Source organism: Neophocaena asiaeorientalis, unplaced genomic scaffold, assembly GCF_003031525.2.
Source record: "Neophocaena asiaeorientalis asiaeorientalis breed wild unplaced genomic scaffold, Neophocaena_asiaeorientalis_V1.1 scaffold461, whole genome shotgun sequence".
NCBI classification, from domain to species: Eukaryota; Metazoa; Chordata; class Mammalia; order Artiodactyla; family Phocoenidae; genus Neophocaena; species Neophocaena asiaeorientalis.
The window spans coordinates 2,060,554-2,128,913 of record NW_020173230.1 but is presented as its reverse complement, the minus strand read 5'-3'; the positions used below and the strand labels follow the sequence as shown (position 1 = coordinate 2,128,913).

Here is a 68,360-nt window from a genome sequence, read left to right as displayed (position 1 = left end):
GTGCGGAGAAGCAGGTGATCTGGAAACACGTATGCGGCACCTTGAAACGTGTCCATTTCTCAGCCTTCCGCATTTTTCATCTCGAGGTCCTGCAAGGACCCCGAAAAAAAAAATCTCTCACTGGAATCAAAGCAAATGGCGACGAAAGCAGAGCAGAACATTCAGACAGGGGTCGGTTCGCTAGCGACCCGGTTCTCAGAAACGTCAAGCGACGATGACGACACTGCAGGAGAGGGGCCCGGAAGGGGCCCGCAGACGGCCTCCCAGGACCCCCGGCCAAAGACCGTCGCCCCCTCCCCGCCTGGGCCCGCGGTGGGGAGGGGACGGCCTGGCCTGGGGCGGGGACGCTGGCACGGACTCGCTTCACGCTGCGCCCCGGCCGCCCGGAGGGTACCCCGGGGCCTCAGTTGCAGAGCCCACCCCCACGCACACACCCCTGCGGCCCCGCCCGCCCCCCCAAGAGGCCGGCCCCACCTCTCACCGTGAGCCCCGGGAGCGGCCTAGGGGCGCTGGGCGAGCAAGGGGAGCTGACTCTGGGGCTCAGGCCGGCCGAAGGGCGCCGCGCACAGATCTAGGCCCTCTTGACGCCTCGACACAGACACAATGAGTCACAAAGGCCGGAAGTGTGTCAGCACCTCGTCTTCCGGGACTGCGCCGCGCTTCCGGGTCCTCTCTAGGAGCGCGGGAGGTTTTGGAATCTCGGTTCCCGAACGCTGGACCAGTCCCCTGCCCTTCCGTGGTCCCATCTCCCGCTTTGAGGTCTCCGCCCTCAGCCTGTGCGCCCCGTGTGAAGGCTGGGGACGAAGGAGAAGGGATTCAGGCCTTTTGAGATACAAACAGACTGTCCAGTTCTGACACCAGTCCATCTGATAATTCGATTTCTCCTTTTTCATCTCTGGCAGTCCTTGTAGTAATTATAGTTATTACCAAGCAATAATAATACTTAATAATTGTATGTCTGTGGCAGAGGAGCTGAAAGAAGGGTGTACACAGAGGAAGGCCAAAGTGAAGCCAGCGGTGGCTGGTTTCACAAAACTGCCGTGGTAGTTTCTCTCGGGCCCTGAAGATGTCTGACAATTGAGTGGGTGGTATTTTTAAATACTTGGCCTGTGGATGAAGGACGTCTTTCTACAACCAAGCTAGTTACAGGTTCTATGTTCTGCTCATGTGAGATATGCTATTATAGCGATCTGAAAGAAGTTTTCAGAATAATAACAGACACTTATGCCTTCAAGTTGCTTTCACAACCTACAACAATTATGGCCTTCATCTGGCAAGATAAAACAAATAATACTCCACCTGCTGAGCAAGGGTGACCACAGGCTTTAATGATTGTGACTTTGCTGTATATTCCAAGGCAAGTTTGGGGGAGAGACTGAACTTAATAGCTTGGTTGCATGACTCCTATTGCTTGGAAGAGATTACTTTTTAAAAAATATTTGAAAACTAAAAGGCAATTACAGTATCATTAAATGAAAATTGCAAAATGGAGAAAAATAATCAGCTGTAATCCCTCCATCGTAACCCAACTATGATGGTTTTAATGTATCCCTTTCCTATCTGTTTTCATATGTATATGTTTTTATTATTTTAAACATGGTTCAAAACTATGATTGTATTGGATATGTGGCTGGTGTACTTGAAGCACCTGCCACATTCATATTGTGTGGCCACTTTTTGGACCAGAGCTGATGGGAACAGTTTTGGGCACTTGATGGAAGCACAGCTTATATGCTGAGGTGGTCTGGTCTGAGAGCTCTGATGAATGCGACAGTAGGGAACTAAAGCAACTACATCTCCTTTCTTGGGGAGTTCAAATGTGAGACACACAGAAAACTGGGGCCAAGCAGAAATCAGTCAGCAGAAGGCATTAGGTGACAGAAGCCATAAAGCCGTGAGTGTCATGGGTAAGCAGTGGTTTCAGTAGAGAAAACTCAACTGAGCTATAGAAACAAAGACCAAGAGGGTCTGATGCACCACATGGCAGAGCTCACAGAAAGGAGCCCAGCCACCTAGTGCTGAGAACCCACAGCATAAGGAGGTGATGGCCTGATTAACTCTCAGGTCCCAAAGCTTTATTCTCTGCACCGCTTGACTTTGCTGCAGATGCTCTTGTATCCTGTCTCCCTACTTCCCCGTGTGTCCTTAGAATAAATCCCTTGCCAACAAAAGAGTCTCACTTTGTTCCTTGCCACAAAGAAAAGCCCGATGCGGTTGATGTGAAATAATGCATGCTACTTAAAAAAGCTTAATATCATATCATTAACATTGAAAATTTTGCTACACAAAATGGATAAGTATCATTTTAATAGCTGTATAGTATTCCGTCAAGCAGCTGTACCACTAATTATTTAATAATTCCTGTATTTCTAGACATGCTGAATACTTCAAAAGTTTCGCTAGGTTAAGAAATATTTAAATGAAGATCTCTGTGCAGATGTCTTTTGGATTATTTAAATAAGACAGATTCTGACAAGCAAGTTTACTGAGTTAAAAAAATGTATATATATGTATACATATATATGTATACATATATTACCATTATTTACAATTGCCAAGATATGGAAGCAACTTAAGAGTCCATCAACAGATGAATGGATTACGAAGATGTGGTGTGTGTATACAATGGAATATTACTCAGCCATAAAAAAGAATGAAATTTTTCCATTTGCAACAATGTGGATGGACTTGGAGGGTATTATGCTAAGTGAAATAGGTCAGACAGAGAAAGACAAATACCGTATGATAGCACTTATATATGGAATAATAAAAATTTTTTTAAAAAGTGAAATAGGGCTTCCCTGGTGGCGCAGTGGTTGAGAGTCCGCCTGCCGATGCAGGGGACAAGGGTTCGTGCCCTGGTTCGGGAGGATCTCACATGCCGCGGAGCGGCTGCGCCCGTGAGCCATGGCCGCTGAGCCTGCTGCTCCGCAACGGGAGAGGCCGCGGCGGCGGGAGGCCCGCATACCGCAAAAAAAAAAAAAAAGTGACATAGCACTGGTCTTTGAGAAGTTTGAAGTCTGGTGGGGATATTAGATCAATGCATGGGTCACCAAAATACGAAGTGAAATGATGCATATATCCAGAGCCATATAAATACACTTCTCTGTCCTGACTGCAGGTTTCCCAGGGCAGAATTAAGGGATCTGTGGGGCCCCTCTTCCAAACGTTACTCTCTGGTAGTAGAAAAAGGGGTTGTCTCTTGCACAGCACAGGGAACTCTACTCTGTACTCTGTAATGACCTATATGGGAATAGAATCTAAAAAAGAGTGGATATATGTATATGTATAACTGAATCACTTTGCTGTACACCTGAAACTAACACAACATTGTAAAGCAACTATACTACAATAAAAATTAATTTAAAAAAAAAGAAAAAGGGGTTGTCTCAAGCCTGCTCCAAGGTCAGCTGTGACAAGGTCAGCTTCTCCTCCTGCTGCCCCTAAGTGCCACTGCCTGCTGTTGTCTACTCTGAGTCCCCTGGCTTGGAAAGGCCTCTTCTTCAGTTCCTGGACTTATGAAAGGTCCATAACAGAAGAATGTTGTGTACCTGTGCCAGCGAGGCTGTGGGCAGGGCAGCGCAGGGTGGAAGGGGCCGGGCCAGGGAAGGAGCAGTCCCCACGCGAGGACCTTTCTCAGGTCAGCCACCTCTGTGCTGACTGAGGGCCTGGCCCTCACGCCTCCCCCCTCCCCCTGCATGGCACATCCTCTGTGACCCCAGCTGTCCCACTGTGTGTGGCCTCTGGCCTTCCCACCTGTCCCCTCTTGCTTCCTGTGGCTCCACAGAGAGACCACCACCGGCAGCCAGCCTGCTATCCGGCCCTTGTCAGCGCATCTGGGTGCAGTGGCTCTGTCCCTGAGCTGGGCTTTCCTCCAGCATGGTCGCCCCCCTCACCTGCTCCATTACCTCTGATATGCTGTGCAAACGTATTTCTGGATAAAATGCTGGGAAGAAAAAAGATCGCTGTGCACAATAGATTGAATCCTCAGTTTCCGAATCAATGAGGAAGATGATAACATGCAGATTGGAATCAAACTCAAGGTGAACATTCAACATTTGCAACCACTGCAGCCATCGGGAATTTATACCTGCCCAGATCGCTCATGCTTAGCCCTCCCCCTGCACCCAAGCTCTCTGCTTTACCCAAATCTTCCCTCTCATCTTCTTCCTTCTAGGATTTTAACAGTCTCTTGGAGCTTTTATTCTATTGAACATCGATGTCTCTTTAGGTACGTCCATCCGCCCCACCCCCAAGTGCCCACAGGGGCCAGGCAGCCAGTGGCTGGGATAAATTTAATTGTTACCTGAGCTTGAAGTGGGACTGTGGGTGGCTGTCCATCTGTTGAGCACAGACCCTGGCCGAGGGAGGCACTCACCCTTCAGGCTATTGTTGCCAAACCAGGTGTGGACTCAGAATTTCCAGAAAGGCTAATTCTTCCAAGGAGAAAAGAGAAATGGGATTTTTAGATGAAGTCTCTCAATTTTTACTTGGTACTCAGCAAACAAACGAGGGGCACACTGGCACTGGGCATGCACACAATACACCCCCTCTGAGTTGGGCGCAGAGAGATTTGCAGGTGGCCGTGTGTGCTACCTCTCGTCTAAAGAGCCCCAGGGCGAGGAACCTTCCCTTTCTTATACAATTCCCTTCCAGGGGTTTTCCTAAACAAAGAGCCATCTGCTTGTGAAGTGAATGCTGATCCTCCACCAACAATATGGAAGCACTATTGCAATTCCTTCCCTTTAAAAAAATAGTCTTTTGGGGCTTCCCTGGTGGTGCAGTGGTTGAGAGTGCGCCTGCCGATGCAGGGGACATGGGTTCGTGCCCCAGTCCGGGAGGATCCCACGTGTCCCTTAGTGTTTTTCTTTGCACTGCATAAGGAAATTGTACATTCTGGAGGTGGGTGGGCCCTCTGGGAGAAGGATGAGGGATGTAGCTGATTGTTTTGTTTTTTTTAACATCTTTATTGGAGTGTAATTGCTTTACAATGGTGTGTTAGTTTCTGCTGTATAACAAAGTGAATCAGCTATACTATACTATATCCCCATGTCCCCTCCCTCTTGCATCTCCCTCCCACCCTCCCTATCCCATCCCTCTAGGTGGTCACAAAGCACCCGCTGATCTCCCTGTGCTATTTGGCTGCACTGGGTCTTCGTTGCTGCGCGCGAGCTTCCTCTAGTTGCGGCGAAAGGGGGCTACTCTTCATTGCGGTGTGCGGGCTTCTCATTGTGGGGGCTTCTCTTATTGTGGAGCACAGGCTCTAGGTGCACGGGCTTCAGTATTTGTGGCATGTAGGCTCAGTAGTTGTGGCTCGCGGGCCCCAGAGCGCAGGCTCAGTGGTTGTGGCGCACGGGCTTCGTTGCTTCACAGCCTGTGGGATCTTCCCGGACCAGGGCTCGAACCCAGGTCCCCTGTATTGGCAGGTGGATTCTTAACCACTGCACCACCAGGGAAGTCCTGAAAAGTCCTTCTCACCATGAGAGATAACATATTCACAGGTTTCGGGATTAGGGCATAGATTTTTTTTGGGGGGGGGATCGTTCTGCCCACCAAAATTTCCTGGGGAAAGAATTATTCAAACCCTCCCTGCAGGCTGTCCGTCCAGCTCCCAAGTCCTGGGCACGTACGGACCTGCATCCCCAGGCCATTGCTTCACCATCAACTGTCAGCTTGCCATCACCACCGTCAAAGATGTTGCTGCTGCCACTACCCCCAAAGCAAATGACACCAGAATCACCTGCTGGCAAAGGAGTCTGGAAAGTGTAATTTGCACGGTCCTAGCTTCTTCCATACAGAGTGGGAGCCAGAAGGGAGAGAATCAAGCTGGGAGCTGAGAGCAGACAGGAAGAGTCCACCGCACTCATTCTCACTGTTCATCAAGATTTAACTTCCATGTGGCAGCAGCAACAACAAAACACATTATACTTTCACTTAAGTTGTTGCAATGATTCCTCATACACATGAAATGCTTTTGTGCCTTTCCACAAATCCCCATCAGTCACTTATTCACCATTGGGTGTTAATGTCTTGTTCGGTTCCAATCTCACCTGTATAGTCTGTAACCTAAAATCTAAATTGTAAGTTAACCATTTCTGATGTAAAATTAGTAACACTCTTTATATAAAATAATAGGAGAAACAGAAGAAAAAGGACAGATTAGTGAATACATAAAAATATATAAATACATATATAACTATATACTACAAATAAGGAAGAAAATATTCATAGTTGCTACAGGTCTTACTTCCGTAACTCACTGCACGGTTGTGTTTGGGGGCTTTTTAATAACCTCTCTAAGCCTTCAGTTCCTTCATATGTAAAATAATGATAATTAATAACTGATCATTATTGATAATCATTGACAAGAGTGATAAAGATACTAACCTCATAACGTCTTTGTGAGCATTAAATGACATAATGTATAAATAATGTATTAAATGCATAGCAAAATGCTTGGTACACAGTTAATACTCAGGGTCTGTTACCTATCATTACCATTATTATTGTTATTCTTATCATAATCTGAATCAGAAGAGGAAATAACGGAGCTTACATCCACATGGGGGAAAAGACGCAAGTAAATAATCAAGATAGTTTCATAGTGGTGCTGTGAGAAAAGCAAAACAATTTTGTGCATAGTCATTGAAGGCATCTCTGATGATTTCTTAAGGACAGATTCTAAGAAATGAGATTGCTGGTCCCCCAAATAGTCAGAGGGTCTATATGAAATAGTGCTGGTAGCTCCAAGGTTCTAGACCTGTTGGCAAACAAACTCAGCTAATGAGATCAGGTGGCATCACTCTGAAAGAACTCAAAGGTAAGAGCTGAGAGTACCACTCAGTGTAATGGTTTACCATTACAAAGAGATGCTGTGCTTACGGACTGACAGGTTGCCCTGAACAATAAAAGTTTCTGTAGGGCACTCTGGTAACTGAAGGCTCCCAAGTTTGACTTCCGGGCTGTGAAAGCTGGTGGAGTTGATACTGAAGGGGTGCCTCCCTGAAGGCGTTGGTGACACCAGGCACTAGGGACCCTGGGGGTATTTCATTGTGAGTTCCTCAGCGTTCTCTCTGCAGGGGCCTGTTGAGCCCTGGGTTTATAGTGAGAATCTGTTTGATTCAGTCTTGTACCAGGAACATGAATAAGTTAGAGTCACTATAAACCAAATTTAGCTAGAAATCTTTGGGGTCACTGACATAGTGTGATTTCAGACCACAAACTTTGGAGAGCGTGGTCTTGTGGTTGGGAAATTTCCAAGGCCCGAAGAGCCACATTCCCAGCATCCTCTTCCTTGGTGTGTTCCTTCCAGAGTGTTGTCCTTTGAGGTTCCTAGCTTTAGGCAGAGGTCTCAGGTCCCCGGCTTTGTCTCCCATCGTGTCATGTGTGGCCTGTGAAAACCCACGCTCTGGACACCAGAGGTGAGCAGACACTTCAGGGAAAAGTCTCTCACGGGTGCGCTTATCTCTCTGGACTGTCCTTTCTGGCCTCCAGGGAATTCCCTTACTTTCCAACCGGCTCTTTCACATACAATATTAATAAAAGATACCTTTTTCATGGAACCCATCATTTTTCAGTAAGCTCTATGGGGAGAGTTTCTCTAATCATCTTAGCTGCTCTATGGCCAGAAGTAGAAGTCCAGGAGGATATTATATGTAAGACTTGTGAGTCTGAAAAATTATAGGTGGCATGGCTGGAGTAAAACAGGCTTAATCATTAAATCTTGGAACACTAGAATGAAGACACTCGTGCAAAGTACAAAGGACACGTACCTGGAGATATTGCTTTGCAGAGAAGATAGTGATTTTGTGGATCTTATTTCTGGGGGACAGGCTGGAAAAACGTGGCCCTCGATGACTGCTTGCTATATACATGGAAGGCAGGTAAGGGCAGAGTTGGATGGAATTTTTAGTTGGTTGAATAACCAGACCCAAGTTCTATTAACAAATTCATATCAACTTTAAATGGAGTCTCCAGAGACTGCAACCACTGGGCTCCGTACTGCTATTCCCGTTCAACAGGATCCTCTTATATGTGCTTTATATGACCTGTTTCCTCTTTTATCAGTGTCATACTCAAGAATGTTGGTGTTATAAAGTTGGATTAGCGCATGATCCTAAGCGAACGGTGTTAACTAATGTGTTGAAGGTAGAAAAGCAATTTCTGGCCCTCCTCCCCCGACCCCAATCCACAGACAGGGAATAGATGAGTTAAAATATAACAGGGCCAAGTGTTCTGCTTGTAGGGGGAAAAGTCTACAAAACATCCCTGTGGCTACCATCCAAGATGGAACATCAGTCTGGAAAAAACAAGTATAGAAGGCCCAGAAGTGAAAGATGTGGCTTTTTGACAGTAATGTTAGTGAACAAGGCCTGGGGTTCTTTACGGACTGTAAGCTCAAGGTGAGCCAAGGGTGAGTCAATCAAAGTTAAATAAATCTTAGGCTCCGTGAGCAGCAGCACAGAGTCCAATGAAGTGAGAGGCATGTCTTCTTCCACAAGTGGTCGGGCAACTGGTTGCAGGGCTTCGACTCTGGGCACTGGAACTAACCAGAGTGCAGGGAGCGGAGAGGTAGCCACATGGGGAAGGAGCAAGGGAAGATCCCTGCTCAGTAAGAAGAGCAGGGTCTGCTTAGGCTGAAGAGGGGGCTTAGCTGGGAGCCTGTATTAGTCTGCAGTGGCCACCATAACAATATTGTCTTAACATCTGGAGGCTTGGTTCCTTCTGAGGCCTCCCTCCTTGGTTTGCAGATGGCCTTCTCCCTGTGTCCTCACTGGTCTTCCTTCTGTGTGTTTGTGTCCTAATCTCCTCTTCTTTTAAGGATACCAGTCCTACTGGATTAGGGCCCACCCCAGGGACCTCATTTAAATTTTTTTTTTAAAGTTACCATCTTAATCATTATTTTAAAATAAATTTATTTATTCATTTATTTTTGGCTGCATTGGGTCTTTGTTGCGGTGCGCGGGCTTCTCATTGCAGTGGCTTCTCCTGTTGAGGAGCACGGGGCTCTAGGTGCACAGGCTTCAGTAGTTGCGGCTTGCAAGCTCTAAAGCACAGGCTCAGTAGTTGTGGCGCACGGGCTTAGTTGCTCCGCAGCATGTGGGATCTTCCCGGACCAGGGCTCGAACCCATGTCCCCCGAATTGGCAGGCGGATTCTTTTTTTATTTTTTTGAATTTATTTATTTTTAATTAATTAATTTATTTTTGGCTGTGTTGGGTCTTCATTGCTGCGTGTGGGCTTTCTCTAGTTGTGGCGAGCGGGGGCTACTCTTCATTATGGTGTGTGGGCTTCTCATTGCTGTGGCTTCTCTTGTTGCGGACCATGGTCTCTAGGCATGCGGGCTTCAGTAGTTGTGGCTCATGGGCTCAGTAGTTGTAACTTGCGGGCTCTAGAGCACAGGCTCAGTAGTTGTGGCACACGGGCTTAGTTGCTCCGCAGCATGTGGGATCTTCCCAGACCAAGGCTCGAACTCGTGTCCCCTGCAGTGGCAGGCGGATTCTTAACCACTGTGCCATCAGGGAAGCCCTGGCAGGCGGATTCTTAACCACTGCACCACCAGGGAAGTCCACCTCATTTAAATTTAATTACCTCTTCAAAGACCCTGTCTCCAAATCCAGTCACCTTCTGAGGTACTGGGGGTTAGGACTTCAACACATGCACTTTTGGTGTGGGGACGATGATACATAATTCAGCCCATAACAATGACTGACTCTTGTTTCCACATGCAGAAAAGGAAGTAGATTTCTCTTTTGCGATTCCAGCAGACAAAGCAAAGACCACTGTGTAGGAATTATTAGGAAGGCCAATTCTGGCTCAATAGGAAAATCTTTATAAGAAAGAAGAAAGAGCTTTGCCTTAGGAAGGGATGGTTTCAAAGATGGTCAAAAAGAGGGTGGATAGTCTCTTGTTGGGAATGTTGTATCTGAGAAAAGGCAGACTGGATGAATCCTCAAGATGCATCTATCAGCCTGAGGTTCTTTGATGCTGAGTGTACACAATTGCAAAAATATCTCTTGTGTTCCCCTTTAAGGACAAAATACCAGACCTGGAGAGTCATCATTTTGGATTGGGGTACCATTTCTTTTGTACTTAATTTTTTTAAATTGAGGTATAATTGACGTATAACCTTATATTAGTTCCAGGTATACAGCATAATGATTCAATGTTTGTATATATAGCAAAACAATCACCGCAATGTCAGGTTAACATCTGTCACCACACATAGTTACAAAATTGTTTTATCGTGTGATGAGAACTTTTCAGACCTACTCTCTTAGCAGCTTTCAAATATGCAATATGGTATTATTAAATATAGTTGCCATGCTGTACATTGCATCCCCAGGGCTTTTTTTTTAACTGGAAGTTTTTTCCTTTTTTTTTTTTTTTTGCGGTACCTGGGCCTCTCACTGTTGTGGCCTCTCCCATTGCGGAGCACAGGCTCCGGACATGCAGGCTCCGGACGCGCAGGCTCAGGGGCCATGGCTCATGGGCCCAGCTGCTCTGCAGCATGTGGGATATTCCCGGACCGGGGCACGAACCCGTGTCCCCTGCATCGGCAGGTGGACTCTCAACCACTGCGCCACCAGGGAAGCCCGAGTTTGTACCTTTTGACTCTTTTCACCACTAACCCTGACCCTCCAGCCTCTGGCAGCCACCAATCTGTTCTCTGTATCTACGAGCTTGGCTTTTTTTTTTAGATTCCACATATAAGTGAGATTGTATGGTTTTTTTCTTTCTCTGTCTGACTTATTTCACTTAGTGTAATGCCCTCCAGGTCCACCCATGTTACTGCAAATGGCAAGATTTCATTCTTTTTTATGGTTGAATAATATTGAAGTACACACACACACACACACACTTTATTTTTAAAATAAATTTATTTATTATTTCATTATTATTATTTTTAAATCAACAAGTATTTCTAGCCTCTTACAATTTCTATGTGGGTTAACTGGACCCAACAGTGCAATTCTATACCATGTGTCAGGGCTGCAGTCTTCTGAAGGCTCAACCCGGCTGGAATAGCCACGATGGCTGGCTCTTGGGGCGGGCAGTGGTGCTGCTTGTCATCTGGGAACTCAGCTGGGGCTGTTGATTGAAGGCCTTGATTGTTCTCCACACAGCTTCTCCACGTGGCTTGGGTTCCAAGAAGGAATACTCTAAGTGTGCTTCTACATGATAGAAGTCATCTTTCTTCTCTTGCAGTACTAGCAAACAATTCAAAGTTCAAACCTCAGAGGATAAGGGCTGGAAAAAGTAACTTCCTCTCCTATCTGCTTGAAGTCCATCTCCTGGTGGTCTCATTTCCTATATGAACCACCACTTATAATCTTGGTGACTGAAATGGTAACCTACCACTTTCAGGGGACACACTGGCCTCTCAGAGACCTCACCTAGACAAGCAATTCAGAGTTGAGCTGACAATGCCAATAGTCATTCTAGGGATATGCACTTATATGTATAGATTGCAAAGGGGTGGGGTAGGGTGGTGGTACATTTCATTGGAGCCTCATGACAACCACTATCTTACTATTGTAAGAGGACACTGCAAATGGGCTACATATTTACACACTACTTAAGAACGAAATAGACGTGGGAAAATAAGAAAAAACAAATCAACCAATCTAGTATATGTCCATGTCAACTACGCTAAATACTTCATTAATATTTTGTCTTTTTAAAAATGTTATTTTATTTTTTATACAGCAGGCTCTTATTCGTTATCTATTTTATCCATATTAGTGTATACATGTCAATCCCAATCTCCCAATTCATCACAACACCACCACCACCACCACCCCCCGCCGCTTTCCCCCCTTGCTGTCCATACGTTTGTTCTCTACATCTGTGTCTCTATTTCTGCCCTGCAAACCGGTTCATCTGTACCATTTTTCTATTTATTTAGGCCGCATTGGGTCTTCGTTGCTGCGCGCAGGCTTTCTCTAGTTGCAGCGAGCGAGGGCTACTCTTCGTTGTGGTGCGCGGGCTCCTCATTGCGGCGGCTTCTCTTGTTGCGGAGCATGGGCTCTATGTGCGCGGCTTCAGTAGTTGTGGCACGTGGGCTCTGTAGTTGTGGCTCACGGGCCCTAGAGCACAGGCTCAGTAGTTGTGGCATACGGGCTTAGTTGCTCCGCGGCATGGGGGATCTTCCTGGACCAGGGCTCTATCCCGTGTCCCCTGCATTGGCAGGTGGATTCCTAAACACTGTGCTACCAGGGAAGTCCGATACCACATTTTCTTTATCCACTTACCCATTGATGGACACTTAGGTTGTTTCTATATCTTGGCTATTGTAAATAATGCTGAAATAGACATGGGGTGCATATATTTTTGAGTTAGTCTTAAGTTTTAAATGCAGAAATGAGAAGGAACAGTGGCTGGACTGCAGTGAGGTGACCCAGAAGGAGGAGGAAGTGAAGTCCTGCTTGGTTCTGCCCAGCTGGGACCACTGGTGGTCCTTTCATAGGTGAGCTGCCCCCTTGTTTGCAGGCCCATTCATATCAGGGGAAGATGTGACGGGACCCAGCTGACCCTTAGGTCTCAGCACAAGGTCACTCTGGTTGCTCTTGGGCACCAGTTCTATGACCTGAATTTCTGTTTTGTTCCAAAGACCAGGTCTCCTTGAATCTGAGTTCCCATGTCTGGAATCCTGACTTGTCCCTGTGCCTGAAGTCCTGGTTTAGGATTTTTCTAGAACTCTGGTCCATTTAGGGCTGGCACAGGGCTTTGCATGCCCCTCTATGAAATTCTAGGACTCAACTTTAGGACATGTTCCTAGGACTTCTCTGATCGTCAGAGTTTCAATCACAGGCAAGCTGGGAGTCACCTCTCACAATGCCTCCCCCAAATTGCCTTCGGTATAATGCCAAACCTATAGGTAATAGAACACAGGACGTGTCTGAGTCGGGATAGAACCCAGAGAGCAGCTGAACTAACCCAGAGCTTCCTCTAAACATCTGTGTAGTTTATAAAGGAAAAGGACTGTCACTGCTGCAAGGAGCCGGCAGGGTAGAAGCAAGGTGTGGATGTGCAAACGCACCCAGGCAGCACGGGGTGGCTGGCCATGGGGTGAACTGTCATTCATGGCCACCTGACCCTTAAAGTTGCTGGTTCCAGGAGTCACATTTTAACAATCGATGACAGGCTCTGAATGTTGAGAGAGAAGAAAGAGACAGGAGGGGGCTATTTAGAATTTTTGGAGGAAAGGAAGTGAGACCTTCACATTAGGAAGGATGCTTGAAAGCGTATAAGGAGCAATTTATCAGGAAGGTAGTGAAGGTCTTAACGTAGGTCGGCTAAAAGAAAAATGGCGGCAGAGCTCAGGTGCATTGAAGGCAAAGACAAAAAACAACAACAACAAGTCACAAACAACCAGTGTTAGAGGGACTTCCCTGGTGGTCCAGTGGTTAAGATTGCACACTCCCGACGCAGAGGGCCCGGGTTCGATCCCTAGTCAGGGAACTAGATCCCACATGCCGCAACTAAGGCCCGGCACAGCCAAATAAATAAATAAATACACAAATAAATAAATATTAAAAAATATATAACAACGCAGTATTGGTAGTTTAGGCAGGGGATGAATAGAGATCCAGCAGGGAGGAGAAGCTAACTCTTAAATGTGAGTCGGTATGAATGTTTTTCTATATGCACGTAGGCAAATGGACTTTGCAAGCTGTAAGACATGGTAGCACATTAGTTGTCACAGGAAAGTGGTCCCTGAAGGATGGATTGGTGAGAAAAGAGGGGAGACAGGATTTGACAGCGACGGGAAAGACCAGGAAGTGAGGCCGGCCAGGTGCTGAGTCAGGTGCTGGAGCTGGGCTAAGTGGGGACGGGAGCAGAGCTGAGAAGTTCCAGCTGACCTCACAGGTCAAAGCAATTTGGATGGAGCAGGGCAGCTGGACTTGAGGGACAGAGATGGAACTCAGGTAACGGCTTCAGGTAGACACGCACAGGTTTGAATGCACGGGGACAAGCCCAAGAGGAGACAGGGAGAAATGAACTTGGAGGAAAGCTTCGGTGGTCCTACAGCACGTTCCCCCGCCGCCACGATTCCGCTGGTGGTAGAAGAGTGTGTATGTTCCGTGTCGTCTCACCCGGCCGGTCCACATAAAGCTCTGTCTGGTGCCCGGGGAATGCCCCATTGACGGTACCCATGGACAGACCCCGTGGTCCAGGCACAGTGCCCTGCAGCTCACACCGCCTTTGCTTTCTGCTAGGTCCCTGAGATGCAAGGCTCTCTCCCAGGAGCCATTGGAAGGACATAACATATCGGAACAAGGTCTCTGCACACCTTACTTTACAGCCAAGTGGGAGGCAGGGGACGGAGTAGAAAAAGCTCATAACCTGCAGTCACTGGGCCTCTGCCTCTTGTTGGGTGTGACGTTTCATGCCAGTGACTTGACTCTCTAAGTGTCAGCTCCTCATTGGTAAAACAGGGATGATTTTGGCCGCAGCTACCCACCTCCTTGCTGTCTTGAGGGTCACGTGAAACGGTGGAAATGACAATGCTTTGTCAACTGTACCTCGTGTGTGAAACATCACCGTTCCTTGAGTGCTGAAAATGGCATTTCTCCCCACTTTGAAAGGTCCTAGATGATTTATTTGGTGTGGGTATGAATTAAAGGGGAAAATAATTAGCACTGTTTTGAGAACTTTTTCCAAATCCGCCAGATTCACTCTCAAAGAAGAGACGAGAGCGTCTCCAAAAGACTGTTGTCAGGGGCCTGCCTTCCCCAAGGCCCTGGAACACAGATGGGGCCTGACCTGCGAAGGTCTCCCGCCCGCTTCCTCGCTCAGCCAGAGAACAGCCAGACGGCACTGCCACCTCCCTCCCTGTGCAAACAACTCTCACCCAGCCGAGTAAACAGGCCTCCTGGGTAGCAGCGCCTCCGTGCCGCTTCTGTGTGATGAACCCCAGGAAACGAGGAGCCTTGGGCTCTGGACTTGGGTTCTGTTTTCAATCCAGGCCCCCGGGCAACGGGGTCATCCGTCTTGGCTCTCCTTCTCACTTTCTGTAAACAGGGCTGGGGGCCCCTGTGGTTTGAGTACAGCCAGGCCCCTGCTCTCACTCCTCCCTGTGTAAACACATTACAAAGAATCTTTGTAACTGTCCAGAGGAAGGGAGCTTGAATCAGGAAGCGGGTGGTGGTAGAGATGGGGGTGGCTGCAGGGAGGCGGGAGAGGGGAGGTGGCGAAGAGGTGATGCCCATCAATACTCCCTGTGCCGTGTGATGCAGAGAGGTCTGCTTTGCCCGGTGTCTGGCCGTGGGAGGAGTGGGTCTGTCCCCTGCAGCAGAAACCAAGCGGGCTGTGAGAAAAGGGGGGGAACAGACCTGATATCCTTCATCCCTGACACCTTCCCTACTGTAGAAAAAGAACTAAAACCTCCTCTTCCAGCAGTGCAGGGTAGAAGAAAGAATATCAGCTGGAGAGTCGAGAAAACAAACTCTATTCCTGCCTCCACCCTTAATGAGCTGTGTGCCTTTTGGATGGTGCCTTAACCTCTCTGAGTTTCCTTGTCCAGATAAATTAGAACTATACTCTCTGCCATTTGTTGAGCCCCTTTGATGTGATGGGGACTTTAGGGGGTATGTTATTTTATTAATCCACACAACTACCCAATGAGGTAGGGAATGATTATCCCCATTTTAGAGATAAAGAAATTGAGGCTTAGCAGGTAGACCTGATTTGCCCCCAAAATGCACATTAAGAATCAGAAGATTGGGACTGACATAAACACACTGCTATATATAAAATAGATAACTAATAAGGACCTACTGTAGAGCACAGGGAACCCTACTCAATACTCTGTAATGACCTACATGGGAAAAGAATCTAAAAAAGAGCGGATTTATGTGTATGTATAACTGATTCACTTTGCTGCACACCTGAAACTAACACAGCCTTGTAAATCAACTACACTCCAATAAAAATTAACTGAAAAATAAAAAGAAGTAGCAGAAGCAGCTCTTCTCTCTGCCAAACCCCCATTTTGCCCCCACAACTGAGGATTTCTTTCCTTGACAACTTGGAAGCGGAGTTAAGAAGGTCCTGGCCTACGGAAAACAATCTTTCTTGCCGGAGACAGAGGTTCTGACTCATAAGCTCAAGGCCTGGGAGTCAGGGCTCTGTCTCAGGGGCCCTACCCTCCCCAGACATCTCCTCTCACTGCATTCCTGTATCACCTTGGGTAAAATCCAGGGAAAGAGAACAATCAGTGACTTGTTCCACCCGGGGTAGAACTTGGCAGGAACTCTCGGAATCGCTGTCACCACCTTTTCCACTCCAAGGCAGTTCATAAATGTCTACATTTCCATGGCACGCCTTGGAGGCTGCACGAGGGAGAGAGAACTGGTAACCCTCATACCTACAGGTAAAAATCAGCGCTGGGAGCATTGCTAAGGGGAGGCGTAAGAGAGGTTCAGAGGCCTTTGACAATAAACCCTCGACCACGATGTTCTAGGACTGGGATGAGCAAACTTCCACCACTGGGCCAACTGGAGCTTGATACATTTTTTGTAGAGCTAGCGACCTAAGAATTTTATGTTTTTATTTTTATTTTTTTTTAATTTTATTGGAGTGTAGTTGATTTGCAATGTTGTATTAGTTTCAGGTGTACAGCAAAGTGATTCAGTTACACATATGCATACAGTCATTCTTTTTCAGATTCTTTTCCCATATACGTTATTACAGAACATTGAGTAGGGTTCCCTGTGCTGTACAGTAGGTCCTTGTTGGTTACCTATTTTATATATCAAATTTTATGTTTTTAAATGCTTGGGAAAAAAAATCAAAAGAATCATTGTTCATGACATGTGAAAATTATATTAAATTCAAATTTCAGCCCATAAATAAAGCGACTTTGGAAGGTAGCCACTCTTCTTTGTTTACACAGTTGCCTTTGCGCTAGGATGGCAGAGTTGAAGAGTTGTAACATCGATCACGTGGCCTGCAAAGCCTAAAATATTTGCTGTCTGGCCCTTTACAGAAGTTTGCCATCTCCTGTCCTAGGAAAAACTATGTGCCGGGGACAGGGGCTTGGGGGGAGGTCTCACCATTCAGGAAGTAGATATTTATTTAATCCCTTGTTTTTGGTACAGCACCCACACCTCAGCTGCGCCTGGTGGCCTCGATCCAGCTGGGTCTAGTTGGTAGCCTGAGGGGTGCAGGCTCCCAGACCCACAGTGGATGAGTGGCCTTGTCCTTCACCCCCTACCCTTCAGGGGTCAGGTCCTTTCCTCTCCGGGCATCTGGAGTACTGGCAGCCGGGCTTGGACTCCTCAGGAGGGAGACTAGAGGGTTTCCCCCCGAAGAAACTGACCAAGAGACGAGATCTAGATGCTGACAGTTGGGAGTTGAGGGAAGCTCGTGGTGGACAAGCCCTGCCCACAGCCAGGACCTTCCAGAGTCCCACGATGACATGTGAGTGGACGGCCAAGACATGTGAGCAAAGCCCCCATCTTTACGTCTGGTGAGGTGGAGAATTTCAGGGCTGATCAAGGAAGAGATGGGACCATGACATGTCAGGATCACAGAACAGGCCTACTGGGTCGGGACTGCGTGAAAAGGACCTTACAGACAGCTGCAGGAGACCTTACAGGGGCAGCTGTGGTACCCAGAGCGGGAACGGGGCAAGGGAACTCCCAGGAGAGAGTGGAATCACAGAGGGGACTTTTGTGCCTCTGTGGCATCACTCAGCAGTGCGGTGGGGAGTTTCCAGGTCAGAGACCCCTGAAGGGCAAGAGCAGATTTGGGGTCTTTAATGGCCCCAGGGTTTGTCTTATCTAAGGTAAGCTGATGCTGGGTGCAGTTTTGCAAAGCGGGCAGGTTCAGGTGGCTAAAAATACCCTTCTCTGGGCTATATTTAAAGCAATCGGATGTGTGAGGATTTGAATTTAGCACTGGTGGGCTTGGAGCCTGCTGTGAAGAAGTAAAAAACACTGAGGTCATCTCTAGCCCATGAAATAACAGCAGCCACAACAAGAGAAAGACCAGGAAACCATGGCAATGGAGGGAGCAGGAGAAAATCGTGAACAAGAACCTCTGCTGTTAATGTCCTCAGAGATATGAGAGGAAATTGCAGGGTGCTCTATAAAAGGAACACTCAGAAAACAAAAGGAGTATCTTTGAAATGGAAATTATTGGAGCAAAAATGGAAAATTCAACAGAAGAGAAGGTTAAGGACATAGGACAGCAAATAGAACAAAAAAGACAAAGAAATTTTAAAAAATGAGTGGAAAATGAAAATGAGAGAAGCAACCCAGGAGGTCCCACATCTGAATTTTAGGAATTTTGGAAGGAGAGAACAGAGAAAATGAAGTGGGGGAAATTATAAGTAAAAGAATTTAAGATAATTTCTCAGAAATAGAGAACATGCACAGCCCACTGAATACTCAGCAAAATGAATGGGAAAGAAACAAACCATAGATGTGAAATTTTTGAGCCTAAAGATTTCCAGAAATCAAAACGAGTTCTCATATAAAGGACGAAGAATCAGAATGTTCCTGGGTGGGTTAATCGCAATATTAGAAGTTAGGAGACAAAAATTCCATGGGAAAATAATTTCCAAACTAGAATTTTATGCCCAAACTAAAAAAAAAGAGGTGTTTTTTTTTTTTTCCGGTACGCGGGCCTCTCACTACTGTGGCCTCTCCCGCTGCGGAGCATAGGCTCCGGACGCACAGGCCCAGCGGCCATGGCTCACGGGCCCAGCCGCTCCGCGGCATGTGGGATCCTCCCGGACTGGGGCACGAACCCGCGTCCCCTGCATCGGCAGGCGGACTCCCAACCACTGAGCCACCAGGGAAGCCCAAAAAAAGAGTTTTTTTTAAAGGAGAGCAAAAATACATTTTCAGATATGCAAGGTCGCAAAATATGAACTCCAACAGGCACTCTATCTCAGGATGCTTCTAGAAGAGTACGCTTCACCAAAAGGAGGAATAATCAGGAGAGAAAGGGGATCCGGAAGCAGGAAATCCAACATATGGGGGGTGGGGATGGTCCCAAGTTGACACCAGCGCGGGACTGAGAAGCAGCCGGGCATTTCTGGGGCAGTAAGCGAGAGCTCCAGAATTTTTCTACAGAGTAAAATACATGCCTGTATTCAGGTGATAAATTGAACAGCTCTCAAAACCGAAAGAAAACATTTTAGCCCCAGTGGAAAAGGACTCCTTTGCATTTCTTAAAAAAAAGAAAAACTTTTTTTTGCTGTTGTTGTTTAGCAGTTTTCAAAAAAACCAATCAAGTCCTTCTGTTTTTCCATGTCGTTTGTCATTTGTGCATCTATATGATAATATGAAGAGGACAAAATTTGGAGTAAAGAATATTCCAGCATCTCTGGCTATCTCCAGAACACAAGATCATACTACCCTCTTGTCTTAAACACTTCAGTTTTCCTTTTGAATATTGCACAGCAAAACTCTCTCTAATGCATATAGCCCATGGGTTTTCCAGATGGCTTGGGGCCTGTTCTAAAGTGTGAGCACAGTAAGAGCCTATATCTGGAGGGTTTTAGTGAAAAGAGCCTGAGCCTTGAACCTGAACAGACTAGCCTCTGCCACTCTGCAGCTGATGCATTTTGGCAACTGTTCTGACTTTAAAAAATGATCCTAGGGCTTCCCTGGTGGCGCAGTGGTTGAGAGTCCGCCTGCCGATGCAGGGGACACGGGTTCGTGCCCCGGTCTGGGAAGATGCCACATGCCGCGGAGCAGCTGGGCCTGTGAGCCATGGCCGCTAAGCCTGCGTGTCCAGAGCCTGTGCTCCGCAACGGGAGAGGCCACAACAGTGAGAGGCCCATATACAGGCAAAACAAACAAACAAGCAAAAAAAACAAAACAAAAAAATGATCCTGTGCTTGCTTCGACAGCACATATACTAAAATTGGAACGATACAGAGAAGGTTAGCATGGCCCCTGAGCAAGGATGACACGCAAATTTGTGAAGTGTTCCACAGTTTTTGTGTATCATGGGATAAAGTAAATGAATGATTATACTGATTTCTTTGAGAACTGAGATTTTCAGCATGAGACAAAGAAAACATATATGTAAGATCGATGCAGTTAAACAAAAACTCTATAGTCTTCAAGAAAAAAAAAAGATCCTATCATGGCTACAAAGCATCTAGTACCATGGGTGGTTCCTAGAGACGCTTAATGCCTTGTGGCTGTGACATGTGTTAATGTTCTGTAGTTTCCACAGTGCTTTCATCTGTCCTTTCTCATCGACTCTTCATTGAGGTGGGAGGTGAGGTGGGAGGGCGAGTTTGAAGTCTCCACTTAAAAACAGACAAAACCAAGGCTCAGCACAGTCTAGTCCTCTGGGATGGACCCTTTGGTGGCATAGCGTTTCTCGTCACTGGGCAACGCTCTACCACAGATAGAGCCATTGAGAAGGGGACTTCCTTGAAAGAGCATTCATCCCTGCTGCGGTTTTACTTCCCATCCTACCCTCCCAGCAGCAGGACCATGTGGCTGAGAACAGACTGTGATTACAGACCTGCTCCCAGAAAGAGGGTGTTTTGACATTCCAAGTGGGACCAGGAGGGATAAGTGATGACAGGACAGAGTGGATCCAGGAAATAATGTTTTCCTATCCATTGCCTAAAGGAAATTGGAAAACAAGTGTGTACAAATCACTTCACTCCTGTAAATACGTTTACTACATAGATGGGATAAGAAATACCAGTGCAGTCTGCAGAAATAATAAGGACAAAGCCCCAAGCAAAGGATAGAGCTTTTATTCTTAAGCAGGCTTAGAGTTCCTCTTTGAACATAACTAAGTAAACATTTGTGTTAAACCATGTCTTTAAAATGGTGAATGGGAAGGATTGTGCCAAGAATGCCATTTTAAACAAATTCAGACTTCTCGAGTCATTTAGAAATAACTTAAAAAGCTTCAGAGACTATTATAATAACTGCCATGAGAGTAGGATTCATATTTAATTGTCTGCGCAAATTATCTGTGTATATGAGACTTCTGTTCACTTTTAAAAGAAATATACAGGACTTCCCTCGTGGCGCAGTGGTTAAGAATCTGCCTGCCAAAGCAGGGGACACGGGTTCGAGCCCTGGTCCGGGATGATCCCACATGTCGCGGAGCACCTAAGCCCGTGAGCCACAACTACTGAGCCTGTGCTCTACAGCCCGCGAGCCACAACTACTGAGCCCGTGCGCCACAACGACTGAAGCCCGCATGCCTAGAGCCCGTGCTCCGCAACAAGAGAAGCCACCGCAATGAGAAGTCCGCACAGCACAACGAAGAGGAGTCCCCACTTGCCGCAAATAGAGAAAGCCTGCGTGCAGCAACGAAGACCCAATGCAGCCATAAATAAATAAATAAGCAAATAAATAAATAAAAATAATAAAAAGAAATGTGCAGTGGAGCTAAGAAAGTTACATTAGACCGTTTTGTGTAGGGCAAAGAACCCTGAGGGCGTCATTGTGTAAAGGATATTCACAATGTTGACCAAGTCAGAGAAAAATGAGTTAAATCGTACACACACAGGCAGGTGTCAAAAATTTTAGAAAGATTTCCATGCAGAATGATTAAAAGTGTTATTTCTGAAAATATTAGCAAAAGGTCAATAAATGTGGATTGAATGCAGAAAAATTATTTACAACAATAAATAAATATCCGAAGACTAAAACATTAACATGTAAATGGTTATCTCTAACATATAACAATATATTCCAATAGTCCCGTTATAGACTGGCTTTTGGGAATTTGGAGCTCATTTTCCCAAATAAGTAGTGCTGTAGACATCAGTTATGCTCTCACAAAAGTTTAGGTAAAACATCACGTAGATAAAACCCTGTGTACCTGCAGTGAAAATCAGTAGAAATCCTAGCATAGAAGTACAAAAGGAAAACAATAAAATTGGGTTAGAAATGCTATATTGGTTTGCATGCTAGTTTTCGAGGATTAGAGAACTACTGAAAAAAGAGATTACTTCTGGGGGGATTGAGTGAGGTATCTGGGCTTTCAAATAGCTGAAGTGCTGGTGGCACCCATGTGATTTCACTTTAATACTTATGGCCTTCTCTTTTCTTGATACACTTATATCTCTGGATTATTGTGAGTCAAATCAGCAGTGATTATTGTCATTTTTAAGTTCACAAATGGTATGAAGAGGGTGAGGGGATAAAGGACAGTGTTGCTTTTTTTTTTTTTTTTAACCGAGGTATAATTGATTTACAATGTTGTGTTAAGGACAGTGTGTCTTTTAAGGTAAAAGGCAAATGATGAAAGATAGGGGCCTGTTGCAGGGACGTAAAGAGGGAGCTTGTGCACCCTTGTGAAAGGGTGTGAGACGGCATAACTTAATGGTAAGCAGTCAGGGGCAGGAAAAGGCAGTGAGTCATGGTTGCCCTGAGATGTCTCATCACACGTGTCCTTCCGCCTTAACTCCTGGGTTCTGGTCAGCGTCTTCAGGGGTGGTGGATTCTAGGGGTGGGGTGGCGTGGGGGAGGGTGGAGCAAGAAGGAGGTAGGGTGCATCCGGCCACTGTACATACAGAACATCTGTAAATGGAACCCTCGTAACTTGAGGACTACCTGTATCGTGTATATTTCAATCTCATCCAGCCACCCCCGTTTTTCCCCCACATTCTTTCCCAATTTCTGATCATTGTGAGTCTCTGCAATAGAACCATGATTATTATCCATCACATCCCCTCCTGAGAAATTAAGAAAAATGTAGCTTGAGGCATCACAAAAGGACCAGAAGAAAACAGCGACCAGATAGTCTGTTTACCTAGACTGTGTGTTTCTGGAATGTGAATAAGCTCACGCACACTTGGTAAACAGGGGAACCATATTAGTATAAAGTGAAGCCCTATTGTTTCATATACAAGTTTTCTCAGTTTACTGTTTTGAGCTCCTAAAGCACCGGCGCCTGCAAGCAAAGCACACCAATGAAGCTGAACTCAGCAAGGTGCGGGGCAATCCAGAACAGTACTCGCCCCTTCTTTCCCCGTTAGCTCCGGTGGTCACATGCTCTATTTTGGAAAGGCTTATGTACACCTGTCCCTAATCTTTGTGTATTAGCCCATGTCTCCCTAACTCTATAGCCTCAAGCTTTCCTCACAGCCCTTCCATCAAGCTACCTTTCCCTTTTATTTAAAAAAGTTCCCCTGGTTTTACTGAGTTATAATTGACATATAGTATTGTATTAGTTTCAGGTGTACAATATGATTGATAATATGTATATATTGTGAAATGACCACCACAATTACTTCACACCATCACCTCACATAGTTAACAATTTTTTTTCTTGTGATGCAGGCTTTTAAGATCCACTCTCTTAGCAACTTTCAAATATATAACACAGTATTAACTATAGTCATCATGCTGTACGTTACATTCCCAGAATGTCTTATAACTGAAAGTTTGTACCTTTGGACCACTTTCACTATTTTTAGAAGAAATCTCTAGAGCAGGGATTTGTGGCCACACATTCATTAATCTCCACTACCCAGTGCAGAATAAACATTTACCAGAATGGCATTGAAATATTTACTGCTCTCTCTGCAGTTCTCCCCACCCTTTCACCTTTAGGCTTTTGCACCAGCTCTATCCGGAATATCCCTGGCTGGTAGGGCAGTGCCACAGATCCAATTCTTATTCTCCTTCGAACACCACCCCCGCCCCAACCCCCCTTTGCAAAATTTTCAGGATTTGATCTCAGCCGCTGCAGCTCTTTATCGGTATCTCTCCATCTCTCGGTTGTATCTCACATTATATCGACAACACACGTCAGTTCCCTTGCTAGAACGCCCAGCTCGGGAAATGCAAAAACCTAGTCTGATGTTTATTCCCCCTACACCCAGGCCAGTGCTCGGCTGATTAAGTGCACGTGGAAGAATAAAGAACATGCAAAGCCGAGGGATCCAGCGTCTGTTCTGCGGTTCAACAACCTGGACTTCCCACAGGGTCGTTTCAAAAGGAGTTTCTGTGGACTTGGGAGGGGGCGGGGGCGGCTTGAACTCCGCTGCCAGGCTGGCTCCAAGGAGGCCAGAACGAGGGGTCAAACCTCGGACCTGCCCCCGCTCCCGCCCCAAGTCTCCGTAAGTCCCCCCGGGCTGGCTGGGAGCACAAAAGGAGGGCAACACCAAAAATGCGAGGGGTAGGGAGACGTGGTGCCTGCAACTGGCCGCCGGGCCTTCTTGGGCCCCACAGGCCGAGACTGGCATCGCATAACCCGGTAACCCACGCCTTCATCCTCGTGGCCTCAGAGACATGCCTCACCACATACCTCCGCAGACGGGATGGCGGAGAACTGACCCCCCGGGCCGCGGTCAACAGCGGCACACAAAGGCCGGAAGTAAGTCGGCGTCAGCCTGGCGAGGCGTCCTCTCTAGGACCCAGGAGGCCCCACACCTCAGTGGTTCGCCAGAATCGCAGGTGGCGGGAGAGGACCAGGGCCAGACCCGGCAAGACCTCGTCTCCCAGGGCGTGTGCCCCACTCCAGGGGCAGCAAAGTGAATCGAAAGAAACAACTTGGAAATCAAATCCAGAACTTTTATGTGCAAGAGAAACTCCCCTTAAATGTATTCAGGCCTGTTTCAGCTAAGGGTTTGGAGCACAGTGGGTTATCATCCTAGCTCCCCGCAGAGGAGGAGGAAACAACATGGAGAAAGTTCTCCGTGGCTCAGGGCTCAGGGCCTCTCACTGACAGAGTGGGTCAGAACCCGGACCTGTGCCACCACAGTCAGTGCGCTTTCTGCTGCCCGGGGCTGCCTCTCATCAGAAAGACTCAGTAGGGACAGGAGAGTGTCTTCAGTAAATGGTGCTGGGAAACTGGATTACCACCAGCGGAAGAATGAAACTGGACCCCTATCTTCTACCACTCACAAAAACTAACTTGAAATGGATTAAAGACTTAAATATAAGACCTGAAACCATAAAACTAATGAAGAAAACACAAGGAAAAAGCTCCTTGACATTGGTCTTGGCAACAATTTTTTGAAGATGACAACAAAAGCACAAGCAACAAAAGCAAAGATAAATAAGTAGAATTGCATTAAAATAAAGAACTGCTTAGGGGAAAAAAATCTGCAAAATGAAAAGGCAACCTATGGAAAGGGAGAAAATATTTGCAAACCATCTATCTGATAAAGAGTTACTATCCAAAATATATAAGAAACTTATACAACTTAACATCAAAAACCTAATAATCTGTTTATTGTATAATGGACAGAGGACCTGAATAGACGTTTTTCCAAGGAAGACATACCAATTGCCAACAGGTACTTGAAGAGATGCTCAGTATCACCAATCATCCAGAAAGTGCAAATCAAAATGACAATGAGGAGCTTCCCTGGTGGCGCAGTGGTTAAGAATTCGCCTGCCAATGCAGGGGATACGGGTTCGAGCCCTGGTCCGGGAAGATCCTACATGCCGCGGAGCAGCTAAGCCCGTGAGCCACAAATACTGAGCCTGCACTCTAGAGTTCGCGAGCCACAATTAATGAGCCCGCGTGCCACAACTACTGAAGCCCGCAAGCCTAGAGCCCATGCTCTGCAACAAGAGAAGCCACTGCAATGAGAAGCCCGCATACCACAACGAAGAGCAGCCCCCACTCGCCGCAACTAGAGAAAACCCGTGCGCAGCAATGAAGACCCAATTCAGCCAAAAAAAAAAAAAAAAAAAAAAAGACAATGAGATATCACCTCACATTTGTTATAATGGCTGTTATCAAAAAGACAAGAGATAACAAAAGCTGGTGAGGATGTAGAGAAAGGGAACCTGGTGCATTATTGGTGGGAATATAAACTGGTACAACGACTGTGGAGAACAGTATGGAGGTTTTTCAAAAAATTAAAAATAGAACTACGATACGACCCAGCAATCCCACTTCTGGGTAGATATCCACAGGAAATGAAATCAGGATCTTAAAGAGATATCTGCATTCCTGTTCATTGCAGCATTATTTGCCATAGTAAAAATACCAAAACAACCTAAGTGTCCATCTAGGGATAAATGGATAAAGACGATGCGATATCTATCTTCTTCTGCTATATGGGATTATTCAGCCATGAGAAAGAAGGACATCCTGCCATTTTTGACAACATAGAGGGATCTTGAGGTCATTATGTTAAGTGAAGTAAGTCAGACAAGAAGTCTCTGGGTCCAACAGCCAGTTCTGGATTAAACCAAGCTCTTCTGTTCCTTAGTAGAATGTCCTCAGGTTCATCCATGTTGCAGCATGAGTAAGGATTTCCTTCCTTTCTAAAGTTGAATAATGTTCCATTGTTTGGATAGATCACATTTTGTTTATCTGTTCACTCTTTGATGGACACTTGGGTTGTTTCCACCTCATCTTGGAATTTAAGAGAGAAATGACGTGATCTTACCTGTGTTGTCAGAGCATCGAGCATGTTAGGAAAGGAGACAGACTTGTGAGGACTGTGAATAATTGATGGAGGTGCAGCAAGACAGGAGCAGTCTGCGGGAGAAAAGGGCCCGAGTCAGAGCATAATTTGGTGACATCTAGGCTGCCAGGGCTGAAAGGGAGGGGACAGGAACCTTAGCTTGGGAGGTTGGGAGGAGAAACCCAGAGGAGAAGGATCAGGAGGCAGAAGAGGAGGAGGACGGTGAAGAGGGAAAGTAGTTTTGGTTTTCTTTGGGGGTGGGGTGGAGTGGGGAAGATCATGCTGGAACTGGGACTCGTGATTCTGAGACGTCTTCAGGACATCCAGGTGGCAATGCTGGGGAATAGGTGTGAAAACGGAGTGAGATGATCCCATAATTATAAAAGGGATCAACAAATACAGTGGAAGAGAGATGCCCTCCTCTCTCCTCTCACCCAGGGCTCCCGGCCAAGCCCTGCAGGTTCTTAGAGCTGCTGGGAGAACCTCTCCGAGCCCGTTAGCTGGACACACAGTGCCCTCTCCTGGCGATAACTTGCAGCTGCAACTGAGCCTGCATCCTAGGGCGGAAATGCCTTTCCCGCTGAGCATCCTGAAAGCCGCAGCTGCGGCCCATAAGAAAGAACTGTGACTGACCCGCACGATGGGTTTTAAGACCCTGCACGTGAGGATTGCGTGCTCAAGGGTCCAGAGAAGCTAACCGCCCCCTCAGCAGGTGCCGTGAGCCTCGGAGGCACCTGCGGGACAGCAAAGTGGAAATGGGAGACCAATACGGAAGGTTCACGCCTAACTTAAAGGAGTCCGACGCTTTTGCTGTAAACCCCGTTGTTTATTTGAAAGTATTCACACACCGGGAACCTCACAAAGAGAAGAAGGACCCAGGGCGGTGAGAACTCCTTCATCCCTGTGGTCCCTTGAGGGCGGCAAGGGCAATGTTGTAATTCCATCATTTTTCTCTGCCCGGCCCCTGCCGCAGCCCCGGCTCTTTCTGAGAAGTAGACCCCGTCTCCTAATCCCACCTTCTTCCGAGGCCTGGGACTTAACACAGAGGGGCCTGGCCTCTTCTGTGTGTCGGGCACCTGAGCAGCTCCCAGGAGCTCCAAATCCCATCCTCTCCCCCATCAGGAAAATTGCTGCAACCACCCAGCCCCGGCCGGATCCCTGGCATCTGAGTTTTGAGGTGCCCAGAGCTGGCTGCATGGCTTGGGGGTTTGGAGGAGAGGAAGGAAGGCGGAGAAGGCAGCACAACAGAACCCAGGAAACAGCCTAGACTGAGCTTTTCTTGTAAATTCTGAGAACTCTCCCCTGTCCTGTTATCCACAACATACCACGATTTTTTCCTGATTGGGAGGCCTCCCGTGCCTTAGACTAAACACTCCCCTGGTTCTCAGAGCTCCGGGTCTCCCAGTGAATTCTCTGCACAGGTGCAGCCCAAGCATTCGTTCCTCCTTCCCCTCTTCCCAGGACAGCATCCTGCCCCGGTGCTCCCGGCCACGAGGGCACGCACCCACACTGGGAACCCAGCCTCCTCCCTCCCAGCTATGGACCCCAGGCTCTCTGTCACGTGTGAGCCTGGAGCCACATAATCCACGGCCCACTGGGGACACGGAGTGTGCGCAGGCAGGAAGGGTGACATCTTGCCAAGGAGCTGGACTTGTTGATAAAGCAAGATTTAGAGGCTCTGGCTCTGTTTACAGAGCAGACAGAGGGACCCTCCCCCCCTTAGGGTGGGGAAAGGCAAAATCAAGGTCAGCGATGGGGTGGCGTTGGGGGTACTCACAGCGGTGGCTCCGGGGACAGATTTTTAAAATATGTAAATGTTGCAAAACTGTCACATGGCTTCACTAAGGGCCTTTCACAAGCCTGGTGACCATGGGGAAAGAGGGTGAGAGATGTGAGAAGGAATGCCAGTGAGGGGCGGCTACGTGGTGAACTGCCCCGTCCTGGGCACCCTCCCCTGGCTGCTCTCTGCCCATGTCACTCACCTGGAGGCCCGAGCAAGGGCTTGTCCACAGGTAGGAGCGCAGAGAAAAGAGCCTTCTGGCCAGAGCCCACCTGAACCCCAGCTCTCCCCCGGGCCCTGCTTCCAGCCACAGCTGTGTCTGTCTCTTCGCTTTCCATTCCCCCTCGGAGGAAAGACCAGCAGCTGGAGGCAGTCCTCCTCCTGCCTGCGTTTGAGAAGCAGCAGAAACGTGGTTTCCTGAGCAAGGGGTGGGGCTGGAGAATCACTCCGAAGCCAGTGTGGAGGCAAGGAGGTGATGCCTGGGAGGAGCGCCCTGGGTGAGGCTCTGATCATGGCGATGGCAGGTCTTAGAGCCCAGGGCATGGAGGGGCCCTGGGCGGCAGGAAGGAATGCAGACCCCGGTTACCTTCCTAACTTTCCTCTGTGTCACCTCTTTGTCCCTGCTGTCTACCACTGTTCAATTCTTAGGCCTTCCAGAAAAAAGCCCTGTGAGAACTGACTATCTCCAGTTCTTGCCCCACCATCACTGCTCAAGCCACTGCAACCTGGCAGTGTTTGGTCCTCTTAACCAGCGGGGTGGAGAGGAAGATGGGAGATGCCTGACGTGGAGAGGAAGATGGGAGATGCCTGACAGCTGGAGTCAGGAGAGCTGGGAGAGCCCTGACCCTGGTTCCTAAAGAGAAGTGGCACCGAAGAGTGTTCCTGAATACAGCTCTGCAAGACTGCAGGTGCTGCAAAGGCAGGGGCTGTGCCTGTCACGCTGACCATGGTGTCCTAAGCTGCGTGTCTCACATGCGGTACATTTGAAGTAACAAGAAAACACAGTAACTAGGAAACAGAAGATGAGATGAAAGCAATCAATTTAACTGTGTCAGAAATCACAACGTATTTAAATAGGTTAATTTCCTATATTAAAATGCAGATGTTTAGGACTTAATTCTCCATTTCTTGGAATCCTTAAGAAGACATACTGTTACCCAGAAGGCCTTTATAGTTTTGCAGTGTGTAAAATAAGCATCAGCCCAGAGCAGAGAAGCAGAAGTTTGCAATCCAAGGGCAATGTGATGAGCTGAATTGTGCTCCCCCAAATTCATGTGTTGAAGCCTTAACTCCCAGTACCTCAGGATATGACTGTACTTAGAGATAGGGCCTTTAAAGAGGTAATTGAGTTAAAATGAGGCCATTAGGGTGGGCTCTAATCCAATTTGTCTGGTGCCCTTATAAGAACAGGAAAGTTGGACACACAGGAGACACCAGGGTGTGCGTGCACAGGGGGACAACTGCCTGACGACACAGGGAGAAGATGGCCGTCTGCAAGCCAAGGAGAGAGGCCTCAGGAGAAAACAACCCTGCCAACACCTAATCTCAACTTTCTCGCCTCCAGAGCTGGGAGAAATAAATTTCTGTTTTTTAAGCCACCCATTGTGTGGTGTTCTGTTACAGTGGCCCTAGGAAACTAATACTGTCATGTACAAGAACATCGGGTGCTGACAGGTTATGGGCAGGTTACCAAAGGCATCTGCTGCAGGGGCCAACTCATTTCATCAGATTCTCAAGGGGACGATGATCTCCCAAAGTTAGAGTCACAGTGTAGAGATTTCATAACTCAGGGTGGAGATAGAGAAAGGTAGAAAGTGCCCCTCACCCCAGCTTCCGAGGCTGCTCACCCAGACTCATTTGCCCGGCAGGAAGAGAACCCACTAGAAGGTGGTGTGTGGGGCAGAGGCTCATCTCCTATAAACAACCAAGGGGCTGCAATGTGAGGATGTGAGAAAATTTGGGAAGTAACTGCATAAAGGAAAACCCTAGGGGCCTTGAGTCATCGGGCTGACCCTGTTCTGTGTATTTCAGAGTTATGATGAACTTGAACCTCCATATGGGGAAGAGGAAAATAAAATAAAATGAGGCTACCTGGGAGGGGCGGTTGTCTTCTCTCCTTCTGCCCCTTCTGGGGCAGCCAGGGGCATGAGGAGACATCTGCCAAGGGGGCTTCAGGGAAAAGTTCAGTTGGGTCTCTTCAGTTTGGGCCACTTTGTTTAAGAATGAGCGATAGCAGTTATTAACCTCCCCGGTAGGAAGTATTTCCACTTCCTGGAGCTCTCCTACTGTCGGGGATATTAATCCAGCCACCTAGGCTGAAGATACAAATTTGAGAGCTTTCAGCAGATTGATGGCTTCAAATCCATGGAAATGGAGTGAAAATCCTAGGAGAGGGTGGGCACAGAAAATAGAGGAAGGTCCATGCATTAATCGTGAAAGGCAAACCGAGTTATCAAAAAAAAAAAAAAAACCCTTCTGTGTCTCAAAGGCTTAAAATAAAGGTGTGTTTCTCACTTACTTCACAGTTAGTGACCGAGACATATGGCCCCACCTAGATGTCAGGGGCCTGGGGACTGAGGCCATCCTGTGTATCCAGGAGGACAATGGATTGGCTTGGTGGACACACAGCATCGTCTCTGCCACAGTCCAGGCCCGGGCTTCCATCAAAGGAAGCTGAGACAGGAAGCCCGTGTGCAATGTGACAGCCTGCAGAGGTGGGGCTGCAGGAAGTGGCTCAGAGAAAAAACCTGGGATGTAGACTTGAGTGGTCCCTTCCCCCAAACAGCTCATATCCAGCCCATCAGCAAACCCAGTGCTCACAGATCCATCAGCAAGTCCTGTAGGCTTGATCTCCAGGATATATCCTAATCTGGCTGCTTACTACCTTCTCCACTGCTGCCACTCTGGCCCAAGCCCTTCACTGGGGCCTGGATCTGTTTTCCTGATCTCCCTCCTTGCATCACCGTGGTCAGTTCACACAGAAGCCAAAGGGCTATTTTAAAAACTTAAATCAAATCATATTGTCACCTTGGCTAAAACCCACCAGGGTTCCATTTGCAATAGAAACTCCTTTCCAAGGCCTACAAAGTCTTTCGTGATCTGGTTTCAACATCTTCTCTTAGGGCTTTCCTCTTGTTCACAATGGTCCAGCCCTACTGGTCTTTATTCTGTCTTTCAAACACCTAGATGTTTCCTTCCCCAGGACTTGGCATTTGCTGTGCCCTCTGCCCCAAATACTCTTCCCTCAGATAGTCCCAGCTTTGATTTCTTTACTTTTCTTTCTCTTTCTTTTCACTTGGGAAGGAAAAAAAAAAAAAAGCCTGAGTGATGGGTGGTCTGGGATCTCTTGTGATACCCTCAGATGATGTACAGATAGGCTTCACTCAAACTTCTTCTTGAAATGTCCCCTGATATTTCTATCTGAAAGAAATCTCAGCATGAAAAGAGTGCATGTTGGAATTGGTTATCATGGAAGCAGTCGTGGGAGGAGGTGAGATTGCAGCTGGACCTTAACAGTGAGGGTTGTTTCAGTAAGCAGAATTGGGGTAACCTCCACGCAGGAAGGGGCTGTACCTACCTTGTTCTACTGGGTCTCCAGTGCTTTTTAGAGTACCAAGCAGAAAACAGATAGTCAATATAGAATTCTTGAATGAATTCACCACTAAATGAACAAAGGAAAGAGAGTGAAAACACTAAAAATGTGTGATGACGACAAACAACAAGGTCTATTTGGCTGGAACAGCCAGTTCTAGTGAGAAACGAGGTTGAAAAGCAGCATTCAGCTGAATTGAAGAGAGCATTCGCAGAGAATATATTTAAGTCCTATACCCGGTTGGTGTCTCCTGCCTAATTCGGAGCACGCCATCCCTCCAATCCAGCTGGTGAACGATCCCCAGAGAAATCCTCCATAGAGGGCCGAGGTAGTACTTAGGGACTGAGGAACTGTTGAGAAGGAGATAATTTGTGGCAACGAGCCTCTCCTGGCGGCAGGGACATCCTCAGATTGCACCGGAAGTTGGTCCTGCCCGCAGGGAATCTGTTGGTGGGTCTTCGCTGGGTGGGCAGGAGGTGACCATGGCAGGACCCACATTTGGCTCTCTGGACCCCTTCTTCCTCCCTGCTGTGCCCAGTCGATGCCCATGGCCCCGCCCTCGGGTTGCTTCCCTTGTCAGGACCTTGCCACCTTCTCATCTCAGCTGTCTCACACCTCATCGGCAGGCGGACTCTCAACCACTGCGCCACCAGGGAAGCCCAGGAACAATCTTTTTAACCTCCTCTTGGCAAGCTGTCTTAGGCTTCCCCTGAAATCTGTACCCCTCCAGGAAGTTTCTCTGGGTGTCCGAGTGGCTCTGTGCCCTCTCTTTTTCCCCACACCTGGCCAGGACTCAGGTCTTCTGAGGTTTTCTCCCCCTTGCCCATCTCTCCTGTTGTAAGTGGGGCAGATCTCACATTGCCTCAGCCCTGGACTGTTTACGTGGACTGTTCACGTGGACTCTGCGTCTCCTCGTTGATCTGAAACTTTTCTCCTGTCACGTGTTATTCTTTATTTGTTCAAAGGTCAGAAGTTGTTTTGAAATATCACTGGCTGTGTTACTTCCTTCTGAGTTATTTGGTTCTTCTTCCATGACTAATTATTAAAGACAGCATTTCCACGTATTGTCCACCAAATACAGGGTAAGAAAAAAATACTACCATAAGTGAGAATTATAGAACCATGGGGCTTATCCAGGCCAGTGTCTCCCTGGGGAGCTCAGGACAAGGACAGAATCCAGACTTAGGCCCTTTTCTTGAGTCTCAGGAGTGGGCTGACAATGTCCTTCCCTGTCCCTAACCTTGTCATGAACCTACAGCTTTTGAGAGTACTTTTGGTGGGTTAAGCAGGATTCTGAGGAACATTGTTCCACACCTCTAAGCCTTCCTCCTTCTCTTCCACTGAGTCATGCACCCTCTATGTCCCCTTTCCTCAAGGTTTCTTGGCCCTTCTTTTGCTCAATGCTGATGAGTAGAACATAAGAAGAAGTGAACACTTAGTTCAGGTAGTAGGTGATCCCTCTGAGCATCTCAGGGCACTCCTCCTCCAGGCAGGCCTCGGCCACTTCACTGAGCTGCTCTCCAATTCCCACTTCTGATGGGTGTCTGGGGCTGCAGGGTCCAAAGGGACTCAGGCTGGGATTTCTTTGTTGAACACGATGGATCCGTCCATTGTAGGCATACCTCCAGGGTGCTACCCTGCTTTGTTTTTTTATTTGTGTTTTTACTCCAGAGCTTTCAACCCAACATTCCCTGGAAGGTGTGAGACCCTGAATGTATGGCCTCCTGGACCCTGTACACAGTCAGGTGGTCTGGCTTCATTTCCTGCTTCATTCACAACATCATTTCCATCTCTGTTTTTTAAAAAATTTAATGTTTCATTTTTATCATTTTATCCTATAAAGCTATAAAAGCAGTTGAGGCTTGAGCCACATTTTTTAAAATTAATTTTTATTGGAGTATAGTTGTTTTACAGTGTTCTGTTAGTTTCTGCTGTACAGCAAAGTGTGAGCCACATTTTTTGTTTTAAACAAATTTCCACACAGTTACTTCCAATTACATGACCTTTTCGCAATTCTTTCCTTTTTCTGTTAATTATGTTCCAGTAAAAATTCTTTGCTTAAGACCATAAGTATTTTTTTCCAATGCTTGGTTTATGCAAAAAAGTAATATGGTTTCCAAAATATTTTTTCTTTATATTTCACGTGATGATTTTTCTTATCTTTTAGCTGGTTATTTGGTAGATACTTACCTCCATGTCTCTAAATAAAATGCTTTCTTGATATTTCATTATAAAGTCAATATCCTGGAAGATGATGATTTACCTTCATCCTTTCCCAGCCTCCACCACCACACACGTCCATTTCCCATCATCCGTCCTCCCAACATAAATACCTTATATGAGAATTTAGGTTAGATCGTCATTATTTTCATTATTATGACTCTGTAATATATTCACACCTCTGCTGTGTAGTAAACTATAATCATTTTACTTTCCCACACAACTTTTTATTTTCAATGGAGCTAATAGTTATTACTTTTTGATGTTCTTATTCAACTGCAAGCTTCTCACCAGTCATATTAATCTCATCACAAGACATTCAGAAATCTCGGGTTTAGACAGGTCGCTCTCCACACTTGGGATCTTCCTTCATCATCCTCATCTTCGGAATTCCATCTCTTACCTGTGTGGCACCTTCTATGTCCCCTATACCATATATATATTCTTCTCTTAGTTTACTTTTTCATTTCGACGGAGCACATTATCAAGAAGCTTCTGGAGGTAAATTTTTAGAGTGCTTGTATATCTGAAAATGTCTGTATTATACCCTCACACTTGAGTGACAGTTTGGCTAGGTATAGAAGTTTAGGTTAGAAATTATTTTCTTCAGAAGTTGAGGCATCTCTCTGTTATCTTCTGGCTTTCATTGGTACACTTGAAATGTCTGGAGACATTCTGATTTCTGATTCTTTAGTATGTGACCTGTTTTTTTTTGTCCCCTCTGGAAGCTTGTAAAACAATTTATTTTTTTCTCTAGCATTTTGGAATGCAAGATATGAGTCTATTCCTCCTCAATTCTTTCTTTAGGGAACTCCTATTGTGTAGCTGTTGAACCTGCCAGCCAGGATAATTTTTTAAATCTCTTTTCTCCTACTTTCTATTTCTTTTTTACTATAGTTTCTGGGAAATTTCTTCACACCCCCCCCCCCATGAGGGGCTACAGAAACAGAATGACCCATTGCTCTGTTCCTGTGCCTCATGGACCACCTGGAGCTTTCCAGGGCCAGTGAGAGGGGCTGGAGGGGGATGTCCAATGACGGGAGGACCCTCCCTCCCCTTGGTGGAGGGGGATCCCCAAGAGACAGGGGGACCCTGAGCCACACCTCACCAACCATATGGCTGAGGAGGAGGAGGGGGAGGGCCAAGGGGGCAGCAAGAAGAGCAGTCAATCCTCTTGGCTACGCCTGGCCCGGAGAGCACTGAGTCACCACGTCTGCAAGCTTCTCACCAGTCATATTAATCTCATCACAAGACATTCAGAAATCTCGGGTTTAGACAGGTCGCTCTCCACACTTGGGATCTTCCTTCATCATCCTCATCTTCGGAATTCCATCTCTTACCTGTGTGGCACCTTCTATGTCCCCTATACCATATATATATTCTTCTCTTAGTTTACTTTTTCATTTCGACGGAGCACATTATCAAGAAGCTTCTGGAGGTAAATTTTTAGAGTGCTTGTATATCTGAAAATGTCTGTATTATACCCTCACACTTGAGTGACAGTTTGGCTAGGTATAGAAGTTTAGGTTAGAAATTATTTTCTTCAGAAGTTGAGGCATCTCTCTGTTATCTTCTGGCTTTCATTGGTACACTTGAAATGTCTGGAGACATTCTGATTTCTGATTCTTTAGTATGTGACCTGTTTTTTTTTGTCCCCTCTGGAAGCTTGTAAAACAATTTATTTTTTTCTCTAGCATTTTGGAATGCAAGATATGAGTCTATTCCTCCTCAATTCTTTCTTTAGGGAACTCCTATTGTGTAGCTGTTGAACCTGCCAGCCAGGTTAATTTTTTAAATCTCTTTTCTCCTTCTTTCTATTTCTTTTTTTTTTTTTACTATAGTTTCTGGGAAATTTCTTCCCCCCCCCCCCATGAGGGGCTACAGAAACAGAATGACCCATTGCTCTGTTCCTGTGCCTCATGGACCACCTGGAGCTTTCCAGGGCCAGTGAGAGGGGCTGGAGGGGGATGTCCAATGACGGGAGGACCCTCCCTCCCCTTGGTGGAGGGGGATCCCCAAGAGACAGGGGGACCCTGAGCCACACCTCACCAACCATATGGCTGAGGAGGAGGAGGGGGAGGGCCAAGGGGGCAGCAAGAAGAGCAGTCAATCCTCTTGGCTACGCCTGGCCCGGAGAGCACTGAGTCACCACGCTGATCACGGCAAGCGAGGATGTTCCTCTGCTTAATTCATCTGGAAAGCCCAGCTACAAAGATAGGTGCTTTCCCCGCTCCCCAGCCTGATCTGAGAAACAGAGGGGGGCGTCCAGGTTGCTGGGCGTCCAGGTTGCTGAACACCAGCTGCCACCCTCACTGCCCTGGGGTGCTGTGGATTGGAGGGGGCACCTCACAGGTTCTCCCCGCAACCTCCAAACTCACACAGAAGGGTAGGGCTGTGGGCTGCTATAGCCCAGAATCCTGAACCCGTCCTGCGTCCTGTGCCCACGAGAGCAACCAGAGATCAGTGTGTGAGCATCATTCTGATGCAGTCCTGCCTCACCAGCAGGAGCAATCAGCTCGTGTGGACAGTGGGCCAATCTGGCATAGAGGTGGGGGTTGGGGACAAGGAGCTGGGGAGGGTGCTGTTGGGAGGGGCAATCTGCCATGGGTTTTGAACTCGATGCACGTTCTGGGCGTCTCAACAATGCAAAGTCCTGTGTTATCTTTACCCAGGCTGTTTCTCAGGGTACTGCATGGAGCCACCTCCAGGGATGAGGTATTGATCCCCTCTGGAAAAAGATCAGGCTTGTGCCAGCTCGCTGTCATTCCCCAAGCTCTGTGTTCCCTCCAAGCCTACCACCTGGGTCCGGTGGAGTCACTATCTGGGATTTAGGGGCCATGCTGCTTGCTGTGCCATAATTATCAGTTCTTTGTCTGTGTTCCAGAGCTGTTCTGTCTTCTGCCACATCCATGAAACATAACAGGCTAATTTATTGGCTTGCAAGTAGGGTTCAATTCCAGAGTCTGACAAGCACCTGCCCCAGGGGATGGTCTCACGCCCCTCCCCTGCCTGCATCTGATTCTCTGCTGGCAGTGTGTGTTGGGGGTACTTTGTGTGCTAAGCTGATCAACCCACCTGTGTGCACCCCAGCCATGGATATGTCAGTGCACTCTTAGGAAACCAGGTCCACCGTTCCAGGGAAAACAGTCAGGATGATCCAGCCCTCACTGCCGGCCTCCTGGAACTCCTGTGGGGGACACCACACACCTTCACTTTAGTAAGGTCCAAACCCGACATTGACACTTGGGTTGGTGTTTCTTAGACTCTTAGAGGTAATATCCCGTTTAGCCACAAGAGGAGCCTATCAGTGGGCTGGGACAGGAAAATCAGCTCGGTGGGCACTCCTGAGTCGGCTGAATAGAATCTCTTTCTTTCTTTTTTCATTGAAATATAGTTAATGTAAAAAGTACTGGCTTATATTTTTGTGACCTTCAGATTGTCACGCAATGATGGGCCCAGGACTAGCTTATCTCCCTCCTCTCCAGGTCACATAGTATCCACGGCCCAGTGCTGTCGAATCCGATTCTCTGGGGAGAGGTTTTTTTTTTTTTTTGCGGTATGCGGGCCTCTCACTGTTGTGGACTCTCCCATTGCGGAGCACAGGCTCCGGACGCGCAGGCTCAGCGGCCATGGCTCACGGGCCCAGCCCCTCCGCGGCATGTGGGATCTTCCCGGACCGGGGCACGAACCCGTGTCCCCTGCATCGGCAGGCGGACTCTCAACCACTGCGCCACGAGGGAAGCCTGCTTTTCTTTTTGTTCTGACACTTTCCTTCTACTGACTGTAACTGAGCAGGGTCCTATGAGGCCTTTCCAGAATAACACCTCCCCACCCCCATGTCCTCTGCCTGCCTTTTGTCTGTAGAAAAACTTTAGTCAACGAATAAATTTAATCAGAGAAGTGAGAAAATGCAGAAAGAAAGAAAAACAGTCAAGCAAGACAAACTAATAATACTTTAGCCATTAAACAAAGTCAAGGACCTTTAGCTCTTCCTCAAGGGCTATAGATAATATTCTGAGCCATGTCCTTTGAGCTGTTTTGCAGATACTGAAACCCCCTCCAGGTGGAAGAAGTTAACCGTGTGCTGACCACACAGGTAGACCCTAGACCAGTTGGAACCAGAAGGTTGATGATGCTGAATCCCCATGACCTCACCACCGACCAATCAGAAGAATGTCCACGAGTTGACCACGCCCTGCTCCTAGAACACTGTGAGACTCCTCACTACCCGCTCCAGGGAGGGACACAGGTTTGAGGGCATTAGCCCGCTCTGGCCCCCTTTGCCTGGCAAAGCAATAAAGCTATTCTTTTCTACTTCACCCAAAACTCTGTCTCTGAGATTTAACCCGGCACTGGTGTACAGATGCCCAATTTCGGCAACACAACTCCTTCTCAATCCTCGTTCCTGGTGGTGTCTCTCTCTCCCAAAGCAGATAGACACGTCCAGCTGTGGAAAGAGGGAGGGAGGGAGGGAGGGAGGGAGGGAAGAAAGATTTCTCCTCCCATCACCATGAGGGTACAAAGATGCTCCCCAGCCTTGGGTGACTCCTGCACCCCAGGCACCCTGCTGCTCCAGGTCCTGGCACTTTTCGTCAACATATGGCTGTGGGAGGAGCCTGGCCTCATCTGCTGGGAGGAGGGGAGACAAAGAGGGCCTTGTTTGGTGGAATAAAGAAGTGGGAGGAGAGTTCTCTTGACCCTTGGGGGCTTCTTTCCTGGCACCAATCCTCAGAAACTTACTGTGAAAGAGAAGTTTGTCTTGGTGCTTTAGGGTCCTGTCAGAAGCTTAGAAATAATTAGGCAGAAGCCCCCTCCCCCAGGCTCCAGCACCAACCTTAACCTCCTGCCCTGATACCCACACTGACCCAGGCACTGTGGACATTCATAAATGGAGCCATTGAGGAATCAGGAGAAATCCAGGCAACTTTGAAAAATGTGCCTATTCTCCGAGTCCTATGTATCTCCCCACTTCCCACCCCCGTTACAGACAATTAGTCAAGGACTTTGGTCACTGCGGCCGGACTGTCTGCATAGCCCCGAATGGCGGGCTCACAGTTCTCTGTTTCCAAGGAGGTGGTCACATGCGGTCAGCAAAGAGGTGCTGTAGGCACCTGACTCAGTGGCTCCTCCTTGAGAGGGAGAAAGAGTTGGACCCTAGATTCACCCTTGGTTCCCATCCTGCCTCTTCTACTTACTGCCTGAGTGGCCTTCACAAGTGATTCAACCTTTCTGAAACTTGTTTCGTTGCTAGTCACCTAACTCTGTTATTAGGTGTATAAATGCTTAGGATTTGATGAACTGACCCCTTTATAATACCGGAATGACCTCTTTATCCCTGGTAATATTTTTGCTATGAAACCTAATCTGATATTAATATAGTCCCTCAAGCTTTCTTTTTTTAAAAATTTATTTTACTTTATTTATTTTTGGCTGTGTTGGGTCTTAGTTGCTGTGTGCGGGCTTTCTCTAGTTGTGGTGAGCAGGGGCTACTCTTCGTTGCGGTGCACGGGCTTCTCATTGTGGTGGCTTCTCTTGTTGTGGAGCACGGGCTCTAGGTGCGTGGGCTTCAGTAGTTGTGGCACATGGTCTCAGTAGTTGTGGCTCATGGGCTCTAGAGAGCAGGATCAGTAGTTGTGGCGCACGGGTTTAGTTGCTCTGCGGCATGTGGGATCTTCCTGGACCAGAGCTCAAACCTGTGTTCCCTGCATTGGCAGGCAGATTCTCAACCACTGTGCCACCAGGGAAGCCCTTAAGCTTTCTTTTGATTAGTGTTAGCTAAGTATATTTTTCCATCCTTTTACTTTTAAACTATGTGTGAATTTATATTTAAGGTGAGTTATTGGCGGGACTGCCTGCCACCTTCTTATAAAGAACCCTGTGATTTCATTGGGCACACCCAGACAATCCATGGAAATGTCCACATCTCGAGATCCTTAACTTTTTTTTTTTTTCCTGCCACACCTAGTGGCATGCAGGATCTTATTTCCCCAATCAGGGATCGAACCCATGCCCCCTGCAGTGGAAGCGCAGAGTCCTAACCACTGGACGGCCAAGGAAGTCCCACGATATCCTTAACCACATTCACAAAGTCCCTTTTTCATATAAGGCAACATTCACAGGTTCTGGGGATTGGGATGTGCATATCTTGGGGGGCATTACCCAGTCTACTCTAGGCAAGAAAAGGAGGCACAAATGGCCCCCAAACATATAAAAAGTAGATCAACATCATTAATATTCAGAAAAATGCAACTTAAAATCAAAAGGTCATGATCACAGAAAACTGTTAGGCATTGCCTTATAGGATTGGGTATATTCTACCTAACATTAGTCTACATTCTGGTAATTCCTCAAAGATGAAAACTCTAAAGAAACTCTTGCATGGGTGCAGATATAGAGATGTATGAGAAATGTGTTTAACAATATTGATGAAATAGCAAATCTGAGAAGCAACCCAAATATCATCAATATTAGAACATATACATCACTGTGGTCTATTTAAACAATGAAGAACCACACAGCAGTGAAAATTAATGGACTTCAACTGCATGTATGAGCATTACTTACATTCATACTCATGTTAACATGTATGAGTCTAAAAATATATAATACAGAGGCAAAAGGGAAATCAAAGAACTGTATAATTCTACCACATATATAAAAAGTAAAAACAGGCAACATTAAAAACAGATTTTAAACAAAGTAGGTATGTGTTAAAAGTATAAAAAGATAAAGGTATGATAAATATATATTTTAGGAAGATGGATACGCTGGAGGGTTGGGAGAAGGAGATTTTTTTAAAGGGGCAAACACATCATCAAAAACTCTACAAATAACAAATGCTGGAGAGGGTGTGGAGAAAAGGTAACCCTCCTGCACTGTTGGTGGGACTGTAAATTGGTGCAGCCACTATGGAAAACAGTATTGAGGTTTCTCAGGAAACTAAAAGTAGAACTACCATATGACCTATCAATTCCACTCCTAGGTATATAGTAAAAAAAAGAAAAAATGAAAACACTAATTCGAAAAGATACATGCACCCCAGTGTTCATAGCAGTATTATTTACAATAGCCAAGATATGGAAGCAACCTAAGTGTCCATTAACAGATGAATGGACAAAGAAAATGTGATACACACACACACACACACACACACACACACACTATGGAATACTACTCAGCCATAAAAAGAATAAGATTTTGCCATCTGTAACAACATGGATGGACCTGGAGGGTATTATTCTAAGTGAAATAACTCAGACAGAGAAAGACAAATACTGTATGATATCACTTACATGTGGAATCTAAAAAATACAACAAACTAATGAATCTAACAAAAAAGAAACAGGTTCACAGATATAGAGAAAAAACTAGTGGTTACCAGTGGGGAGAGGGAAGGGGCGGAGGGGCAAGAGAGGGGTAGGGGATTGAGAGGCACAAACTACTACATATAAAATAAATAATCTACAAGAATATATCTTACAACACAGGAAATATAGTCAATATTTTATAGTAACTATAAATGGAATATAACCTTTAAAAATTGTGAATCACTATGTTGTATAATATTGTACATCAACTATACCTCAATAAAAAAAAAAGAAGGAAAAAAAGAGAGCTTACCCCTAGACAGTTCCCTAGTAGAAGAAATACTAAAGGTTGTACCTCAAGAAGAAAATTTAGTGCACCTATGTTCATAGCCCATTATTCACAATAGCCAAGAGGTGGAAACACCCCAACTGTCCATCAATGGATGAATGGATAAGCAAAATGTGGCACATACATACACACAATGGAATATCATCTAACCTTAAAAAGGAATGAAGTTCTGGGCTTCCCTGGTGGCGCAGTGGTTGAGAATCTGCCTGCTAATGCTAGGGGACACGGGTTCGAGCCCTAGTCTGGGAGGATCCCACATGCCGCGGAGCAACTAGGCCCGAGAGCCACAACTACTGAGCATGTGCGTCCGGAGCCTGTGCTCTGCAAGAAGAGAGGCTGCAATAGTGAGAGGCCTGCGCACCGCGATGAAGAGTGGCCCCCGCTTGCCACAACTAGAGAAAGCCCTCGCACAGAAATGAAGACCCAACACAGCAAAAATAAATAAATTTTTTAAAAAAGGAATGAAGTTCTGATAGATGTTACATGAATGAACCTTGAAGAGATCACGCTAAGGAAAATAAGTCAGTCACAATGTTCTATGATTCCACTGATATGAGAGGTTTAAAGTAGTCAAATTCATAGAAACAGAAAATAGAATGATGGTTGCCAGGGGCTGAGGGCAGGTAGAAATGGGTACAAAGTTTCAGTTTTGCAAGATGAAAGAGTTCTGGAAATCCACTGAACAACAACAATGTGAATATATTTAACACTACTAAAATGAACACAGAAATGGTTAAGACCATGGTCACCAAGAAAAAAAAAAAGGAGAGAGAAAGAAGCAGAAAAAGATTTAATCCGGAGGAAGGCATAAAATTGAAGAAACAACACTGAGCAAAGAAACTGGTAAACATGTTGGTAAATCTAAATAAGAATTGAATTAAATATTGTCTGCAATGCAGGGAATGCATTAGAGGTGGACAAGTCTAGAAACAGCGACACTAGGGTGACATTTTGGTAATTCAGTCTTTTTTTTTTTTTTTTTTAAATTTCCTTCTTTCTTTATTTTTGGCTGCATTCAGTCTTCATTGCTGCGAGCCGGGGCTACTCTTCATTGCAATGTGTGGGCTTCTCATTGCGGTGGCTTCTCCTGTTGTGGAGCAAGGGCTCTAGAGCGCGGGCTCAGTTGTTGTGGCACATGGGCTTAGTTGCTCCTCGGCATGTGGGATCTTCCCAGAACCAGGGCTCGAACTCATGTCCCCTGCGTTGGCAGGCAGATTCTTAACCACTGCGCCACCAGGGAAGTCCCGGTAACTCAGTCTTGAACTAAGGCACCTTCTTAATTCATGGGACAGAAATCTGTACAACCAGTGGAATGTTAAGACGTGTTCAACGAAGGAGAAGTTGTCAGTGCTGACACCTAAGTTTTTGCTTGGAATCCCGGGTTGGTGGCATAGCTAGTCATTAAGATGGAGAAAATGCCAGCAGAGGATTTTTATTTTCTTGAAGGTATGAAATTATAGTGGATTTACCATCAAAAGGTCTTTAAAGGCTGGTAATTTGAAATACGATGAGGCTAGGAGTACAGTAGTGTTTAGGGGTTTGCTATCTGCAAGCCAGATTGCTTTTTCAGATCCCATCTCCTTTACTCACTAGCTGGTCAACCTTTTACAAGTTACTTAACGTCTCCATTCTTCATTTCTCTCCTCTGTAAGAGGGCAGTAACAGTATTTACTTCATAAAGTTGTTACGAAGTGTGAATTAATAACCATTTAGCACTTAGAATATCCATCATTTATTTATTAAGCAACTAAATAGATGTTGGTGTAACAAGGTATTGGAAATTTGGATGAGGATTTCAAGATGGAATATTTTAGAAAATAGAACACATATGACATTCTAAAGTGATTTGTTAGTCTAAAATGCAATATTTCAAAGGAAAACCAAATAAATAAGTTATGTCGCTCGAACTCTACACCCACGTCTAAGTTGTATAAAATGGCAGAGCTGTTGGAAATTAGAGCGAGAGAGGATTAACTCTGGAGGGAAGCTGCCTTGGAAAGAGATGTGCTATTAGTTCTCCCAAGGGAAGGCAGTGAGGGTGCTGCCTCCTGTATCTCATGCCTAGTGAGAGGGGCTCCAGTGTGTTGATTCCCGAATGATAAATCAAAAAGGCAGGAGAGAAAAAAAAAAAAAAAAAAAAAGGCAGGAGATAAGATATCCAGCAGATGAACGGAAGGAGATGTGGCTGTGTCGGAAACGGCCTGTATGCCCAGAGTTTCTTGGCCCTAAGGATGCATCCATATTTCCTGTGTACCAGATGTGAACAGGAAAGAGCCAGTGAGAGATTTCTACGTCTAGCTGAATAGTATCCCCTGGAGGAGTGAACAGGCTTCAAAGGTAAAAAATCATCCATTTGGCAAACTGTCAAAAAGATCAAATCACTTAAAAGATGAAGACTATTGAGGTGGACTTGAACTTCTCTACAACAATGTTAAATGCTAGAAAATAGTGGAATGATGCTCCAGATCTCCACAGGGCCAGTATCTGGAACTCAGGTGTTGCAATCTTCCCAGGGCCTAGTGGAGAGGGGCTGGGCTCCCTGAGTTGCAGAGAGCCCGTTTCTCCCAGCCAAGAAGAGAGGATGTCCAGAGGTAAATGTGTGGAATTCTCTCTGTTGTTGCCTGCAAGTCCCTATATTGAAAACATGCCGAAGCCTTTGCCCCCCTTTCAGATGATCTGAGAATCCCCATTTCAGTTCACTTAGAAGACAGAGCCCTCACCCTCGACAATAGAGGGTTATTCTCCAGAGCCCATTCTTTAGCAGCTGGGCTGCCTGCCCCTCTGGCTGCAATTCTTTGACCCTGCGCTAAGGCTGCCAGGAAAGACAAGGGGCGGGGGGAAGGAGTGGGTGGAGGCTTGGAGGCAGGGCCTGGGGGAGAGCTGGGACCCTGCGGGCTCCAGCCTGAGGGCTCTTACCTCTGCCTCTTTCCCCCCCGCTGTTGGTGCTTCTGCTTGAAGCTGCCAGGTGAGTGCCAGGGCAGAGCAAAGCTGGGCTGGCACAGGGCCTGGGGTAGTGGTGGTGGGGACTGCCTGGGGCTCTGGGCTGTGCATCTGTAACTCTAATGCACACGCCCACGGCCTGGGGATTATTATTAAAATTCAGACTGACTTGCTAAGCCTGGGACGTGGCCTGAGGTTCTGCACCCCTGGTGATGACAGGGCTGCTGCACCATGGACCGCACTTTAGTAAAAGATCTAGAATGTTTTCTAGGCCAGGTGGGGTGAGCTGGAAGCAGGGAGCTGCTCTAGTGCTGGCCTCAGTGGACCTCTTTCCTTCACGCCTTAACTCTCTGAGGTGGATTCTGCCGCCACAGTATCCTGAAATTTTTCTCCCAAAGAACAAGAGATGCTTAGAAAAATTCTTAACAAAATTGCTATGAAATTTTAAAAAATCTGTTTACGTATTCGAAAATCCCCTCAAACTCTGGGTTTTCCTCCTTCTCCCAACTCTTGAGCTCATAGGAACTGCTTCTAAAATCTTGACAGGGCTCAGATCCCGCCAGCCCCCTCCAGAATAAATTGATTTGCAAACTCTTTCTCCCCTTGGAGAAACAGTGGTCCCTTGAATTTTCTCAACAATGCTGAGCCCTCAGCTCCCTAGGTCTCGAAGTTTGGCCTGGGGTCTCTGGCCCCCTGTGGGCAAAGCTGCAGATGTGTTTGTGGGAGGAGGACGCGGGTCTCAGAGAATGAGAGGGGTGGGCTGGGGACGGCTGGAACAGATGAGGAGACCACTGGGTCCCAGGAAAGCAGGGGAGGAGGGAGGACGGACAGCTGTGTTTGAGCTTCGGTTTATAGGAAACTCCCTTTGGTCTGCAGACTTGGGGAGATGGAGCAGGATATTTATTGTCTGCACCCGCCAGGAGGCCCTGGAATGTGTGTTGAATAAGCATTGTTTTGGTTATAACAGCCGTGGGGCAAAGGGCAGGAAGGGCGCTCCAAACCAAGGGATCTCAAGCAAGCCCTCTTCTCCTGCTTTTTCTGTTCTCTCCCTTCCAAATCCCCAAAGCTCCGAGGTGAGCCCTGGAGACCTCAGTTCAGTTCTGAGAGCCTCTCAGAGGACATCTGGGTGTCTGGCTACAGGTCTGGGGTGGGCACGGGAAAGAAGAACCAGAGAGAGGGCTTCAGGAAGCTACTCAAACTCCCGACACTTGGAATATGCCAGGGCTGCTCTGTGTTAAATTCCAGGTCTGCTGGGGATGTGCTGGCAACATGTGTAGACAGTGCTGGGCCCGCACTTGGAAATGAGACGAGGCAGAGAGCTTGACTTGAGAATTTACCAAGTTAACGTTTAGTCTGGTGACTCGCCAGGAGGGCCAGGGCAGAAACCCCCAGAGCCCAGGGCTCTCCCCCAACCCCAAGTGCTGGGACCCTTTGAACTTATGAGGTGGGAGAGGCTGCAGGCATCCTCACAGGAGGATGTACAACCAGCCTGGAAATGGGCTGTTTATCATGCCCTACAAAAGCCCTCTGAGATGCTCTGGTGCAGACATCTTGCTTTACAGAGCTGGCGACTGAAGCCAAGAGTGGAGAGGTGAAGGACCAGTGCTTCCCTAAAGCAGTGGTTCTCAACCAGGGGTGATTTTGACCCCAGGGGACACTTAGCAGTACCTGGAGACAGTTCTGGGTGGGAGGGGAGAAGTATGCTACTGGCATCTAGTGGATAGAGGCCAGGAATGCTGCTAAACATCTTACAAAGCATGGGACCCCACCCCTGCTACCCCTAAACAAAAATCATCAGTCCCCAAGCATCAACAGTGCCAAGGTTGAGAAACCCAGGACCGGCCTTGAAACTTGCTGTGGAGCTCAGTTTTCACCAAACAAAACTGAAACATTTATGGAGAAACCACTTCTTTCCTAGACACTTCACGAAGTGCTTTCTCACCAATACGTAAGCTAGTGACTTTGTTTTACTGTTGTCTTGATTTCCAAATTAGAAACAGATTTTGCTCCTTATCTTTTTTTTTTTTTTTTTTTTTTTTTTCTGTATCCGGGCCTCTCACTGCTGCGGCCTCTCCCGCTGCGGAGCACAGGCTCCGGACGCTCAGGCCCAGGGGCCACGGCCCACAAGCCCAGCTGCTCTGCAGCACGCGGGATCCTCCCGGACCAGGGCACGAACCCGCGTCCCCTGCATCGGCAGGCGGACCCTCAACCACTGCGCCACCAGGGAAGCCCTATCTTTTATTATCTTCAATTATTCATCTTCTTCCTTTGAATTCTGGGAGAATTATCCAATGTGCTTTCTGGCATCCTGATCTAATTTCCCCCAGAATCTGTCCCACTGCCTTCAAAGATCAAGCTGATGATGTTTCTTCTACTCTATTTATAGTGGGTGTCCACATGTAAAGATCCATTGACTCTCATTTTTGAGGAGTCTTAGGGATGAGAAGGGATAAATCTTTATCTTCAATATGCCATCTTTAATCATGGGACCAATTCTGCATCTTTCTAGAGACTGGAAATAAATTTCTTCTAAAAATTTTAACCCAATTTTATAGAAAAGAATTTTCAGCAGCCTGACGTACTTCTAAGTTTTCACAGTCTATGAAGGAAGAAGAAAGACAGGGACTGAGGGGCAGGCAGAGGTTCAGACTCTGATTCTTAGTGGCTCAAATATGGTTTCTCACAGTTGGTGGGTGGTGACATAATTCTCTGGTCAGCTGAGGCCCTTAGAACTGTCCCTTGGAAGCATCTCAATCCGTCTCTTTTGATTGCACAAAAGTGACCATTCTGCCGAAGTTTCGGCATGTGGTCCATTCTTATCTATAGTTTATAACACTAATACTCATTTAAGATTGCTTTGTGCATCTCTCTGGGTATTATAATTGGGAAGCCGACGTGAGATAAATTAGGCTTGTCTCACTTGCTGCCATGTTAACTTAGAAATTCAAGTTATTATTATTCGACTTAACAGGAAGAAACCTAAGCAAGTTCAAGGTCAGAGCAGAAACAAGGATGGTCTGAATTACAGAAAAGGTAATTAGGGGGTCAAATTCTTGAGGAAGCTTGAAGGAGTGCCCCAGGGACACAGAGTTGAAAGGGAGGGCAGCCTTGCACAAGTGGAAAGACACTTCTTTCTCTGAGATGCTACAGCAGGACATGACTGTGAAGATATGAGAAGAAGGAGCTTCAGGGTTTCACACTAACGAGTCTATTTTCTCTGGAATAAGAGCTTTGTATGGTCTTCTGAGAGTGAGGGGAACCAGGTATGTAAGAGTTTGGGCTGAAGGGGTAGGGTTAGGAAGAGAAGCTTGGCGTTGAGGAGGGCTGCTGAGGAGGACAGAGAAGATGGCAAACTGGGCTTGTAGCATGACGGCATTTTGTCCAGAGAACAGAAGAATTTCTGAAGCCTGTCCTCGACCATGGTCACCTCTCACCACGAGGGAGATGTAAATCCAAGGACCAATGACAAAGCAGAGTTGAATTTTGAATTTTGATCCAGTCACCTCTGGCTTTGGCCCAAACACCATTATGTTTAACCAGTAGATTCTGCTGGGTTTTCTTCAAAGTATTCTCCTTTCCTAAGCTGGTTAGGTCTGAAGAACATCAGACTAGAGCAAGCCTTGATATTCACTCTGTTCACTGGATCCCCACCGAGCCCCTTAACCTAACCTCACCTCAGTCTCACCACTGTGATGGGGGCCAGACTGACACACCTGTGAGCACCTGGGGGCCTGAAGCCAGAGAAGGCAATGCACACCCCTCCCAGGGGCAGCACTGATTTCGTTCAGGTGACACTGACAGTAGCACCAGACCTAGCAACCATCACCTAGGGAAGCAATGGTCTTCAGAGGACTCGGGTCTCTGACTATTTAGCCTTTGGGAAGCAGGAGCGGGAGGGAGGGAAAGAGAGAGACAAAGACTGACCTTGGCCTCCCCGCAGGCCGAGAGTTCCTCTCCCCTCCAGCAGTACAGGAGCGGGGACAGAAGAGAAAGCCACACCCACACTCACTCACTATTAATATTCTACATAGATAATTCAGTTAACTATAAAGAGGTGCCCTCAGGTCGTGGTATTTGATCAGCCAGGTCCTAGGAGAGGAGCAAGGAAGCCTGCCTTAGTCACCGTTGGAGTGGGAGTGAAGAGCTGGCCTGGCACTTCTCCCACTGGACAGTGAGCATTACACCTACACTCACCACTGTCCTCTGCTCCCTAACAGCATGTGCGGCAGGTTCCTGAGGCGGCTGGTGGTGGAGGAGAGCCGGCACTCCACCCCCGTGGGGCGCCTCCTGCTTCCCGTGCTCCTGGGGTTCCGCTTCGTGCTGCTGGCCGCCAGTGGGATGGGGGTCTACGGCGACGAGCAGAGCGAGTTCGTGTGTCACACGCAGCAGCTGGGCTGCAAGGCTGCCTGCTACGATGCCTTCCACCCTCTCTCCCCGCTGCGCTTCTGGGCCTTCCAGGTCACCCTGGTGGCTGTACCCAGTGCCCTCTACATGGGTTTCACTCTGTATCATGTGATCTGGCACTGGGAGGAATCTGAAAAGGTGAAGAAGGAAGAGGAGACCCTGATCCGCCAAGGGGAGAAAAGCAGAGATGCCTTGGGGCCTGGAAGCCCCAGGGTGCTCTGGGCCTATGTGGCACAGCTGGGGGTGCGACTGGCCCTTGAAGGGGCAGCTTTGGGGGGGCAGTACCATCTGTACGGGTTCAAGATGCCCAGCTCCTTTGCGTGTCGTCGAGAGCCTTGCCTTGGTAGTATAAGCTGTAATCTGTCTCGCCCCTCTGAGAAGACCATCTTCCTGAAGACCATGTTTGGGGTCACTGGGCTCTGTCTCTTGTTCACGCTTTTGGAGCTTGTGCTCCTGGGCCTGGGGAGATGGTGGAAGATCTGGAAGCACAAATCTCCCTCTTCTAACCACTTCCCAACTTCAGAGAGCGCTCAAAGACACAAGGAACCGACTGATAACTTCCCAGTGGTGGAAACAAAAGAACGGTTTGCAGAAGCAGGTGAGAGGGGCACTGATGTCCCTCTTTCTACCTGTCCCTGATGTATGGGTCCTGACGATCCCCCACGGCAAGCCCCTCACCCTCCGGGAAGTACAACTCCCACAAGTTACAAAGTAGAAAACCAGGTTCTACGCAGAGGTGTCCTAACCACTCATCCCACCCCATCGCCCAGCTGCATCCCCATCAACTGGATGGTTCCTTCCAATGAACCAGGACCCAAGTGCTCAGTTGATTGTACCTCCTGCCCTTCCATTTAGGTCTCTTCCCACTTAGGAAAAGGCTCAGCTTCTGCTTGATCCTCTACTTTGCAGAATTATGAAGACACCTGGCTCACCTCTGAAGGAAACCCTCTGACTGCATCTTTGTCCGAACATCCAGTGAGTGGGGTGTCTATCTCCATGGTAAATTAAAGGCTGTTGAAGCATATCCAAGAGCCTTGGGGGGCCACGGTGTCTGAAGCTTTTCCTTGGAGATCTCCTGCTTGTGCCTCCTCACCAGAATTCCCTGGTGTCAGCATCACAATTTTCATGGGCTTGGTTCCAGAGTCAGCCAGCAGAAACCTCCATAAAACCGTGCCTCTCTGTCCTGCACAATAAATATTGACCACTGTTGCTGGCATTCCTGTTGCTGAGGACAATCCTCTTTCCTGTCTCAATGAGTCTACTCCTCTTTCCTGCTGTCCACATCTCTGCTCCCCCCACCTTTAAAATCTTGTAACCTATAAATGCACCCAGCCCTGCAATATATGTCATATTCAGAAACTCTGGCTTTCCAAGCATATGTAACCCAGGGTCCTTTAATATATAGATTCAATGTATTCAAACACTCAGCCACACTCTTCTGGAAGATTCCTGTGAATTCAGAGGCTTACATACCCTGGACCACTGACAGATCTGATTTCTGCTCAGTCCTCATTCTCTGCCTTGTACGTTGCAGCTGCTCCATTGTTTCATATGGCGGGGAGGGGCCAAGTCGTTACTTTTTAAACTCATACTTCTCGGTATCACACAGAAAAGACCGCAGAGTTTTATTGCTGATTCAGGGCTAACAGTAAGGGACATTTATATCACAGTGTGATTCAGCAGATGATCTAATGCTGAATATCAGGCTTCTCTTTTCTTGTGTCTCTCAGTCATTTCTGTCCAAAAGCATCCCAGCCTCCCACCTTTTCTGCAGAAACACTTCCCTTCTCAGTTCTTCCTTGCCCTCAAATTCTCAACAAAGAGCAGTTTCCAGGTTTGGTTGTCTCCTCTGAATCTCAGATGATCCCCAATTAAATTAGGAAGGCTCATTCCTAAGGAAAGATACTTGATTCCCCAAAGACACTTTGGCAACAACTAGCAAAGTAACAGTTTTCTTTCTGCTACAGTGTTTCATAAAGAATCCCGTATCTAGCATAGCCAGAGCCCAGCCAAGTGACCAAGGACAGAAAAAAAGCAAATGTCATCATTCTGAATTCCTCCTTGATGGTGTCCCTTTTAAAATAGCTTTATTTTTTAATTAATTTATTTTAAATACATTTATTTATTTATAGCTGCGTTGGGTCTTTGTTGCTGTGCGCAGGCTTTCTTTAGTTGCTGCGAGCGGGGTCTACTCTGCTGTGGTGCGCAGGCTTCTCATTGCGGTGGCTTCTCTTGTTGCGGAGGATGGGCTCTAGGCACGCGGGCTTCAGTAGTTGTGGCGCACGGGCTTAGTTGCTCCATGGCATGTGAGATCTTCCCAGACCAGGGCTCGAACCCGTGTTCCCTGCATTGGCAGGCGGATTCTTAACCACTGCCCCACCAGGGAAGTCCCTAAAATAGCTTTATTGACATATGGTTCACACACCCTATAATTCACCCATTAGAAGTATATAATTCAATGGCTTTTAATAAATTTATTTATTTATGGCTGTGCTGGGTCTTTGTTGCTGTGTGTGGACTTTCTAGTTGTGGCGAGCAGGGGGTACTCTTCGTTGTGTGCGGACTTCTCATTGCAGTGTCTCTTGTTGTGGAGCACGGGCTCTAGGCGCGCGGGCTTCAGTAGTTGTGGCATGCGGGCTCTAGAGCGCAGGCTCTGTAGTTGTGGCACACGGGCTTAGTTGCTCCATGGCATGTGGGATCTTCCTGGGCCAGGGCTCGAACCCGTGTCCCCTCCACTGGCAGGCGGATTCTTAACCACTGTGCCACCTGGGAAGCCCTGAATGGCTTTTAGTATAGTCAGAGTTGTGTATCCATTGACACAATTTTAGAAAATTTTCAACAATTCAAAAAGAAATCCTATAGTGCTTAGCTGTTACCCACAAATCCCCACGCCCCCAAACATAAGCAACCACTAATCTACTTTCTGTCTCTACAGATTTTCCTAGGCTGGGCTTTTCATACAAATGGAATCATACAGTATGTGGTCTTTTGTGACTGGCTTCTTTCACTCAGCATCATGTTATCAAGGTTCATCCATGTTGTAGCATGTATCAGTACCTCATTCCTTTTATGATTATTATTTCATTGTATGGCTATACCACATTTTATTTACTCATCTTTCAGCTGGACATTTGGATTGTTTCCACTTTTGGGCTATTCTGAGTAATGGTGCTATGAACATTCATGTACTAGTTTCTGTTTATGTTTTCAGTTCTCTTGGGTAAATACCTAGGAGTGAAATTGCTGGGGCATATGGTAACACTTTAAATTTTTGAGGAACTGCCAACCTTTTTCCCACAGCAGCTGTACTATTTACTATTTCACATTCCCAGCAGCAATGTACAAATGGATTCCAATTTAATCTGCATCCTTGCCAACACTTGGTATTTTGTTTTTATTTTTCTGTTTGTTTGATTCTCTTTTTTTTTCTCTTTTGGCCGCACCGTGTGGCTTGCGAGACGTGGGATCTTAGTTCCCCCAACCAGGGACCAGGGATTGAACCCGGGTCCCCTGCAGTAGTAGCACGGAGTCCTAACCACTGGACTGCCAGGGAATGCCCTCAGATTCCTTCTCAAGATAGTATTCCAATTTACAAGGAAAACGCAGCTATCTGTTGTAAACATTTGAAGACATCCCGTGGAACTTTCACCAAAACCCCAAAATAGTGATCTCAGGAACCCCCTTTCCAAATCATTTAATCATACATTCAGTGACCACTTACAGAGCATATTACAGGAAAGGTGGTATCTGATTTTGGGACACAGGAAGAATTAAAAATTTCTTTCATAAGAAAAGGAATAGAGGGAAGAATAAAAAACCAAGCACCTCAGAAACACAAGCTCAAAAATCCACTGATGAGGAACAGGTAATTCCCTGAAACAGGCAAGCACACTGCTTGTTGAAAACCTCAGTGGATGTGCCTTGGGATAGCAAAACGGTTGCCGTCTTCAAGTTGGGTACCAAAAAGCAATGCATCTGTGCTTCTGAATCTTAACTTAAAACACCTGATTTCCTTCCCACCACTCTCCCGGTGCTATAAGTTTTTTCACAATGCCCTCAGAACAACTACAGCTTCAGCTCCACTCTCCAGGTACTGCTCTCACAACCTGGTGTTGACCTTCTCAGGTAGGACGGTCAGGATCTGCTCCTTCCCAGCATATAGGATGACAGCCGCTCATAGCAGATCACCCAGAGCTGGCTTAGAGCATCCTTTAGCCCACAGTCCTCCTCCGCACTGAATCACCTAAAATACTGGTGGGAAGTCTCAAACCTGGGGAAGACCATCTAACCCTAGATTCTTTCCCCTAACTTAATTATTAGACCCTCTATCTGCACTGGGTGAGTGAGGCCCCTGCTCTAAGAATGGGCTTCCTCTACCTGGTGTCTCTCTTGTGCTGGGGAAGAAAGAGAGGGAAATCAGAGTGCAGAGTGATCAGACATCTCCCCACTAGGTCGTGGGGCTAAACACTTCCTTCCCTGGTCGCCTCGTAGAAAACTGGCTCTCCAGTTCGCCTGAATCCTCGAACTCCAGGAGAGCTTGTGGGCTTCGAGTTGGTGGGCTTCGTGTGGGGAGCCAGAAATCCTGCCTTTCTAGAAACTCAACTAGACCTTGGGGTTGGAGGACAAGAACGGCTTCCTCTCCTGGAGAATGAGGCTGAAAGAAAAAGGAGAGACTTCAAGAAGAGCCAGCCTACGGGACACGGCGCCTCCTTAACCGCACTCCAGGCCCGGCAGCACAGATGCGCCTCGTTCTTCCGGCCCTTTTGCCGCTAGGCTGCTGCCCGCCTGGAACGCCCTTCTGGGCAGCAGCTCGCCTAGGACTCCAGAGCCTAAATCTTCCGGAGCGGACGGCGAACATTGACCTCAACCCGCAAACCTGAAGGCCAGACGAAGTTAATGAGCGCCTAACCCTTTTGCTTCACCAGCAGCTGCTGCAGCTGCGCAGTCGTCGCATTCCGGCGCGTCCCCCGAACTACGGACTCCTCGAGGCCTCTCTAGGCTTCTTGGGGGACTTCCGCATCTCTACTGTTCGTCCAGTTGCAGCCCGCAGTCCCGTCACGCCTAGCGCGCAGCCCTCGCGAGGAAACCCGGAGGTTCGCGGGGTTGGCGCCCTTAGTACGCGTGGGAAAGGGCCGCCGCGCGGCGGTTGCGTGGCCCCGCTGGGTGCCGAACCCCGGAAGAGGCTGTACTTTAACCTCCCGCCGGAGGCGGTGGCCGCGGGTCCAAAGGCCACCTCCCGCAGCCTGCAGACCTCTCATCCAACCACGACTCCGGCTCTGGGGCCGAGGAGCAGCATGGAGGCCGAGGACTTCCAGGAGGAGCTGACCTGCTCCATCTGCCTGGACTATTTCGAGGACCCGGTGTCCATCGAGTGCGGCCACAACTTCTGCCGCGGCTGCCTGCGCCGCAGCTGGGCGCAGAGCGGCAGCCCGGTTCCCTGCCCCGAGTGCCGGCAGCCGTCGGCGCCCGCTGCGATGCGGCCCAACTGGGCCCTGGCCAGGCTGACGGAGAGGATGCGGCGCCGGCGCCTGGGCCCCGCGCCCCACGGCCTATGCGGCCGCCATTGGGAGCCGCTGCGGCTCTTCTGCGAGGACGATCAGCGGCTCGTGTGCTTGGTGTGCAGGGAGTCCCAGGAGCACCAGGCCCACACCATGGCCCCCGTCGACGAGGCTTTCGCGAGCTACCGGGTGAGCCGGCCCTTACGGGGCTGCCGGTATTGCCTGGGAACGTTTACTGTTCACGTTGGAAGCATGAACCCCCATCCTATCCCCACCAGGCTCAGAAAAGTTAAGCTACTCACGGATCTCAGAGCTGGAGTTAAAACTGGGATTGGGAGGGCCGGTGCAAGGCTCAGTCATCACCGCAGAATTTTCAAGGGACTGGCTTCCGGGAGCTTCTAGTTTAAGACGGTTATCCTGAGAGGTTATATACCAGTGCTGTCCAATAGAAACAAAAATACGAGCCACATATGTTATTAAAATGTTTTCTAGTGGTAAAAAGAAACAGGTGATGTTAATTTTAATAATTTATTTAACCCAATTATCAAAAATATTCAACATTGATTTTTTTTCTTAAAGCTCATTCTGTTTCCTCTTTATTGTGAAAATGAAACAAAATATAATCAGAAAATGGAGAACTCAGGTTCTTCTTACAGCTGTTCTCTGACTTGGATGGGCACAGATAGTGTGATTTCACATATACATTTTGGAGTATAGTTGCTTTACAATGTTGTGTTACGTTCTGCTGTACAGCAAAGTGAATCAGCTGTACGGATACATCTGTCCCCTCTTTTTTGGATTTCTTTCCCATTTAGGTCACCACAGAGCACCGAGTAGAGTTCCCTGTGCTATACAGTAGGTTCTCATTAGTTATCTATTTTATACATAGTAGTGTATATATGTCATTTCCAATCTCTCAGTTCATCCCACCCCCTTCCCCTCTTGGTATCCATACGTTTGTTCTCTACGTCTGTGCCTCTATTTCTGCTTCGAAAATAAGTTCATCTATACTATTTTTCTAGATTCCACATATATGCAATAATATACGATACTTATTTTTTTCTTTCTGACTTATTTCACTCTGTATGTCAGTCTCTAGGTCCATCCATGCCTCTGCAAATGGCACAATTTCGTTCCTTTTTATGGCTGAGTAATAGTCCATTGTACGTATGTACCACATCTTTGTCCATTCCTCTGTTGATGGACATTTAGGTTGCTTCCATGCTCTGGCTGTTGTAAATAGTGCTGCAATGAACATTCATTCAACATTGATTGATATAAAAAATTATCAATGAGATATGTTACCTTTTTTTTTTCATGATAGTCTTTGAAATCTGTGTACTTTACATTTACACACATCAGTTCGGACTATCCACATTTCAGGAGCTCACATGGCTAATGGATGCTGTATTGGACAGTACGGGTTTATACCTACAGATGTCATAGACAACTAATGATTTGGGAAAAACCTGGCTTGTAGGGATGAGTCTGGATTTTACTAGCTTCCTTCATCAATTGGGAAAATCACTTAATGTTTGAATTTGGAGATTATCTGTTATGCCTTATCTTATGGGTTAAGAAGCTTCAGTCAAATAAATCGGTTTATCATATTCTGGTCCAGCCACACTGGCCTTCTTGCTTTTGTTTCAAGCCTGTTCACTCTCTACTCATACCTTCCATCCTTTAGATCCTTTTAGACTTTAGCTTGAAGACCTTCCTTGATCATCCTTTCCAGAGTAGCCCCACCCCCTTCCATTACTGACGGTGTCACTCCGGTGGTCTCCATCTGAATTGGTATCTAGTAAGTACTTGTTGAAAACATGAATTTAATGATACAAGTTAAAGTGTACTGTAAACTGTGAAATGCTGTACGGTTTTATCAGCTGACTACAAACAGGAAACAGATGCAAAGTTAGACTAGAAAGTGTACATTCATTTTTTTATTCAGTAACCCTTATCGGTGCTTCCTGTATGCTAGTCATTGTTCTAGAATCTGGACGTAAATTGATGAGAAAGACATGGGCCTTGTCTTGTATGGGGCATAAGCATGTAGTCCTGTAATTTCAGTGTGTGTGAGAGTTATTGACGTTTGTACCAACACACAGAAGGTCTGAGGTTAGAGTGATCAGACAGGAGTGAGGATCGCCTTCACAGAGGAGTGGAACATGAGTCCACTCTTGACGGATGAGTACAGCAAGGTAGGGGGGAGGATATTCAGGCCAAGGGAACAGCATATTCAGTAGTGTGGCAACGTGGAATAGCATGTGATAAATAAGAAGACCAGAGGTCGCTCTGTGCTTCAGGAAGGTAGTGCATGGCAGGGAGGATGGTGGGAGTTGAGGCTGAAGACAGAGGCAGGGTTCATGTTGTGGGGGATCTTGTTGACCATACTGAGAAGACTGAGCTTTCTCTTCCAGGGAATGGGGATCATTGAAGGCTTTTAAGGCAGGAGATGACACGATCAGTTCTTTTGTTTTAGAAAGTGCATTGTGGCATCCACGGGGATGAATGGAGAAGACCAATTGGGCTGCTGTTGCACCACTTCAAGCAAGAAGTAGTAAGGGCCTGAATTAGTGCGGGGCAGGGGTGATGGAGAAGAGGAGGGCATGGAGTTATGATGAGCTGGAGCTGAATGACATTGTGACTAATGGGAACTGATGGGTCGGGGAGAGAGAGGAGTCTAGGACGGCAGTCTGGATATCTGGTGCTTATTTGGGACATGTTGAGAGTAAAGTAACTGTGACAGGAAGTCCAAGGAAGAGGGACAAGAGGCAGGGGGCATAGGAAGCTAGAAACACAGTATTTTAGATTAGAATCATCAGCCTACCCTTGAAGTCTTAGAAGAAGTAAGCTGATTAGATTTTCCGGGAGGGACCACATAAAAGGTAAAAAAAAAGAGGGGCATGAAGAGAAGCTTGGGGAACACCAATACTTAGTAGCCAGCAAAAGAGATTGAAAGGACCCATCAGAGAAATGGAAGAGAAAATATATGGGACTTCCCTGGCGATCTAGTGGTTAAGACTCCGCGCTTGCACTGAAGGGGGCGTGGGTTCTATCTCTGGTCTGGGAACTAAGATCCCTCATGCTACACTGCACGGCCGAAAAAAAACCCCCCAAAAGACCCCCCAAAAAAAAGTATGGGGAGGGCTGAGGCAAGTGTAAGTGGTTAGGTGTGAAAGGGGAAAATAACCCTTAAAGCTTCAACCTTTGGCAATGATCATAATCATAATGATAGCTATCAGGTGTTGATTACTTACGCCTCACTGACGGTTCTAAGCATTTTTCGTATAGTAATTTTTAAATTTCCATAGCAGCCCTGTTGGATGGATTCTGTTTTCCCCATTTTGTAGATGAGGCAGCTGAGGCCCAGAGATGTGAGACCACTTAGCCAAGGTCACAGAAGCTAGGAAGTGGCTAAGCTTGGACTGAGTTCCTCTAATTCCTATAGTCCATGTCACTTGTCACTCTGCTACAGCTGATCTAACTGAGAAGACTAATCGGAAGAGGTGGGATTTCAGGATTAAACTAAAACGGGCCAACAGGTAGGGCGTGGGTGAGAGTAAGGCTGGGGAGGGTTGAATGTCATGGGGTTGACTGGCCAGGTGTTCCGGAGTCGGGTCATTAGACACAGTTGCCCGTTGTGTGTCCTCTTCTGCACCCTTCTCTGCTTCATCGCTGCTTAGTTTATCCATCTCCACACCACCCCAGGTTAGCTAGAAAAACATTAAGTTGCTCTTGGATGGAGCAGTTCTGTTTCCACCATCCTACTGCAAGCACATACTCAGGTGGGTGCACTGTGACTTAAAAGTTTGGAGTTCCCTAAATCCATGGAAAATATCCCCCATCCTATGCCCACACCTGAGCCCTGCAGACAGTGTGCTAGATGCTTTCTCTGAGGATCTGAGCCCCTGAGTACTGCATCCAGGAAACCTGCTTTGATGAATTCCTAGTCCACTCTGCTCACCCTCTTGAGCCCCACCAGTGGCCCAGGATACACCTGGAAGCGCTTTTAAGCAATACTACCCCCCAACCCCCGCGAGTGTTTGATTCAGTTGGTGGGGCCCTTGGCATCAGCATTATTTTAAAATTCACTAGGTGATTCTAGTGTACAGATAGGATAGAGGATCATGGACCTACATCTTAGTATCTTCACAGAGGGAATCTCAAAAAAATCTTTCAGAGCAGAAGTTGTCTTTAATGGAGTCATTGGTGGTTGGAGAGAAAAAGAGAACAGAGAAAGAATAGCGTCCTAAGCTTCAGGGAGCAAACTCTGCCTGGAAAAAGCTTCCAGCTCTTCTTTCCCTCAAGCCAATGTTTAGTCTGTGACTCTGGGAGCTAATCCCTTCATTGCTATTAACTCATTTAACAGATACTCAGTATTTCTTGAACCACCTGTTTTGTGTCACTTGCTGTACTACAGTACCAGACTCGGCACTGGGCAAACAGTGGTGAAAAGACCATGGGGCTTAACAGTCTGGCTAGGGTGGGGGTGAGAGGCACACCATGGACAAGTAAATGACCGCAGATGATGATATGTGCTGTGAAAGAAAGATAGTGCCGTGCCAGAGAAGCGACACGGGATTTAATAAGGGAACACGGTAGCCTCCTCTGAGGAGATGACATTTCAGTTGAGACTTGATGGATGAGGAATCAGCCATCTGAGGAACTGTGGGAAGAACATCCCAGGCAGCGGATAGCAAATTCAAAGACCCTGAGGCTGGGAAGGGCAGGACCTATCAATGGAACTGAAAGACCTATACACCTGGAGCATCACGGGCAAGGGGGAAAGCAGCACGAGCTGGGAGATGCAGACAAGAGGGGGGGTTATGTCGGACCGCAAGGTGTTTTTTGAATTTTCTTAGTGATGCGGGAGACCAATGGAGAATCTTAAGCAGGGGACTGACATGATCTGACTGGTCTTTAGAAGATTATGCTGGCTTCTCTGTGGACGCTGGATAAGAGAAGGACAAGATTGGAAGTAGGGAGCCCAGTCATGAGGTTATTGTAGTTGTGTAGACAGGAGGTGGCTTGAACTAGGAGGTGGCTGGGGACGGCAGATAGGCAGATTTGATATGTATTTTGGAGGTAGACCTCCCTGCTTGGGTTGGATACAGAGGTTACAGTGACTGAAATTCACAGAACCTAAGTGCTGGGATGGTGTTTAAGAAAAGACCATCTAGTCTCGTTGTCTTCATCTTCTAGGTAAGGCAGCTGTGGCCCAGAAAATGTGTGAGGCTGACTTGACCACAGATCCATAGCTAGTTTGTGAAGGTCTAGACTGAAACTCAGACCTGATTTGAAGTTTCATGTCGTTTGAACTACATGATCACAGTCAGCAAATGTCTTCATTCTATAAATGTCTGCTCTTTTATTATAGTTTTATATACACACAATTGTCTGATGTTAAATGAAGAGTGATTTTTAAACTTTGGTGCGTCTACCCAGCTTTGAAATGCTTGTGTTGCCGTCCTGCCACCTCGTGGCAGTTTCTGTTATTGCAGAGAAGAAGTTTTCTGCTCCCAGAACGTTACCAAGTTTACTCAGGGGACCACTATAAGAGCCCAACTGTGGCAAGATACAAAAAAGCTTAGGTAATGAAACAGGAAAATTCATACATACTGAAAATTGTTAAGGGCTTTTAAAAACTGAAAAGTTCTATTTCAAATATATTTGAAAGCTTAAAAAAAATCTTGGTCACATTCAAAGGAGCTATTTATCTCATGACAGCCTTCACACGTACATCAGATTTGACAGTGATTTGTGCATGTCTCTAACCTGTCTGCCTCTGTCTCTAAGGTCATCCCTGAGATTCTGCTGTTAGGTGCTTCCCCTCTGCAGCCCACTGTGTTCCTTCTGATCGACTCAATTTTTTTAATAGCTTATTTGTTTTTTTCTAATTATAAAAAGAATATGTGCCTCTTGTAGAAATTCAAACAAAACAGAGATTTATAAAATTTCTAGTCCTCCCCCTCCAACTTTCAAGCCACTCCTATTCCCCAGAGATAAGCAGTGTTAATAATACTTAGGTATATACCCTTCCGGATTTTCCCTCTGTTCAGATACAAACGCACACACTTGCACAGACACGTGTATATTTGTTCTTTTCAAAACGGAATCATATAGAGAGCTACCTGAAATTGATGTAGAGTATCAATATGCCATAATTTAATGATTTCACATTGATGGGTAGTGAATAATGCTGCAGTTAACATCCCTATACCTATTATTTTTGCTAATGTTTTGTTGGATATTATTAGAAATAGGATTATGCATATTTTAAATTTTGTTAAATCCTGCCAGTTGCTCTTCAAAAAGATGGGACCTTCACTCTCCTACTATTATGGTGCCAGAGGCCTTTTCCCGTGCCAGGACTAGGCATTTATTAATCTTCTAACAATTTTAAATTTTTGTCTGTTTAATAGGCGTACTCTATATTGTATTATGATGATTTTAGACCAGAATAATTCTTTTTTTTTTTTTTTTTTTTGCGGTACGCGGGCCTCTCACTGTTGTGGCCTCTCCCGTTGTGGAGCACAGGCTCCGGACGCTCAGGCTCAGCGGCCATGGCTCACGGGCCCAGCCGCTCCACGGCATGTGGGATCTTCCCGGACCGGGGCACGACCCCGTGTCCCCTGCATTGGCAGGCGGACTCTCAACCACAGCGCCACCGGGGCAGCCCCAGAATAATTCTTATGCATTAGCCTGTAGTCATCTTCAGCATTTTCTCAATCTCATCCCCTGTTTGAATTAGGTGACTTTTAGCTCTTGAACAAGGAAGATGCTGGGAGAGATGATTTCTTACTTATGCGTGTTTCTGCTGACAGGAAAAACTTCTGAAGACTCAACATAGTCTGACAGCCAAGATGAATAAAGCCATGCATTTACAGGACATGGAAGTGAAGAATGCTGCAGAGTGGAAGGTAAGAGCAGAAGTTGGTTGGGTATTTCTTGCCCTTGAGTCCTTTCAGTCTGAGGCCGCTCAAGGGCTTTCGCTGGGAAGAGCTTGTGGATCTCACCAGTTGTTAGGCCCCTTTCACATAAGGTGATAGAACAGGAAGAATCTACCTCTACTGACCTGTGTCTTTGGGCAACATGAGTTCCACACACTTCATCCTCATATCTCAAGGGTAGTGTTCCTTTCCTTCCTGCTTTCTGCCTAGGTTGGCTTCCTACATTGGAGTTGATTTGGGTCTGTGGCACTGTGGAAAGCAAATGGACTTTGCTTCCAGAGATGCTAGTCCAGTTGGGAGGCATGATGTGGGCGCACATACGCACATCTAAGATTTAACTAAATGGTAGGTGATCTGAGGGCTAAATTAAATAATAGATGTGCAAGTGCATTTTAGTTTAAAAAGTGTACAAACAAGGCATTGCTATCATAGCAGAGACTCAGATGTTACAAAGAATGAACTAATACTATATAGACTAGTACAAAGATATCAAGTAGGTGTAAAGAAAGGAGTAGGGGAAATTTGTAGGGGCTGGGCAGGAACTTTTCTAGAGAAGGTGATTTGGATGGAAGGATCATGGGTTGTTAGGGAGTCATGTGCAAGGAATTTAGGAGGAAGGACCAGGCAGAACAAGACTGAGCCAGTCCCCTGTGGCTATAGGAGAAGATGAAGAATAAGCGAACGAGAGTCAGTGCGGAGTTTGCAAAGCTGCACGTCTTCCTGGCTGAAGAAGAGCAATTGTTTCTTAAGAGACTGAGCCAAGAAGAAGAAGAGACAAAGAAGAAACAGAATGAGAACACATTAAGGCTCAATCAGATGATCACTTCCATGAAGAAGCTCATCTTCGAGGTGGGGGAGAAGAGCCAGAGCTCCACCCTGGAGCTGCTCCAGGTGAGACCGGCAGGGAAGGGCATAGTCTTTGGCTTTACAGAGTTGTTATTTAACATCCCTAACTGAACTCCCTCTTGCCTTTAGAACTGAATGTCCTTCCTGGTGAGTGGGTTTAATAGAAGACATGTTTTCTCTGTGTTGCTGTTGTGTTATTATTTTCATTATACAATTAAAGAGTCAAAGATTCATCTTTCAAAGGAAATTAATGTGAAATTTAGGCCTGATGAGCTCAGGTAATATGAGATACTTAGATTCCAAGAACTGTCTAGAACGTTTACAATTTGACTGAGCAGTGAGGTTCCAATTTCATGTCTAAAGATATACTATAGCAGAATCTTTGAAACAACACATTTCTTTTGTATATGGATTCTTTCATTTAGTGTAATGTTTTTGAGGTTCATTCATGTTGTAGCATATATTAGTATTGTATTTGCATCCCTTTTTTAAATTCCAGAATAGTATTCCATTGTAGAATATACCACATTTTTATATCTGTTCACCAGTTGATGGACATTTGGGTTGTTACCACCTTTTGGTTATTAGGAAGGATGCTGCTTTAACATTTGTCTGTCATTCTTTGTGTGGACATATGTTTTCCTTTCTCTCTGTGCTAGGCTGTATGCTATATTTATATTCAAATTTTAAAGAAACTGCCTTTTTCCAAGCTACCTTTTTCCATTTTATATTCCCACCACATCCTCACTAACATTTGTCTGTGATTGAAAGAGTGTAGACGGAGAAGTAAGCAAAAAGCCAGGAGAGAGCTAATGTCATACTGCCAAAGGAGAAAGAGGAGGGCTTCAAGGAAAGGATTGGTCAACATTGTTAAATAGTTCAGAGGGGTCACATGAAACAAAGACTACATTGTGTTAATGCATTGGGTTTGACAGCATGAGAGCATATGTGACGTTAATCAAAGCAACTGACAGAAAAATACCTGCTCACAAAGTTGAGTAACAGATCTCTAGGGGAAGGTACATAACTTATTTCTTTCTTCTCTTCACAGAATCCAAAAGATGTGTTGACCAGGTACAAACTCTTGCCTTCTTATGGGGGCTTGAGTAGAATGGTAAAGATACAGGCCAAGCAGAGGGGAAATGAGGCCTGGGCTCCATAGATCAGTGTGGACGTTGACGTGAGGGGGTTGTCGGGGAGGAGTTCCACTGTTCACTTTTGCCGGGAGGAATGGGAGAGAAATAGTCTGAGCTCTGGGATTTGAACCTTCAGTTGGGAGTTGGGGGTCTTGGGTGTCCTAGTTGTCTCCTAAGCAGAGCAGCCTTCTGTACTTCTCTTAGGTGTGAGAACCAGGATGTGAACTATTCCTTTGAAGTTCTAAAGGTGAAGACTGTGTGCCGGCTACCAATGATGAAGGAAATGCTGAAGCGATTTCAAGGTGAGCAGAATTTCTGGGAGTTGGAGCTCAGAGAATGAACGAGAGAAGTCTGGAAAGGAAAGAGAAAACAGAGCATGCAGCTGACAGGAGGGTCAGGAAAATGGTAATAAGTACTTAGGAATAAATGGATATATGCTTCATTCAAGAAACATCCATTTATAACACATACTGTGTGTTATAAGGTACTTGTGATACAAAAAGAAAAAGACCTATTTGCTTACAAATTGGAGAGACAGACACATATCACTTTACTCTAATACAGTGGGATCCAGTGTTTATCAGTGGTATGAATAAAATACTGCAAAACTACAGAGGAAGACCTCTGTTGGGGGTGAAGTGGGAAAGTTTTCACAGCAGAGGTGATGACAGTTGTTTGGGAATTTGAAGGATGAGTAGCAGTTTGCCAAGTGGAAAATGAGGGAATCCTGTTCCAGGCAGAGGCGGCAGCATGAGCTAAGGTGTGGAGAAAATGGAGGAGAGGGTACCTGATGTGACTCAACCATAAGGTGCATATGGGGAAAGGCAGGAACTGAGTTTAAGATGAGTGTAGGAAAGACTGAAGATAAACTTATTAGATCTCCAGGGAAGTACCAAGGCACGTACGTGATGTAAAGGTATGCACTCAATTCTCATGTGCGTGTACCTGATTAGGAATCACGTTGTGGATGTCTACTTCCAGCTAAAATGCAGTAACAGGGACTGGATTTACTCCTGCAACTTAGTTGACCAAAAAAAAAAAATCCCAAAACAGACAATACATAAAGCAGCAGTTTTTAAAACGCTGGACCTCAGGCAGTGAAGGCCAGTGATCCATGGGAAATGTGAAACAAATGAGGTGCGCTCTACGATGGCCCCAGCCTACAGCCTTGAGAGAGTTTCCAGCCCACCTCAGAGAGGGTAACAGAGGTGGAGCCAGGTGGACTTCCTGAGTTGAGGAGTGGAGCTGAGAGTCCAGGGAGAACAAAGCAGTGAGCGTTTACAGAGCACTGGACAGAGTACTGGAGAGGAGAGACCTGGACAGAGAGAGAACCCAGATGATCTACAGAGACACGCCGTGAACATTCAGCAGAATGCTGATCAGTACATGCTTGTGAAGAACTAACCGAGTGTGAGGAAGGAAATTTCCAAAATGAGTAGAAGAAACGGTTCCTGGTGCTCACACGGGGCCAGGAACAATGCCTGTTCCTACCAGCCTCTGGAAAACTCTTAATTCGTGGGGCACTGGGTAGAGTACTCAGGAAAATCTTGCCTCATTAGTGGGGAATAATTAACCCTACACTGAGCACTGCTTTGGACCCACTTTACAAATCATGAAATAAGACTCAAAAGGATGAAATTATTTCCAAGTAACTGCATCCCAGAACAAAGCTCAACAAGATGGATAGGAATTTAAAAAAAATGAGTACCCAACAATGTAAAACCACAATGCCTGGCATCCAATCAAAGATTACTAGGCAGGCAAAAAGATAGGAAAACATGACCCATGATGAGGAGAATAATCAATTGAAACTGATCCAGGCTTTACCTGGACGCTAGAATAAGCATAGAAGAACATTAATACAGTTGTTGTAACTATTTTGTAAAGAGGCATATGGGGACATGGAAGATATAAAAAAATCCCAGACAGACTATTCTAGAGGTGAAAACTACTGTAACTGAGATGAAGAACAAGCTGGTTGGGGTTAATGGGTCATTGCAGGAGAAAAGCTTAGTGAGCTTGAAAAGATAGAGCAGTGGAAACTATGCAAAATGAAACACACAGAGAAAAAAACTTAAAAAATGAAAATAGCATCAGTGAGCTGTGGGTCATTTTCATGCAGCCTTGTGTCTGGTCATTGGTACCCCTCAGGGAGAGGAGTGGGATGGGGATGAGACAGAAAAAACATTTGAAGAAATAATGACCGACAACTTCCCAAAGTTGATGAAAACTATAAGTACACAGATCCAAGAAACTCAGCAAATCCTAAGCATGATGAAAACTACACCAAAACCAGTGATAAAAATTTTAAATGCAACAAGTTGAAAAGGACATGTTACAGTGGAACAAAGATAAAGATGACGTCACATTACTCATTGAAAGCAATGCAAGTGAACAAAATCTTTGAAGGAATGAAAGAAAATAACTGTTAACCCAGACTTTTATTCCTGGCAAAAATACCCTTCAAAAACAAAGTGAAACAAAGATGTTTGCTGATATCCAGAAACAGAGTTTATCAGGCCAACACTGCAAGAAATGTTAGAGGAAGTCCTTTAAGCAGAAGGAAAATGATACCAGATGGAAGTCAGATCTACACAAAGGAGTAAAACATCTTCTGAAATGGTAATGACATAAAGAAATATGTACTTCTGTCATTACTTAAATCTCATTAAAAGGTAACAGGGATGGCTAATTTATGTGTTAATTTGACTGGGGCACAAGGTGCCCAGATATTTGGTCAAACATTATTTCAGGTGTTGCTGTGACAGTAAGATTGTTTTGGGATGAGATTAATATTTAAATCAGGAAACTTGGGCTTCTCTGGTGGCACAGTGGTTGAGAGTCCGCCTGCTGATGCAGGGGACATGGGTTCGTGCCCCGGTCCAGGAGGATCCCACATGCCGTGGAGCGGCTGGGCCCATGAGCCATGGCCGCTGAGCCTGCACGTCCAGAGCCTGTCCTCCGCAACGGGAGAGGCCACAACAGTGAGAGGCCCGCGTACCGAAAAAAAAAAACCCCAGGAAACTTGAGTAAAGCAGATTGTTCTCCATAATGCTGGTGGGCCTAATCTAATCAGTTGCAGTCCTGAATAGAACAAAAGGCTGACTTTTCACCCTGAACAAGAGGGAATTCTACAGCAGGCTGCCTTAGGACTCCATCTGCAGCTTTGGTTCTTCCTGCCATGTGGCCTTTGAACTGGAACATCACTTTTCCCTGGGTTGTAAGCCTTCTGTCACACACAGTGGATTTGGACTTGCCAGTCACCATAATCACATGAAACAATTCCTTATAATCTCTTTCTCTATACACGTACATCTTGTTGGTTCTATTTCTCTGGAGAACCCTGACAAATACAGTCATTGACTGTTTAAACAGACAGAAAATAACATTATAGAGTTTATAACATATTTAAAAGTAAAATGCACAACAATAACAGCATGAATGTTGGGAGGGGAGAACTACAAGTATACCGTTATACAGTTCTTTTTTTTAAAGTATTTATTTATTTGGCTGCGTCGGGTCTTAGTGCGGCATGCAGGATCTTTCATTGCGGCATGCAGGCGCTTCATTGAGGCGAGCGGGCTTCTCTCTAGTTGTGGTGCATGGGCTCTAGAGCACGTGGGCTCAGTAGTTGCAGTGCACGGGCTTAGTTGCCCTGCGGCATGTGGGATCTTAGTTCCCCGACCAGGGATCGAACCCATGTTCCCTGCATTGGAAGGTGGATTCTTAACCACTGGACCACCAGGGAAGTCCCTATTATACAATTCTTATATGTGAAGTGGTATGCTATGTCTTGAAGGTAGGCTGCTAAGTTAAAGGTGTATGTTATAAACCTTACGGCAATCACTAAGATAAAAGAGTTGTAACTAATAAGTCAACAAGGGAGATGAAGTGGAATCATAAGAATGCTTGGTTAATCAGAAAGAAGGCAAAAAAGAGGAAAAAAGAATAGGACAAATAGAAAACATAACGATGATAGACACAAACCTAATCATATTAATCACGTTAAGTATAAACGGTCCTAAGCAGAAGGGACAGACTGGTTGGATTGGGTAAAGAAAGCAAGACCCAACTATATGCTGCTAGGAACGCACATTAAATGTTAAAAGTAAAACAATGGGAAAAGCTATACCATGCTAACGTTAGTCAAAGGAAATCTGGAATGGTTATGTTAATATCAAGAAGATTTCAGAGCAAGGACTATTACCAGAGATAAAGTCAAGTCCTAATGAATAAGGAGTCATTTTATCAGGAGGACATAACAGTTCTAAACATTTATACACCTAATAACAGAGCTTCGAAATATATTAAGCAAAAATTAATAGAGCTGCCAGGAGAAACAGGCAAATCCACAGTTATAGCTGGAATTTTCAGTACCTTTTAAAAATAATTTTTAGAACAAGTAGGCAGAAAATCAGTAAGGATATATTAGACTGAATAACACTATCAATTTGAATAGCAGTGTCAACCAACTTGCCCACCCTGTTATTTATAGAATACTGCCCCAAACAAAGACAGCGTACATATTCTTTTTGAGTGTACATGGAACATTTTCTAAGGTAGAACAGGGTGGGCCATGAGACATACCTCAGTATTCAAAAGGATTCAAGCCATGCAAAGTGTGTTCTCTGACCCCAATGCATTTGAGTTAGAAATCAGTTAAAAAAAAAAAATCCTTGGAAGTTCCCCAAATGTTAGGAAACTAAATGACACACTTCTCAATAACCCGTGAATTAAAGGTGAAATCAAAAGGGAAGTAGAGAGTGTTGATACTTTGAACTGAATGAAAAGGAAAACACAACATTTCAGAATTTGTGGGATACAGCTAAAGCGACACTTACAGGGAAATGTATAGCACTAATCACCTATATTATAAAAGAAGAAAGTTCTTAAATCAGTGACATCAGTATCTACCTTAAGACACTAGAGAAAGAAGAGCAAATAAAGCCCCCCAAAACAGAAGAA

General features: G+C 46.3%; 3 protein-coding genes and 1 non-coding gene across 8 annotated transcripts in view; 3 read left to right on the top strand and 1 right to left on the bottom strand.

Moving 5' to 3' along the window:
* Positions 1 to 616, bottom strand: part of ZKSCAN1 (zinc finger with KRAB and SCAN domains 1) — a 39,072-nt gene extending 38,456 nt beyond the window's left edge. Inside the window, exon 1 of one of the 3 annotated variants that reach the window (XM_024745336.1) lies at positions 482 to 616. The gene's annotated coding sequence lies outside the window, so the exon portion shown is untranslated. Of the gene's footprint in view, positions 1 to 474 lie in introns of all 3 variants that reach the window. The other 2 variants (XM_024745335.1, XM_024745340.1) reach the window with 2 other exon arrangements.
* A 7,184-nt stretch (positions 617 to 7,800) lies between these two features.
* Positions 7,801 to 50,242, top strand: GJC3 (gap junction protein gamma 3). Of its 2 annotated transcripts, none has more exons than XM_024745363.1 (2): positions 7,801 to 7,883; positions 48,779 to 50,242. In XM_024745363.1, exons 1-2 carry the CDS (start codon positions 7,873 to 7,875, stop codon positions 49,602 to 49,604), a joined length of 837 nt encoding a protein of 278 aa, XP_024601131.1. In that variant the 5' UTR covers positions 7,801 to 7,872; the 3' UTR covers positions 49,605 to 50,242. The 2 variants fall into 2 exon arrangements, with proteins under 2 accessions (XP_024601131.1, XP_024601133.1); XM_024745365.1 differs by lacking the exon at positions 7,801 to 7,883 and adding an exon at positions 44,499 to 44,586.
* LOC112400015 (U6 spliceosomal RNA) lies at positions 19,854 to 19,960 on the top strand. Its single transcript, XR_003003353.1, has one exon. It is a non-coding gene; the product is annotated as a U6 spliceosomal RNA (small nuclear RNA).
* Positions 50,243 to 54,047: 3,805 nt separating the features above from the next.
* Positions 54,048 to 68,360, top strand: part of TRIM4 (tripartite motif containing 4) — a 19,271-nt gene continuing 4,958 nt past the window's right edge. Inside the window, exons 1-6 of one of the 2 annotated variants that reach the window (XM_024745347.1) lie at positions 54,048 to 54,652; positions 56,943 to 57,017; positions 61,288 to 61,383; positions 62,074 to 62,304; positions 63,311 to 63,333; positions 63,600 to 63,697. In XM_024745347.1, coding sequence (XP_024601115.1) covers positions 54,260 to 54,652; positions 56,943 to 57,017; positions 61,288 to 61,383; positions 62,074 to 62,304; positions 63,311 to 63,333; positions 63,600 to 63,697 — 916 coding nt within the window. In that variant the 5' untranslated portion in view covers positions 54,048 to 54,259. The remainder of the gene's footprint in view (positions 54,653 to 56,942; positions 57,018 to 61,287; positions 61,384 to 62,073; positions 62,305 to 63,310; positions 63,334 to 63,599; positions 63,698 to 68,360) is intronic. The other variant, XM_024745346.1, reaches the window with a different exon arrangement.